Source organism: Amphiura filiformis, chromosome 8 (assembly GCF_039555335.1).
Source record: "Amphiura filiformis chromosome 8, Afil_fr2py, whole genome shotgun sequence".
Lineage (NCBI taxonomy): Eukaryota > Metazoa > Echinodermata > Ophiuroidea > Amphilepidida > Amphiuridae > Amphiura > Amphiura filiformis.
In genome coordinates this window covers 9,629,786-9,699,793 of record NC_092635.1, presented here as the reverse complement: position 1 = coordinate 9,699,793, position 70,008 = coordinate 9,629,786, and the positions used below count along the sequence as shown (strand labels likewise).

Here is a 70,008-nt window from a genome sequence, read left to right as displayed (position 1 = left end):
TATATGATAAAATAATAATGTGTTTGATTAAATTGACCTATTTGAGATGTTTATCAATCTCTACATAAGGGGAATATGTCTGGGGGATGTGGTCATAGTTTATCAATCACTGCATCAGGGGTAGATGACTGGGTGATGTGTAGGGCCTACCTACGTAGTTTATCAATCAGCGTATCAGGGGTAGATGACTGGGTGATGTCTACGTAGTTTATCAATCACTGCAACAGAGGTAGATGACTAGGTGACATGCACGTATATCAATCACTGCATCAGGGTTAGATGACTGAGTGACGTGCACGTAGTTTTATCAATCACTGCATCAGGGGTAGATGACTGGGTGAAGTGTACGTAGTTTATCAATCACTGCATCAGGGGTAGATGACTGGATGATGTGTACGTAGTTTATCAATCACTACATCAGGGGTAGATGACTGAATGACGTGCACGTAGTTTATCAATCACTGCATCAGGGGTATGTCGGGGTGATGTGTACGTAGCATATCACTTACTACATTAGGGGTACAAACTCATTTTGAAAGATCGTACATTATGGCTTTAAGATGGAATGTATAGATACAAACAACACTTTTATGCAGAAGTAAACAAGCAGGACCAAACTTTGCACAGAATTAAATAAATGTTCCTGGAGAATTATCAGAAATGACAAGAGAGGCGGCAATAAAACCTAATGTCATACTAAACTCAAAAACACGATCACACAATTTTTAATAACAGTAACATCAATATCCTTCACACAGTATTTTAAAGCCATTTCTCTAACTATACATATCGGAAAGGTCATCGTATAGATTGTATAGGTTCTTGCTAAAATGTAAAATGCGATGGCTGATATGAGAACAGAAATGATCAATACAGAAGTACTCTTTAAATATCATATGTTGCGTGATGGATTTCAAAAATGTAGTCATAAAATAATGTCAAATTGAAAATAACATTTAAACTTGTTTTTCATAATGTTTGTTCAATCGTGGACACAGCAAGACCTGCGAGTATCGATTTTTGACAAATATGGCAATCTCTCTCGAATTTGCTTGAACAAGACCCGTGAATATACTGCAGGCCTATTAGTGTTACATGGGCGATTCAAGATGGTTCATCGCTATCACTTTAAGATTTTACGTACCCAAAACCCGAACGCATAATACCCGCGTACAGCATTTAGGGCACTTAAAAAATATCAAAAATTGAAAAAAAAAACCCAACCTTTTTTGACCCATATTTTTAAAATGAAGAAAAATTCAAAATGTGAGAAAACCGAATCTAGTTTTGTGTATTTAGAACACAAATATGCAATTTTCATCAATTTGGATATTTAGAGTAGGCCTAAGTTGTTATGGTGGACCGAAAAAAATTGGCATGGAAAATCAAATTTGGCGCTTTTCTCAAAAACCGCTCATTTTTGCTTTATCCGCCGTGCTAGTTGGATTTTCATTTCCTTTCTGAAAATGTGTACTTTTATATACTTATCACCAACTTATATTTTTAAAGATACAGTGCAAAACAATGTCTAAAATTTCCCACAAAATTTTCCTGCGTGCCACCTTATATTAAGGGAGAGATACCCCGGAAATAATAGTTCAGTCTTGGTTGTTTAAACTAATTGAATGTTGTTAAAGGGGTTTCGACGTGTTTGTTATAGTATATATTTAAAGCTTAAAAGGACAGTACAAAACGGAAACATTCCCTGGAAAGTAATTTACTTTACCTTCGACAAATTTTAAGTAATTTTTTCTCGATGGATCAAAAACACTTCAGTGAAAAATAATCAAATATTCTGCACAACAATTGTTTTTACCTCGGACAAGTTTCAAGAATTTCTAAGAAAATACTGCTCATCGTTTACAAATAAAAAGGCGTAGGGCATATTGATTAAACAACAATATTTACAGTCAGAAAGAAAATCAAACACTACCCAAATTCGTTTCTGTGTTTGTGTGTATTACGTTTATCACTTTAGTAATGACATGAATGAGGTCGAATCTGAGCAACGCCCCGGGGAGCAGAGCATCGTAACCAGGTTTTTATTTTTTCAGAGTGGGTCTAGGCCTATAGGGAAATGGGCATGTAACTGGGCATAGCCTATATAAGCTTGGAAAAGTCTTAACCAGAGGATTTTTCGAGCAGCTTTGGGACAGTTTCGGGAAGAATGTGATATGTGTCTTGAAGCAAGAATTGATTTAAAAAAGATAAAGAGCCTCAAAAATAATTAGTCCTACATAGACAACCATCCCGGGCAACAAAAGTCCACGGTCTGTTCTTCTTTCAGTGTTTTTAAGTTTAAAAGACCCGGCCGTTCCAATACAAACTCATGCATGCTCTTCCGAATTTCAGAAGTGAATTCCGCCCTCGTTGGAACAAGGTAATTATATCGAGAGCCTGTTGTTTGTCAGTATAAATAGTAGGACGATACATTGTAAATTATATTCAGCACCTATATACAATAAGTAGGCATTATGTTTACAGTTCTACCTATACTTTTTTTTCTAAAACTAAAACATGGCAACACTAAGTATTGCATGATAGTGAGTTTCTGGTTGCTTTGACTATGCCATGGTCGATTTTTGATAAGATAAATAAAAATACGTTATTAATCATGATGAACGCATTCAGTTGAACTCGAAATTATAGGCCTACTGATGTTTATTACATCAAAATACTAGTTTATAGTTATAAAAAAGTTTATATAATAGTGAGAGTAAAAGTTAAGTATTCGGATGGGCTTATATTATTGAGTGAAACATATCTTAATGGCATAATTATAATGGCTCACTTCAATACTGAACAATTCTGATTTTAGAATACAGTTTTACGAAAGCCCGAGTAAAACTTGGGAAGCTAACAAACATAGGGTGTACGGTGACTGAAAAGAGAAGATGTGAAAATCTATCAAATGTCTACAAATTGATACAAATCAGAGTTTTATGCTTAAATGTAATAGCAAGAGTATGCACAATGGGCAAGTGGACTACGGAGAAGTCTAGGTCGCTTACAAACTTTCAAGTTGTCTATTTCAAATTGAAAACAAGACAAAAAGAGATAGGTAGAGATCATATTTCATTTTCCTTTTTCACCTGACTTTTTACTCTTTGGACTTGAAAATTAATTTCACTTTTCACATCATTTTGATAATATCGATGTTTTACTGGTGAGGTGATGTTTGTAATTGAGTTTGCGAAATGAAGTTGGTAAATTTACTTCAACTGCAACGGCAACTTTACAAATATCGATTGGATTTCTTGCTCAAATTTACTTCAACGCGAACGTCTGATAGATTACTGCACCAACCGCACCAACAGAAGGGCATGTGTAAGAGCTTGTAAGCGACTGCATCAAAATATCTCCCTTTTGTTTGGTCAAGTGGGTTATTAGTCACATTTCAAGACAAAGACTCTGCCTTAGGCATGTTAGGCGCTTCGTTTGAATAAACATGAATGAACTCGCTATACTTCTCAGCAAGGACCTATTATTATTTTGAAACTAGCTATACGTTTCAATTAATATTCTTACGATAGTCGTATAGGCCTACCTATATTATTTATTAAAGTCCCATTCAGTGATCCCAGCACAAGTGTAAAACATATTTATAAATTGCTTAAAAGTGAAGGATAAGTCATTCAAATTGTCATTGGTATTTTTTTAAATGTCAAATTTGCCAAAAAACGAAGAAAACATGTAAATGCCTTATTTTGTCTTAAATACACGGCTTTCGGCTGAACCACTATCAGGCAACGTTAGCACATCTATGACAATGACAATCGTCCGGATGATTTTTACGATCGTCGATGAGCAAATCCCTGAATGGGCCTTTAATAATAAAGGCTCAATTATTAAAGTTAACGGTAGCTTCGTCAATTTCATAATTCTTTTTACAACTCAAAGCGTAATGAAACAACAATTCTTTATTTCTTCCCTCCTTCTCTCCCTCCCCTCCTGTTTCTTCTCCCCTCCCTGCTCCATATTTTCCCCCTTCCTCTCCCATTCTTCTATCCTCGCTCTCTCAAACTTGATATAATACCCCATTCGCACTCCAGTTTCCCAATCCCCAGTGTGCGTTGTCAGGGTTTTTCTAGGAGGGCATGGGGAGGCGACTTTCAAGGGGAAACACTATAAACAAAAATGGGCAAAAAGGCCTAAAAACGTAAAATATCACGGCGGCCAGCATCCAACAGGGGGAGGGTAAAGAAGGAGGACAAGCTGTCCCTCCTCCTTGGCTTCCGCCACTAAAGCCTCCCCTGTCCACTTTAAATGCCCTCTCTCTACTCCTCCCTACCCACTCTTACCGGGCGCAACCTATGACATGTAATTTTTTAAATATATTATGCTTCTGCTTGACTCTTCCAGAAGTATGCTACACTGCACTCTCTAGTAAAAATAGGCCATTTATACGGGAACTAAATTGGTAACTTTTAAAATCCCCTTGCCGTTAGAGAACACGATTTCGCAAACTGATTTTTTAACGTCATGATCACACGCAAAAGTATATACAAAGCTCGACGTTTGGAACAAAAAATATTTTAAACTAATTCAATTTTCAACAATATGTGGTATGTTTTTACAGAAACAAAATTAGATTTGGTCTTTTAACTAGGTAGGCCTAATACATTACAGGTGATTTTACAGTCAATGAGGAAATGTGGAAACTATTGTTCTTAAATTGACGCATTTTCGCTTGTAATTTACTGCTCACTACAAATTTTCGCGTTCACTTCATCTTCTATGCGTTCATGGCAGAGTGGTTTTGAATAGGCCCCTAATAATCCTCGTGCTTCTGGACCGCATTTCGCAAACTCTCTTGAGGAACCTCATTTGTCACAATGGCGTGTTTGGGACACAAGAGCACATCACATCCACAAATGTGCACCCAGAATACGAGGAACCTATACTTCTCGCAGCTCCTACTACTTGGATTAGTGGTTTTATACACTCAGGTAGCACGGTGGTCAGGCGAAACGGGCTCCGACTCATAATCGGAAGGTTGCGGGTTCGAGCCCCGGCGACGCCATCGTGTTGAGTAAGGCACATAATTGTATAAATGGGTAGGCCTACCGGTATTCTTAAATGCTGGGAAGGTATAATAGACTGGCTGTGGAGGAGGTATGGCGATCCCAGCAGAACAGAATTTCACGGTGGAGTCTGGCCTAATCGCTAACGAAAGAGAGATGGGCACTCCGTCCAAATACAGGTTCGACTCCTTTACCCTTTTTATACGCGTTTCAAGCCCAAGAGGTCCCAGGTTCGAGGATTCCCAGCTTCACCTCAATCTGAATTGAAAATAGGTTTAGTTTTTCAAGTAAGAGGGTCAATAAATATCAACTGCTATGATTTATTTCACGATTTCACGCGTGATCTGGGATTATTGAGTGCTATAGGCCTACCTGTTGATGCTGATGGAATCCAACGGCGGAGATATATGGCCTAGACCTATCTGTAAATAGCGAGTTAAGAGTATTCAGATTGAGCCCCAGTGATTTAGTCAACCATCTTTACCCCGGGGAACGTACGTCCTATAATTATTTGAAATTTAAAGAGAAAGGAGAAATATTGTTTTTGCCTGCATTTGTTTTCTTTATGAGAAACTCAAAATATCAATACATTTTGAACACCGTGTGTCCGTTGTGAAACCCTCGGTATCTCTAATATGATGGATGATCCTATACCCTCTCTCTCCTGCACTCGGTCTCTGGTTTTAGAATATAACTGCACTTGTGATCTCCTTTAATTATAGTCATCATTTTATGTCATTCAGTTCATCTGATTTCTGCAACAGTACGTTTTCATGATTGTTCTATTATAGTTATCTAAATTTACTAATTTTGTTTATGTTTTCTTCTTTGTGGGCTATATTTTCTTATAACAATTTACAAAATACGAGGACGTAGCTCAAATTGCAAACTATTGTCATTTTCTATGATGCTGAAATAAACTTTATGATCATGCATATATGGCGCTGAAACTCCCAGCCACCAAGTAAATATCTCATAGCTATGATGACATATCAATCAGCATAATTATGAATTGACATTTCATAATTTCCTATTTTGGTAAAAGAAATATCCTGCTGAACGAAATCGGATTTCCTGATTTGCCTAGTTTATATCAATAGATTTCCTTTCCAAGTTGTCTGACTTCATGTGTTTCGTAAAAAGTTGATCAAAATACAGAACATTTTAGCATTGTGGTTTTATATTTATTAGAAGTACCATATCAAATAAGTTGATCTAAAACATGGGTAGGCCTACATATGGCAAGTCAAATGTTCAGTAATTCAATAAACCTAGTTTTTCTCACATAAACTTAGTTTTTCTCACATAAACTTAGTTTATCAACTGCTTAGTTTTCTTGAATTACTTAACATCTGGCGTCGATGAAAGTTTATATGAGAAAAACTATTTTTGATAACGCCAAATGTTCAGTACATCGATCGCGATATTGCAGAAAGCACTTTTCAACAAAATATTGGTTTTGGAGAAACAAAAATTGGTCGATCCTTCATGTAATTATTTCGTGTAAGCTAATCCTAACCCTAACCCTAATCCTAACCCTAACCCTAACCCTAACCCTAACCCTAATCCTAACCCTAACCCTAACCCTAATCCTAACCCTAATCCTAACCCTAAACTAACCCTAACCTTAACCCTAACCCTAACCCTAATTTCGTGTAAAATTACATGAAGGAATAACCCAAAAATTAGCTAATGCATGGACGCATGATACGTGCATTCTCAATGCCGTGACACTTTGCAAGTTTCTCTGAATTTTATTTTTAAAATTAGAATCAGAGGAGGATTTCCATCTAGTTGGTTTTTAATTCAGCAGATCACCATTGAGTGCGCAATATTTAGCTTAGAAGTCCAGGCCTAAGGGGAAATGCCTGCTTTAATATAAGATCGTCGCAAACAAGACAGGGATTGATGATGGCTCCAAATGCATATACTAGCTCAATGTTCATCAACTTTTCCTATCAGGCGGCAAAAAAGCCCGGGTCTATATGTACCTGCCCGATCGACCCAGAAATGGCGCCGGAGAATTTTTTAAAATGTAAAACAGTTGCTAAAATCATGTAAAATCAGCAGTTCTGGGGCCAGGATTGATTAATTTTGGCTGAGCATTTTAAAACAAATATTTTTGTAAAAGCGTCCGGGGGCACTTAACACAAATGACCATACGTATATGTTCCCCCCGGAAAGACCCCCTTTATGGATTTAAATTTGACCAAAATAAAGCTCCGAAAGTCCCTTGATTTTGATAATTTCAGATCTAAAATATCCCTAAATTGCTCATTCCTCATATTTCTGTGTTGTTGTTTTTTTCAGGGGATTTTCAACCCGAAAGTTCAGAACGACCCTTGATTTTGACTGTTTGCAGCTCCAAAAGATCCATTTTTGCTAACGAATTAATTTGCAAGACATTTTTGTACATAAACATGTAGACAGTGGTATAAAAAAATCTCTACTGTTTTTGAGTGAACTGGGAGGGGGATGAGGCTGTGAAGCACGCAATCCCTTATAAAACAATTTTTATTAACCACGCAAAGCGCGAAACTTTCAAATTACTGAAAGTTAAAATGGCAAGTTGTAAAGCCTATCATGTACGGGTGAAGTGAGCGGAAAAATTGGGTTTAAACACTTCTTTAGGCTCCAATTTTTATGATTTGTTACCATACAACCTTCCCACCAAAGTATTTCTGAGCACTCACTTATTACGTTCGCTGAAGCCGGGTAAAACTCATATGAGGGGGCATGAGGGAAACCCCGGATACACGAGCTTCCTGAGGAACTGCATTAATTTATTTATACCCTTTATTAACATAATTTTGTCTTTATTCTAAATTTCATAATTATTATAAAAGCTTCTGCCGAGTCTCATCCTTGAATCTGTGGGGCCCTAAGGGATATCAATACAACATTTCTTAAGGGCTAGACGTGGCAGAGGTAGAAGCAATTTCCCATGTTCCATTTTTAGTTCAGATTCAACATTTCAACGGGATTATTTAAAAGCTTATTTATAGAACTTATTTTTAGTTGCCATCAAGAGGGTCCCCCTCGACTATCCCAGGGTTTCAGTATTATCAGGCAATTTCTTTTCATTGTCCATACAGGTTTTAGTCTTCATCATAATTAGGTCTTTACTTTGTACATCCTCCCAGTGGCGTAGCGTCATATGGGTATGGGGGATACACTAAACCCCCAAACGATAAAAGAATCATTCCCGTATGAAAATGAGCGAAAACGGCTTGTAACTCCTGTAAGATTTCTGATGTTTAATTGCTTAATAGCAGACCGTCATTCTAGCAAAGTGTAAAATGTCTATGAACTCATATGATGGCGCATCTGTAAAGCGATTCAAATACTGCACGTGCAGTTCTCCAATTATAGTTCCTTTGAAGGGACTTTCTGAGATCCGTCGAGAAACATTTTTTTGCGTCACTCAAAAATGGTTGATAAATCAGAGAAATACCATTAAATCACTTTCATTTCCTAAATATCGACAAAATATGAAAACTGAAAGATGAGATAGCATCCCCTATTGTATTTGCATGGCCAGTCATGCCCGGGCAGAAAGAATTACAGATTTATCTATCTTGAAACAAAAAGAAAACAATAGGGTAGTTTGAGGTTGACGGATCTGTGATGTCCCATATAACATAATGGAGTGATGGTGCAATATTTTTGCCCTCCATGTGTTTTGTTTTCCTTCCATATTTTGACAAAACTCAATAACTGCAAGACCTGTGGTGTTGTAAGTACATTATTTGATTTTACGCAACACAATTTTCACTCTGCCAATGTGAAGTTTAAAAAAAAGAAAGATCTACCGTGTCCTAATAAACATGTCCGTCTGTGGGTTGTACCATAATTCACAAAATGTAACACAAGTGCTATTTGTCCCGTTCCAAGTTTGCCATTTTACACTTGTGGCATGATTGATGACTGTTGAAAAAATGTTGTTCTTAAAATTTATACTGAACCGTTTCTAATAAAACTTTTAGAGAATGATCCAACAAATGAGCAAATTATATTACTGCCATCAACATTGCAAATGGTGAAGTTTTATGGCAGGGTTTTTCAATTAAATCAGCTCCAATATTGTTTTAGAATTAGGATCCTCTGAAATTTTCACAGCGGAATCAGTTATTTGAACCGGCATTTTTACCATCAACATTTCATCAAAAGTAACTCAGATTGCTGTGAATGCAAGTACAGAGGTGTGGTATGATTTTTCATGTTCTGTTTTCTATATGACATACACTACGTTTTTGTTCACACCATTTGAACAAAACATATCTCGGGCGTTGAATTTCACTTGGGTAATGAGAAATACTTGAGCTTTCGTCTGATACCAAAATCTCAGTTATAACGAAAATGGGGGTCGATCGGGTCACAGACCTTATTCAAGCCTTTGTTTACAGAATCAGTGAAGCAAATCATACCAAAATGTTACTGATTTTAGTGAAACGTTTTGGCTCTAGGAATCATAATCAGTATGATAGAAAACTGGGGATATTATACACCGATTTTTATACATTTTTCTCAGAGAGACACTATATTTTCGTCTGGAAATAATGATGATTTTGTTAAGAAACTTGGAATAAGTTAGATTGTAGCCATAGTTTTCAATACCAGTAAACCGAATCGGATGCAAATTTTACTGAAGGTAGCAGAGTACCCAGCAAACACAAAACATTTTAGACATCATTCACAAAAGGTTAGAAAAGGTTGCCAGAAAACGTTTAATGTCAGGTTATATAAAGGGTATAAAACGTTTTCATAACATTCAAAAACATTTTGTGATAACTTACTGCAAATATTCAAACATGTTATTTCAGTGTTGACGAAATATTTGGCAAAAAAATGTTTGCAAAAAATATTTTACAATAACATTTTGAAAACATTTAAAAAATATTTTTGTAGTGTGTTTTCATACAACACGGTTTCTTGACGTTTATATAACCCGGCAGTTTTGCCTCTTCCCCAAAACAGATATTTTTATTTGGACACTCTGTATTCTAACCTTTCAAAAACTAAGTTACCAGTTAGGGTCACATCAGGTCCTACAAATAAAAACACATCACACTTGTATCTTTTATGTCAAAGACTTGGAAGTCTTTGCTTGTATATATTCATCTTCAACATAAAGATCGTTTTTTCACACATATATCTCGCATATACATATACAAATTCAGAAAACATACTTTGTACAAAAGAAGAAGCACCTCTTTGAGGCATAATATTTTTCAAGAAAACTTTACAAAAGTTTTTGGAGCTTGTTATAATCACTTGTTTACAAAGATTTTTGGACTTATTCTACATTATGTAAACAACACAAAACAAAACATGATTTCAGCTTCAATACATGTAAATTGAGGACAAATTCCTTATCAAAAGGTTAAGAACACAGTTGAACATTCATCAAAAACATTGACCCGGACTACTGAGCTAGATTTGTCAAAGAGCTACAAGCAGAGAAGTCTCATCCATCAACCCATCTTTGTGGTTAATTTACACACTTTTCATGGACTAAAGGCTGATATCATAATTCAATGTTTTACTTGCCATTCCTACAAACACAATGGTAATTTCGTCACAGCATAATTATGGCACAGCAACAAAACATTGAAAAAAGAAAACCGCCCAAAGGTGATCATTTGGTGAAAGGTGATTGTTAGAGCAGAACATTGTAATTGAGAATGGAGAAGGCAGTGTTTGCCACAAAAATGTGACTGTACTGGTTGTAAGCCTATCAGATATCAGCCTTACAATGGACTTGACTTGGTTCAAACTATAATGATAAGTAGCAAGACTGATAACATCATGGATTGATATACAAATATTAACTGTAGTATGAGTGTGACGGACACAATATAATCACAAGGTGAAATATTGTTCCATTCCATGTGGCAGAACAGCGAATGGAATAGAACGATACATCTTTCACTAAGTTATTATATTTGACCATTACACAAATTTACCACTGTTAATATTTATTTGTTTTACATCACTCATACATAAATTTTATTACTTAAAAATACTATTTTTATCAACATAACACCATGTTTGCATTGACATACTCACATTTTGGGGTCCACCACATAACTAAAAGATTTGGTGCATGACTTGGTGCATGCGCACTACAGCACAGCACAGTGATGGTAAAAATGATAAATGGTAATCAACCAATGAACTGTCTAGAATTTATGTATGAGTGATATAACATAGAATGGCATGTACATAGCAATGCGAGATTGACATTAATAAAGATTGAATCTGCAGTTCCTGATTGCAGCAAATCAGACAAATGCAGTGCACTAAAAACTGTAAAACAACAAAACAAGATCTACTGGCACATGATGAAGTATTGTAATGGTATATTTGACTCCCATTATCATGATAATCCAATATGCCATATTTCACATATCATTTTTAATTCCTTAGATTATTTTGTTCTGGAGGGTATGGTAAGCGACAAGTCGGGATACACTGTTAGAGTGAACAAAACAATCAAGTTTCATGAGTGTATATAATGCAACCTTTCAAAACTTATCTTGCAATTTTGTTTCAGCATAATCTGACAGCAGCCACAAGCTTTTCATGAAAATAAACCCAAACAAGTTTTGAAATGTCACATTGAACTTGGATACAGACTGTTGAAGGGGAAATGGGATTCCCTGCCCTAAGCCCAAACAAAGATTATTAAATCAAATGCACAGGATGTATTTATACATGCCAACAAACTTCACTTCAAAACTAGTTGACTGTATGCTACTAATGAGATTGCAGACTGTAATACCACTTCAAATTTAGTTTGAGAGTGCCATTGGAATATATCACTCAAAGAATAATAAAATTAACTTATAAAAGTTTGCTTCGACTTAATATCTCACTTCTGAAGATCTGATATACAAAATACCTGCTGTCTGCTGTAATAAAATGTCTGTACATATCTGTACCACACAACAGAATATTGAAAAAAAATCAAAGTTCATGTAACTAAAAGAGAAAGTGAAATAATGTAAAGGCAAGACATGTATCAATATATCAAAATGGCCACATTCCAAAAGATTCTGTCTGGGCTCTTATGCCTATATACCCATATACGTATTGAGCTATTCCTGTTGAAATCCATACACCCCTACAGAAGACATGACCTTAATCCCCAACACAGGGGGTGTAGATTTCAAATGGAGTCATCCATTCATGTCACCCTATATGAAATCCACACTCCTTGTGTGGATGATTATGGTTGTGTCTTCCAAAGGGGGTGTATGTATTTTAACTGGAATAGTCCATTTTGTGGTTGAGAGCAAGGAAATTAATGTAATAACCGTTGCAAAGTCTAAAGTTTGATCGCAGCTACATAGGCAAGCCATGTGCAGTATTTTATATAAATGTAGCCTATGTAATATTTGAGTGGATATCTGATTGTTACAAATACATTGGATACATGATACATCAAAAAACACATCCTTGGTTTAAAACGTTGTAACATAACTGTCTTGGTTTAGCAGTTAGATTACAGCTAAAGATTAGCTGGTATGAAGTTTGCAAATAATCAAGATACTGCAAAGTTTGTTTTGTGTTTAAATATACTTGTGAGAGAGCAACATTTTCATGAACTTCTGAAGCTATCTGAACAATATTTTAACACAAAAACAGCATTCCCATTACTACCCAAATATCAATTCATAACTTATACATTCAATATGTTCAAATGGCAAACACACTTAGAATAATCTATAAAACTGATTTCAACAAAAAATTGTTCTTGTCTTATTATTAATTCAGATCAAACTATAGACGTGCTGAGGTAATTGGCAAGTACAGTACACTGTGGGTTTCTTATCTGGGTTGAATTCCCGGTAATGTCTTGATGCAATAGTCTGATTGCTTCATGTACAGGATAACGTATAAACTTATGTATGACATCAATGCAGATTATGTCATTTTCCAGAAAATCATTTTCTTTTGGTATTTAATTAGAATTGGTCCATTTTTCTCGCTTAACTATATACCTGATTCCAGACAAAGTGATGTTTTATTTTGGAAATGGGGTGGGGGTAATTTACAGATTATGCTCACATTGTTACTAGTAACACCTTCCAATCTGTTGTCATCTTGTGTCAAGTTATAAACTACATGGTTACCTTGCATTGTGCACATTCTTTACTTAAGCTTTTCAGATCATACCCAACAAAACATTCAAGTGGATGGAACATTTGACATTCCTGTGATCATCAAGGTTCAGTAGTATCTAACAAAAACCTTCCTTGGAAAATCTTTTTTCAGATATCTCTCCTTTGCAAAAACACAGGTTTTAGTGTTGTGACCAACCCAAACCTTGAACAGTAACAATCCCTGTTTTTCATTTATTAAGTTTAAGATGCCAAAAAATATATTTCGAATGTTCCATAATTTGTGTTTCATTATGTTCAACACAATCCAGCAAATTGAGTATATCTATACTGCTAAAACAAGAAAGCAGTACCTAGCTTTTCCTAACATTTATGGGATCATATAACTCATCTCAAAATTACTGATGGTTTTTGCAATGCGTAACCTGTTTTAGTGGAGAAGTTGGATTGATATTGAACTCATTTTGCTGTATTGTATCACAATTTTTAAGCCTGTTTACTGTTTTAATATACGAAATACAGTATGTAATTGTATGAAGAATTCAGATGCAAAAAAGGGACATATCCAATTTTCTCTATTTGAGATATAGGCAATAACTTGTAAATATAAAGAATATAATGCTGTTTTTGATCCTAGTTCTGAAATTTTGATAGTATGTCAATTAAAAGCTAGTATTTTAGGGCAAATGTTGGTAATGTGAAACAGTTTTGAAAATGGTTGTATATCACCTTTTTATCTGCACTCTTCATATAAATATTTTCATTTCTTACACAAGGAAGCAAACATGTTATTGCTATCAAAATGGAGATTGCTTTTTAAATTCCAAGCTTAAAATGAACTTCTTGAAAGATGGAAGTGCCATCAGTGGCAAGCTCAAACCATATACTACACTACCAGTAATATGAACTCTATTTTGGCCAGATTGCTTTCCTTTCCCTAAAATGAAACAAGATTGTTGAAAATGATCAATTTTAAATAGTGCTTTGTAAAATATAAAAGCCCTCAACCATTTTAAAACAAAAACAAAAAAAGCATGGTTTTAGAAGCATTCATATTTGGTCAAACACTGCACTCACTGGTATGCATCAACATTTACTGATCAGCACAGCTTAACATCTACAGTTACCAACTTACAATTAATACATAGGCACATGAAGTGTCAAAAATTACACACCAACGATTTTAATGCAATCATCTATTGAGCAATACATTGTATACCAATCTACAACATATCAAAATCTGATTCTCATTTTCAACACAGAAAATTTTTGTCTGAAATATTGACCATTCTGTTTATCAGATATTGTTCACTTTTATGCATACACTAATACAGACACATCCAAAATATTACTTTGTTTAACAAAATCATATAATATGAAACCATTTTACATGTGATCTGATATCATTTTATTGAAAAGATGGCTTCTTTCAAATGCAACATAGAATCCTCTTGGAATGGCCAGAATTGATAGTTTGTAACCTTTCATAAATTTTTTTACCAAAACGGTGCATTTTGCTGAAGCAGTCTTGTCCATAATCACTGAAAACTGATGGGTACCAAGTATTGTGATATAGCCTGTATCAAGGTGTCACATAATTTTTTGTCAAAAAAAAAAAAAAAAGAAAAGAAAAAGAAAAGAAAAGAAAGAAAGTCAAATGTCAAGGCCTTTATCACTGACCTTGTCAGTATTTTCAAGGATTTTGGAGTACTGCATGAGTCCTATACTAAGGGGAAACTCATAAAATTACTGACTAGTCTGACTTCATCTTTACTGAAAACAATCTTGGTTTTGTGACAATATGTCTTTCAATTAAGTACAAAACCTAACAGTTTAAACAATGCTGCAATGACTGGTCAATATTTTGCTCCCAGCACTACCACAGTCCAACCCCACTTACATTATCCAGGCAATTTAAAGGACAACTCTTTTTTGATAACAGCACTGTGTTGTCCTCAAATACCATATTTTCAGTGTTGTTACCCCATATGATGTCCCAATTTCAGCATTTACACATTATTCACTTATCCAGCCTTGGTCCCATCATGGCTGGATAAGCGAGGTTGGACTGTATTGCCTATTTCACTATACAAGAACAAATACAATACTATACGAGTGGATATTCATATGTAGTGGTAGATAAAATGAATTAAAGTTTTAACTTCAACACTACACTATTTTTCGCTCACCTGGAACGTTTTCACTAATCAGTGAGAGATATCCCGATTGTAGACAAGATATCAACACAGCATCACCATCTGCTGACTAGTGAAAACGTTCCAGGTGAGCGAAAAATAGTGTAGTGTTGAAGTTAAAACTTTAATTCAAATACAACACTAAATGAAAGATTGCAAGACCAAACCAAAATAGACTGCAGTGCATATTTTGCTCTCGGGAATGATGCCACTCGAATGATAAGCTTTGTTCAGCAGTTTCATTGCCGCTGCATTTGTAGCAATGGCAAAACACAGCAAAACATGTAACGATATACGCTGGCCGGAAATCACCTTATTTGATAAACATCACATTTTGCTCTATCACATCAACATTCGGTTTTTACAACAGAACCTACAACTTGATCCAACATCCAAACATAGTTATTTATCAATCTATAGACTTAAAATTGAGTTTAAATCAATAATTCTGTTGTCAAACATTCTCATAATTACAAAAATAAACTCTTTCCATTTTCTTTAGTACTTTGAAATGAGGTTCACACAATATAAATCACATATATCTATATATATTTATATAATCAATGTTTTTCTTTAAAATTTCAGATGAACAATCTGTACAATGACACATGTATTGGAATACTAGTACCCTCAATAATTTGACTACATCTGTATAGATGCAATGGGCTATTCTAGTTTAAATCCATAACATCCTCTATGGAAGACATGACCTTAATCTCCCTTTCAGGGGGGTGTAGAATTCAAATGGAGTCATCCATTCAGGTAACACACTCTGTATGTGGGAGATTAAGGTCATGTCTTCCATAGGGGTGTATATTTCAAGTGGAATAGCCCAATACATCACAATAACTCAACTTGTATACAATCTCTTACAATATTTATGGCAAACAGTGTTATTCTTCAAATACTGTTGTTGTACCATGTAGGGAAGCATAAACCCCATATCATGTGTACTCTCTACAACCAAAGCAAACATAGATACTTCCAAACCACAAAATGATTGCGCCTTTCACTGCTACATGCAGACAGCACATCTTTGAAAAGGCAATGTAAAATAAAGGAATCCAAAAGATTGATGATGTCCTGTAAAGAAGTTACGTTAGGGAGGGAAGAGTTAGGGAGGAGGGGTTAAAAATAACATTTCTCCTAAATGCAGACCTGAAACTGACCATTTGTGAAAAGAGGAAAATGCTTTTAAAAAAAAGAGGAAAATAGCACAAAATCATGCTAAAAAAGCTCAGATTTAGCTGAAAATAACAAATAATGCGTAAATTTCAGGAGTAAAAATAAGGAAATCAGCTAAAAAGAGGAAGTTTTCAGGTCTAAATGCTCCCGAAAAAAAAATCAAATGATATTTTGATCCACTTGGTGGTTTTATTACAGACAGGCGGGGGGATTCTCCAATGAAATCAAACTATTTACGTTTATAGGATGTCACCAATCTATTGGGTTATTCCCTGTAAGTTGCATCATATAGATTCATGTATATTTGAAGCATTAAAGTCTGAATTTGTTACGGTAATTCTTTTTATGATGCCACAATTTTCTAATCTGCACCAAAAGTCACAACTATCATAATCTGTGAATGCCAGTTTAGAAAACATTGAATTTATAACCTTGTCCAGAAAGAGTAAAATAACAAAGGGGTGGGCAGCTTACAATACTGTGACAGAATTACTAATATAATTTGCAGCCTATTTTAATTTGGACCCATTTCATAAAATTCCACAGCCAAAACCAATCACAATTTTTTGCCAAATTATGCCCACATTGTTAATTCTCATCCGTGTCAAGATCCCAAAATATACTTTTCTGGCATTGTTATACATGTACTTTGGAATATTGCCTCCATTTGGAATTGACACTTACATGTAGCTCACCCTATAAGTATCTTTGTTGGAATCATAAGCATCATTTACTTGTCGTATTACATGTACTCTGTTGAACAAAGGTGGGCGACCTGATTAGATCAAGACAAAAGTGTTGTTTGTTTGCCCATACACTCTTCTTACAGGTACATGAAGGCATTGAAGGGTCGGTCTGAAAGACGATATTTGTTTTCAAAGTTTTGAAGAAACAGTTTAAAAAACTCAAAATTTAAGTGAAAAGAAAAAAGATTAAAGATTACGGTCATTCGATCATATTTGTTCTTGGGCCTTATCCAATCAAAACTTTTGAAATCCATACACCTCCTATACGAAGACATTGACTTAATCTCCCACACAGGGGGTGCAGATTTCAAATTAAGTCACACATTCAGGTAACACCATTTGCAATTCGCACACCCTGTGTGGAAGATTACGATCATGTCTTTCACAGGGGGTGCATGGATTTCAACTGGAACAGCCAAATACGGGAGCATGAACTCCAAAAATTTGGAATCAGTTATATGCCTCCATGTCCGGTACAAATATTTCAGATCACCCACCTTAAATCAAACGTTACACAGAACATACATAAGCCACCTACTACTTCACATGTTGACAGCAATAAAACTTAATATTAAGGTTTAGCAGCAATTTGGGAGCCATCACTGTACATCAAAGGCAGACCAACTCAAGTCACCATGCTGTCAAACCTTAACATTTGAAACTATCCATGTGATATCAATCACACAGAGCAGCCACCTTGTTCCCTTTATCTTACGCTAACCTAATATATATTAGAAACACTACATTGATGACGCAGGATTGAACCAATAAGGCCAAGAAAGGAAAAGGAAAGCATGCCAAGTGGCCTCCTGCTTGCAGAGCTTTTAAAATTCACATTTTAGTGCTTTTCTTTTAAAAAGTTTTATAGACATTTTGTCTTTTTTGTTTTGCTTTATCAGTCAGAAAACAAAGAAATTTGGCTGAAAAAATGGGACAAAAACTGATAAAAATAGAAATCTGCATCATAGCCTTTTTCAACTAAAACAAAAAGCACTGCACATCAATTATGAGGAAAAGCCAATCCTTTTCTCTCCTTTTGAGGCCTAATTTGGGGCATATTAAATTCCCCTGCAGATACCTTAGAACAACAATCTTGAAAGCACCTTTGAAGGATACATTGCTGATAGATCTTACCAACTGTGTATTTAATTGAAGTTGTAATACAACCCCAACTTCAATTAAATACACAACACCATAAAAGATCATGAATTACCTTTTTTTTTTTTTTTTCAAACAGGAAACTCTTTGAACTTTCAGTATCAAAATGTATACAATAATTTTGAACAGTGTCTGTAAGAGGTGCCATCATATGATTAAAAACATTCAACTCCTTCAAAAGCACTTTTTCAAAGATTTTTGTTTTCCCTACAATACTCTTCATGTCAGCTTGTTACAATAATATTAGCTGAAGAAGATGGATTTTCTTGGAGTTCTATATTTTCACCACATTCACTTGCACTATCAGTATTATCTGATGAAGCAGGACTGGCAGGACCATCATCATCCATCTCAAGATCGCTTAGCGATTCTGCCATCATGTGTTCATGTTTTGTAATTGAATGCGATCCTTCACGTTCTAACGATGCGATGTGGCCCGTGACCGCACTGCAAGTGTTTGGCAAGATGGCCACGTATTCTGAAAGCAATTTGACAGAGTTTACATTTGAATGGTCTAGGATGTGTATCACCTGCTGCTGGGAGTTCCACAGCCTCCACTTTGGATAAATGCTGCTCTGATCGTTCATGTTTTGCCAGCAGACTTCTGCTACGGAATTCAAGAGTACATTCATGGCATTGGAATGTTTGCTCTTCTAAGTGAGTTCTCATGTGAATTCTTAACTGGTTTGGTTTCATGAATACTTTACAACAAGTTGAGCACTTGTGGTTGCCACCATGTGGGGAAGTGTTTATAAATTCTTCGTTGCTTTCTGTTACAGACGGTGATTCTGGTTTTCCCTTTGGGGACAACTGAGGTCTGTGCTCTTGTCCAGGAGTCTTTGGTCTTGCACACGGGGGCACAAATGGGACAGCATTTCCTATTGACGGAATAGCAAGATGTGGGGAATTGGATGGTGGCAAATGAGCATGGGATTTCAGCTGCGTTGGAGATCGTATTTGCGATAATATCGTTGGTGGAAGCTGTGACATATTTGATGGCAGCATTGGTGATACCAATGGTGGACGTCCATGATGACTGCTTGCCAGTGCTGCAACTGGACCTGGTATTGTCTTTATTGAGGTAACAGATGGTGACGGCGGCATAAATGGCGAGGAAAACGGGGACTGAGGTGTGTGAAGATCAGGTCCACCAGGCCACATCTGAGGTCTTGCTAATAATAGCTGCTTTATTGCATTACCAGATGGCAGCTCCCATGATTTTGTTGTGGGAGTTTTCAAATGAACAGGTTTCTCAACTTGTGAAAGTCTACGTCTCTTACTTGAATGTTCATCCTCATCATCGGATATTGGTTCCACAACAGGTGGCGGTACCATCCTTGGAGAACCATCTCGATGGTATGTTCCAGGTGCTAGGTGAAGAGGAGTCAGCAACGGCTGTGCTGCAAATGGTGTAGGAGTTGTCACACGTGCTTGCATGTAAGCATTATGAGCTAAAGATGCTGTGAAACTATTCACATCATGCTTGTCTGATGACTCTTGCCTCTCGTAAGTTTGAGGAGAGGGTGTCGGACGAAGCCCTGCTTGATGGACTGCTGCATGGGTTAGTAGTCTTATGCTATCTGGGTGACTTGCAGGATTCAAAGCTAAATGCTGTGGTCTTTGAACAGCTGATGGAGGTGGATACTCAAAGTGTGCTACAGCATGACGAGGTTCATTGATAGATGGTGGTGGAGACCTATGAAGGGATAAAGGAAAACAGGTACCGGTACAGGTGGTCTCTTTGACTCGTCAGGGTTGATCTGATCAGATCTGGGTGTTGATGGCAGTTTGGGTTCTACCATACTACCGATGTAAGCACCTACTGTCACTGGTGTAGTTGCTGTCTGTGCACTTGAGGCTTGACTTGCCTCAGCAACCGTTGCAGCAGTGCTAGTCACTGCACTATGAACTGTGGTTGCAAGACGATACTGGCTGAACATGGCCACACTAGGAGCGAGGACTGCTATATGACCAAGTTTGTCCAAGACTGGCGGGCCCTGTGGAGCTGTTGTGTTGACTGTACTTGAAACATGCACACTCATGGGTTGTGTGCTTGGGTACAGTAAACCAGGATGCAGAGGTGGAAGTTGAGAAATGTCAAAGGAAGTGGAGCTTGCTGGTTGATCTTTACCGGCTGCTGCAGCTGCCTTTTGAGCTTGATTGTGTCTGTTTGTTAAATGTCTGCTGAGCTTGCCCACTACTTCAGATCGAGACAATTTCAAGGGTTTATCACCATCTCTTCCATCATCAAGCCTATCAATCTCATCATCATCAGCTCGGTTTTTAAGTGCCCCGATCAGATTATCGAGCCGATCTTGGTCTTCCCTAGGATCATCACTGCCCAGGGATATACTACCTGCAGGCATGGAATTCCTCCTTGGTCTTTCAAATACTTCACTGAATGAACGTTTCAGAGGACCAGCTGATGCTGGTTGAGTCACTATGGCAGATGAGCCTGCACTATAATCATCATTGCTCAATTCTGATATATTTGGCACTGAACTATGCCGTTCTCTTGACAATTGGAACATTGTAGGTCGATCTTTTCCACTTGCAGTTGAACACGGTGTTCCCAATTCAGATTCATCATCATCAGATGTATCCCCATCAGCTGAATCTGTATCTTCATCAGCATCTGAAAACTGGTGGTTAGGATCATCTCCATCTTCGTAACTTTGGTCCAAGTCCCCTTCTCCGGGTGTGATGCCATTTTCAAGGCATTTCTTGCTGTGTGCTTTTGATTTCATGTGTTTTGTTAAGTTGCCTTTGGTCTTGAATGCAAAATTGCAGATGCTGCACTGGTAGGGTCTCATATCTGTGTGGGTACGTATATGTTTCTTCAACATACTCGGTTTCTTGCAACGTATTCCACATTCTTCACACACATATTTGCCTCTTCCTCTTCCACGTACATATTCATAATTTTCATTAGACTTAAAACCACCTTTGAAGATTGGTATTCTGTGGCCTTCATGCTTATGATAATGGGGATCCTTTGGCTTTTTCTCTTTGGTTTTATGTTCCAACTGACCGGTGGCACTCATTTCTGAAATTGGGGCATCAGAATCCTCTAGCAATGGCTTTGGCGTTTCTGGTTGTTGAGTCTCGACTTTAAGGGTCATCTGTTCTGGTTTCCATGCTCCAGATTGTGTGACAATACCAAATTTAGCTGGCGATATGTCAGATGTGATGTAGAAAAGCTTTGCCTTTTTGTTTCTACTTGAGTTGTAAAGTGCCATATGTGCCTTCCAAGACATACCAAGGGGATGTTGACTGTTTCCCCCTGCTTTCCAATTTGAGTACATAGAGATTTTCACATTGGACCCTTGCTGTACATACATTGGTTGTGATCTTCTCAGGCAGCAGTAGGTTCCTTGCGTCAACAGCTGGTTTCTTGTTGAAGAACTTGCAAACTGTAAACTTTGACGCGGTGCTGATGTCATTGGCATTGGAGTGTTGGTTTTGATATAACTAATGAAGTGCTCCTCAGACACCTGTGTCTGAAATGCAGCCTTGAGCCTCTGAGGTGCAAGGAGGGCCATGGCACGTGGTCTCTGCACAGGCAGTCTATTGGTATCTTTAGATGGGAAAGGAGCTAGCCTATCCTTCGATGGGAAAGGCGATGGAGTATCCTTCAATGGGAAAGGCGATGGAGTATCCTTCGATGGGAAAGGTGATGGAGTATCCTTCGATGGGAAAGGCGATGGAGTATCCTTAGATGGAAAAGGAGATGGAGTATCCTTAGATGGAAACGGAGCTAGACCATCCTTCGATGGGAAAGGCGATGGAGTATCCTTAGATGGGAAGGGAGCTGGAGTATCCTTAGATGGAAACGGAGCTGGAGTATCCTTAGATGGAAAGGGAGCTGAAGTATCTTTAGATGGGAAAGGAGCTAGAGTATCCTTAGATGGGAAGGGAGCTAGCGTATCCTTAGATGGGAAAGGAGCTAGAGGTGTTCTCGGGCTACGAGGAGAACGTGATGCTGTTGAGATGAATGGTGATGGCCCCTGAGGTGTTGATGGTGATGGTAAGAGAAATATTTGCTTACTTCCAGTAGGTGTTGGAGTTGCTATTGGTCCCAGCACAACCTGTCCCTGTGTAGTTGTCAGCAGACTTTCCACTTTACCACCGGCATTATGAAATGCATGTGCCATGAGACGTCCTAACTCTCTTGCTGTCTCCACAGGCGTGCTTGGCGTGTTCGGTTTTATTGGGGATGCCAATTTCATGACTGAGGATGCGATGGATAAAGCCTCTGGTGTTAACAATGACTTTGGATCAATTTTGAGAAGGGGTTTATACTCTGATGTCTGTGGAGAATTGGCAGTAAGTGGAGACGGAATGTCCAATGTTAAATGACCTCTTGCCATTTTACCACCAAGTGAACCTGGTCGTTTCAAAGGCCTCTTTGCAGGTTGAAAGCTGCTTGTTACAGGCAATTCCAACTTTGGTCTTTTTGGTGTGGCTCCATCCTGGTTTTCAGAATTTCCTTCTGACTTAGGGATCTCATCTACAGTTTTTAGCAGCCCACTGTTCAGCATTCTTTTCTGCTGAGGTGATCTTGGCAAAGGGCTGTTCAAATGATGAGTTGGCTGTGACAATGACATTCCAGCAAATGCAGCAGAGTTGTCGGATAAGCTTGGTCTTCTAACATGTACAGATGGAATTGAGAGATTGCCAGGTGGAACATGCTGACTATTAGTTGGTCGGCTTTCAGGGAGCATCATGCCAGATCCCGTTGACAGTACTGGCCCTGATGTCGTGGATGGAACTGTTATTGTTTGTGTTGGTAATGAAGCAGTGCTCTGAGCTTGGAATTTTGATTAGCTACAGCTGCTAATATCTGCATTGCTGTTGGGATACCATCGCTGCTGCTGGTGGCAGTTTCTTTTGGGGTTTGTGGAGTGGTTACAGGTGCTGGAGATGTCAGTCTTGGACTTGCTACAGATGATGCATTGATTGCATTCATTGGACTTGTAGATTTGGAGAGGGCAGGTGATACAGGTGGTGGCAGTGGTGAGTACTGTTGTAAAGACAATGGTCCTGGTAAAACCGGATGTCCAAGATGAGTTGCCAAACCAGGTTGCCATGGCAGAACAGGTGTCTGTCTTTGATGGCGATGAACATCATTTCTTATTGGTGTCATATCAGGTTTGCTATGAACTGGTGTAACACTGGTGTGCTGTATTACTGACACTTCACTGACCGGTTTCAGTTCACTTGCAGCAACTGGCCGAGGAACAGTTTGGAGCAATCCTATTGGCATATGATGCTGTAGGTGTTGTTGCTGGTGCTGGTGTTGTTGCTGGTGGTGCTGGTGCTGGTGCTGCTGGTGCTGATGTTGTTGGTGCTGATGTTGCTGCTGCTGCTGATGTTGTTGCTGGTAATGTTGGTGATGTTGCTGTTGATGCTGATGTTGTTGTTGATGCAGATGCTGCTGATGTTGATGCTGCTGCTGTTGATGCTGATGTAGTTGCACCCCTGACACAGCAAATGGTAAAATCCCTTGACTGGTCAGCTGAACATGGGGTGAACCTAGTGGTGACATAATACCTGAGGGTTTTTCTTCTGGAATGTCTGAATTGGAATCATGTATGAGAGCTAACTCTGGCATTTCTCGTTTAGGTTTTCTTCCTCTCCTCCTAGGAGGCGACACCATTGATGCATCACTTTCAGATTTATACTTGCGCCTCCTGTTAAGCATTCTGCTCTCTGCATTTGCTAAGGCCTGCACATCTTCTGCTGTTGGATATCCTCTATATGGCTGTGGAGGATAAATGCCCCCTGGAGGTCCCCCTGGTACATACACAGTAGCACCAGGTAGAGGCATCTGTATTGCATTACTTGCAAGACTCATTGGGAGCTTCCCTTGTAAGGCAGCTTGTAACTGCAACATATGATGAGTGTACTGGGCAGCTTCATTGTCTTCTCTCGATGGTGGTCTTGGACTTGGTACAGTTTGAAGAGGCTGATTCATACTAGCTAACCTGTATTGTCTATCTTGCAACAGGTTCTTGATTGTATTACTGCTACTACTTTTGCTTTCAGAACGACGGTACTGCCCGGCAGGGTGACTTAAGGCAGGATTGTTGGCAACACGCAAGGCTAATTCACTTGATGTGACAGCATGCGGTAGTTTATCAGTTGATGATGTTGGTCCTGGAAATCCTGTTACAGGAAAACATGTTATTGGTGCCAAGTCTGGCATCTGGCTAGTCCTGGGTGCCTTGAGTACTCTTTCTAATAAATTGCCCTCCATAGGTGGTTGACTAACAGTTACTGGCAGTGTTTGGGTATTCTTAATTTCATTGTCTGTGTTTTTCTGTGGCTCAACTTTCTGTTGAGGCTCTAAGGCTATCACTGGACCTGGCAACTGAGCAGGAGCAGCTCCTTCTTTTACAAGGGTAGGCATATCTCTTCCCGTTGATGCTGGTCTTGATTCTCCAGATGGTATATCTGCAGTCTCAAGTCTAGGTGGAGTACTGGTGCTGTCTCTTCTGTACAAACCTGTCCGTCTTGGTTTGACAGAGTCCAACGTTGCTTTATCAACAATAGCTTCATTTTGAGTTATCAGCTGCTGTATTCTTTCTTGAACACTTTCTTTAGACACTGGCTTTGATACAGCCATCATATCAGCAGAGCCAAGATTCTGGACAGCATCAATATGTTGACTGCCATCTTTTCCATTTATTGATTCCTCAATGACCCCTTGCACAGGTATCTGCACATGATACTGCCCTCTACTAGACTTGACAATATTGAAGCCTGTTACTGGAATAACCAACTGCCCTGGTGTACCTGGAGGATTCTGCGGTAGAGGAGTGGGTATAGGCGTAGTACTTGTTGCAGTGATTTGACCACTGTGAGTTGTTGCTACCTGATTACTCAACACAGGAACTGCCCGTTTAGTTTCCATGTCGATACGGAATCCAGCCACTTCAGCTGGGAGGATGGATTTCAGTATGTCACTTGTTCCCGGAGCAGAAGCGGGCATGACCATATCTTCAGTTGATTTGGTTATTTCAGATGGTAAAGCAAAAGATGCTTGTACAACAGGAGATGCACTGGCTTCTTCTTTCACTGTAGTTGTATTTATTGAGGGTCTCTGTTGTTGCTGATCTGCATGTGGAATGTTACCAACTACAAACTTGGGATGCTGCTGATATTGCTGTGGTTGTTGCTGAATCTCTTTCATTGCACCTTCATTCAATGCATTCAGTGATATTCTCCTCTCCAATCTCTGCCTCAACTCTGACCGCTCAATTTTGACCTTTGATGATTCCGAGTCGCCACTCTCTCCAACCTGAGCTGCATTAATCATACTTGCATCTGTAAGTGGAATGTTTGAGTCTCCACCACCTAGGGAGTTAATAGGTAGAGAATGTCCAACTAAGCCTGGACTGGTGGGTGTCATTCCAGGCATAAACACCTGCCCCTCGTCTTCACTCTCTGTTTCTTCCGAGTCATTATCATCATCAAAGTATACTTTCCCCATATCTTCCAAGTTGGGTGTTAAGCCAGCTTTAATAGCATGTGCATGTGACTTACAGTGCTTGTATAAATTACTTTTAGTCTTGAACCAGAAGCCACAAGGTACACATGGATACGGTCTTTCACCAGTGTGAGATCTTATGTGCTTCTTCAACACACTTGGTTTTGTGCATCTCCTTCCGCAAAACTGACAAACATGACGTCCTGGCTTCTTTCCTCTTCCCTCCCTGCTATCTATCTCATTTGCTGGCCGTCCTGGTTTACGAGGCTTGTATGCACTGTGCAGAAGATCTGCATCCACTGGTCCTGTTGTTTGAGCAGTATACACAAGAGTCAGGCCTTGCTCTTCTAAGGACTCATTACGCAACTGATACTTAACCACACCTGTCTCTGTTTCTGTTATCTTTACAATGTTATTACCAGGAGCAGATGATGTTCTAATTGCTGTGGCTGGTGTTACAACAGGTGGTTGTGAAGCTACTGTGTTAATAGGCAAAGTCTGAGATGTAGATACTTGATGCTTAGTCATAGTGTTCAATTCTACTCCTGTTATTTGTAGTAAAGCCTCTAGTGCTTGCTGTTGTTTTGACACATTATCTTCATCAACCTCAGGTGCAGGTTTCTTTGTCACAACCTCAGGCGTATGTTTCTTTGTCATAACCTCAAGTGTATGTTTCTTTGTCATAACCTCATGTTTCTGTGTCACAACCTCTGGTGTATATTTCTTTGTTACAACTTCAGGTGTAGGTTTCTTTGCCACAGGTTCAGGTACAGGTTTCTTGGCTCAATTTCAGGTGCAGATTTCTTCATCATAACTTCAGGTGCAGATGCTCTCATCATAACTTCAGGTGCAAATGTCTTTATCATGTCCACCTGTTTGTCTTTTAACACAGAGTCTTTTACCTCTACATGTGTCTGTCTGATATCCTTTCCTTCTTTCCATTCTGGTTGTAAATTCAAAGTTCTTTTAGCAGGACTTGCCTGCTTATCAATCGGTTCAGATACCGTTCGTCTTGTGATTTTCTCAGGAGTCTTTTTAACTGGACTGTCTTCTTTTTCCTTGTCTTTCTTTTGTTGAAGACGTGAACTTCGTTCTTTGATTAGATCATATTTATCCTTGGTCAAGTTCTGCAAATCTGGTGAAAGAGTATCTATTAGGTTGGAAACTTCCGAATTCAAGTGAATGTTGCTGATCACAATTTTATTTGGATTGTTATTATTGTTTGAAACTACACTTAGATCATCCATTTCCATCTCTTTTTTCTTCTTTTTCTTCTTTCCGGTTTGCTTCTCTCTGAGAGCTTTTGCCAGGCGTTTGTTTCTGACTTTATCAGCTATCTTCACTTTCATAGCACTCTTGTACTTGGGTTTCTTTTTCTTGGAGTGGTGATGCTTGTGATGATGGTGTTTCTTTTTTGCAGGAACTTCCAATGATTCAGCTGCATCTGTAGGTAAAAAAAACATAAGAAAAATGATACATGTTAACAAATTCACGTAACAATATTGATCAAAAACAAGTTTGTAAACCAAGTTTTAACCAACTCTGCTCTAGCAACAAGACTTTCAATAATCTTAGGTTTGGTTCCAATAAAAGAATATGTTGTTTCAATTATTAAAAGAGGCTTTTATACTTGACAGTTAAATCTCTTAGATTGATATATATGGGGAAGTCACACTTAATCCCTTTATGAACCTCTTGTATAAAACACTGTTTCAAATATACAGGGAAATGCCTGCACTTGGTTATGTACATTAAAGAAAGGAAGTTCCTAAATCATCAAAGACTTCCTCTGGGCATTTCAAACAGACATTGGGAATGAGAACCCTAAACACTAAACATATCAGAAACATGTTTTCTTACATGTATAATTTACAACTTTCAAAAGACAATTTACACAATATGATTGAATTCAACATTATTTCTATTCAACTTGCTGCTATTGAAATGGAATAAAGATTTTAGTCTAGACACTCAAGGTTTTACAAATGATGCAGTTGTATACGTAGCGAAGTGGAAATTGTCATGAAATTTTCAAGCAACTTTTCTAATAATATAGTGTTTTATTATACCTACGTGCCTTCCAACAGTGTTATGTGTGACACCAAAATACATGAAAGTATAATAATAGCCTATACATGAAAGCAGTTACTGCTGTTACTTCTGTAGTTCTTACCTCATTAAGCATTTTAATTTATTACAATTTTAATTTATTATAATTTTTATATGGCGTATTGCTTACCCATTTCGCAAGGCTTGCTAAGTAAAAACACACAAAGTAAAATACTGAGCATGCTAATATGAGCCTGACAGTTGGATAAAGTGCTTTTTAAAGCTCATACTTTGTACCCAGTTATAACAGCCAAGTAGCTCAAATTGACAGCTTCTTGGCTTGAGCTGGGGTTTTGAACTTTTCCAAGTCCCCATTTCCTTTCCTTCTTACCCACAGACGTGCTTAAAGGTCAGGGGTAGATATACTGTCCCAATTTGGGAGCACCATGTTCATTGAAATTCATGAGACAAGGGGTCCCAAAAAGGGATATAATTATCATTATATAAGCATGCTTGATATTATATTCTTGTATTTTACTATTTATTATGTGTCACTCTGCATACATGTGGGGATCTTTGTTGTTTAGATTTTGTCCAGCATTTATTTGCTCTTCCTTGTATTTTTGCTTTTGTTGGAATTCTTTTGTATTGCATATAAGCTCATTATTTGACATTTAATACACAACCTGCATGGTGTGCATGTGTTAGGTTACTGACAATCTATCTTGAGTTTCCGTCACATAATTTCTAAAAGAAACTTTTTCATTATTCATTATTTTTGTGACTTTCACTGTATGACCAAACGCAAGTGTAAACATATGTTGTTATTTACTGAGGACTCACTCGAAGATGGCTGTTTAGCCCAAGTGAGATTTAAAGTAGGCTAAAAATGAACTGGTTGCAAGTTCACTTAGCAAAATGGGTGTTTTGATTTTTCTACTAACAACGCATGGACATTCATTGTTTGTTTTTTGTTGCAAATATAAGCAGTTTTTATTGTTATTTTCGGAAAAACACAATAATGAAGTGAAAATGAAGTGAGGGTGGGTGACAGGAAACTCAAAATTGACTTTCATCAGCCTTATAAATGTACATATCTATATGCAGCCATGGGTAGGAATTTAGAAAACCACCAAACGCAATTTGGGGGAAAATTTAACAATCATTCCATATAAAATCAGATTTAGGGTCATATTCACTGCAGATATGAGTCTTCATGAATTTAAAGTTCTCAAAATGGGTGAATTTTCTCCACAAAGAGTTTGTATTTGCAATAATCAAAAATATTTTGAAAAATTTAACTTTTTTTCTTTAATTTCTTGCATTTTTGTGCAACGATCTATTTGTTATATTTTTTAACATGGATTGTGATGCAGATCATTTTGGATTCTTTGATTTTAGTGAAAATTTCCAAGTTTTTGGAAAATGAGTACTTGAAAAATAGTTATTTTGGGAAAATCTTAAATTTGCGGTCGGATCTATAATGCGTGATTACACCCAAAATGCGAAAATTTAGGCGCTTTTGCGCATTTTCCCTGCCCTTAATTACGAGCCTTTTCATTCATTTTAGCTCAAAACTACATTGATTATTGAGAAAAACAATTGAGATACATTGTACAAAGAAAATAAATATAAATTTGCGCATTTTCCCTGCCCTTAATTACGAGCCTTTTCATTCATTTTAGCTCAAAACTACATTGATGTACATGTATTATGAAAACCATATGTCTGATTTGCTTCAAACAAAAGGCATATTGATCAGTGTACTTTGGCCTACTCAATTAATCTATTTAAAACATGCTCAGAGCATTTCCCAATTTCCAGAAATATCCTTAAGGGATGGATATCAACGATTGCACAGTATTTTTTGTGGGACCTGAGAGCACATCAGACACACCAAATTGCATTCTGAATCCGAGAAATGTCCTTCTGCATCCGAAACGAAGTTAAGGAGAATTGATTCTCTGATTCTTGCAAAATTTGCTGATCAAGTAGACTTTGTGTGGTTCACACAATACTGAATAGGCCCCAGCCACAGATGATAAATATAGGCGTACAGACCAATCACCGACAGTCCCAGCATCACTCATTAACGAGGGCCAATCATTCCATGAAGTGTGAGAGACAAAGCTAATGCTAAACACATATACCGCATATTTTGTGGTCAATTTCGTATGCAAATGATCGGCTCCTCATGAATATGCGAGAATTCACAGCATTGGTGAATAGTTTGTATATTTCCTCATCTGTGGCCCCAGCATTCATTGACCAGTATAATGCATCCACTTGAAACATGTGAATATCTCTCTCACCTGGTTTCTGCGGTTGACTAGAAGAGCCATCCTTGATCAATTGCTTGATTTCTTCTCTTTGAACTGTGGAGAAGATAAAGAAGAAACAATGTCTATTGTTAGAGCTTTGTAATACAACATTAACAATTGAGAATTATCTCTCAGTAGTCACTACTCTCTGTTTCAATACACAATTGTTTAAGTCAGACGATATCACAGGACATAGACTCATACAGTAAGGCACATTATCTTATCTGTTACTATAGGGCTATTTAGTCTAGCTCATATTCGGGAAACACCTCTTGCGAGTCATGGAAAGTTAACTTGACTATGTATAGTTTTACAGGAAGTTGTACAATGCCAAAGGAAATTGTGGATGCTACGTGTGGTTTTCAACAACAGGATTTTATCAGAAACAATGACACCATATCAAATATTGAATATTCAAAAACGTATCACCAACTCCTCTGAGGATGGTAGATACATGATGGTGTAAAATGCTGATTCTAGAGGCTCCTTTTAATAATATCTGTCATTTTGTTTCAATGTAAAAACTGGGAAAATTCTGTTCCAACTTCCAACTGACCAGCTGGGAACCAAATGATGGATCCAAATGGATACAAGTGTGTCACACTAACAAAGGGTAAATTTAAAAATAGCAAACAGGTAACACAACGTCCAGTGGGGGTAAAACTTATTTATACACAAAGTTTTTAAAAAAAGAGAAGAAAATTTTTTTCTTTATCATAGGGTAGAGACCAGTAAGTTGTAAATGAAGGGATAAAAAGCCACTAGAACTAGCAGACAACATAAAATAACAGAAACCTGAAGAAACTAAAACAATAGTGTGAAAACTGTACCAGCAGAAAGTATGGAAGGCCAACAGGGAAAAAAAACTTGACCAAAAAGAGGCAAACAAACAAATGATTTTTTGGTAAAGTGGCGAGAGCAGGGACATTAAAAATAATCAAAGGCCTAATGATTGAAAGGAGGGATACGGCCAGTTGTCCCCATGGCACAGTATGGCCCCAGCCTTAAAGTAGGACTGCTGGCATGAGAGTGGCTTTGCTTACAAAAAGCTTAATTAGAACAAAAAAAGCTGAAAACAGTGTGAAATTAGCAAAAAAGTCACAAAATTGGGCTGAAAATAAATAAAAATGCATAAAAAAGATGAATTCAGCTGATCAGCTGAAAAATCTCATCCCTGATGACCAGTACAAGCGTCTATGTGCATTGGCTCCGCTCCCACCCAGACCATGAAGACGGCTTGCCAAGAGTAAAGAGGTGGTCCATGTATTACTCAGTAAAAAGCAAATATAATTCACTTCTGAATGAAAAATGTGACACTTCTGGCAACATGTTGGAAGTTCCCACTTACTCAGTTGCTAATTATTGCTGCTACACACTGACTCTCATCAAATCTAATTTGTACCTGTCTAATAGCGGAACACCGGCCTGTGCTTGCTAAATTTATAAAATCCTCTCTGGAGCTTACAACAGCACACAATATATAAATCACCACTGTAAATAAATAACCAGATGTAGTATCAACAACAAAAAGTTGAGTCAAGTTGAGTCACAGATAAATGATCACACGGTGGTATCCCTTAAGAGAGTGTCTTTGTACTAGCAAACACGACCACATGATCCAAACATATTACTGACTGTTGCTGACCGTGCACACATGATAGACTGCTGAAAACTGAATGAGTGTACAAATTGGGAAACACCCAACAAACAGACATTAGTCGTGTTGGCTTGCGTGCACGGACTTACTATCACTGATATGTCAGACATAGCCTATACTGGCAACTCATCCGTCACTGGGCATGCCACAGTTACATGCAAGATAAAGTTTCCTGTTACTTGGAAGGTCTATATGAATGGTTTGCATACTGCTGCTTGCTTGCAAAAAGTTTCAGAATCAGATCATGAATGTTCTGTCAACTATGACATCATTTTGGGTCACTAGAAATATCAAACTTAATTTTCAAATTGCAAATTTCCCAACATTCACATTGACAGATCGGTACTACTTTCAGAAGATTATTGCTTGAGCAGTTCAAATGATAATATTAAACACACCGTACAACATCAACTAGTATAAAATCTTAACGTATGAAAGTCACTAAGTTTATCTTAAGCCTAACAGTGAATCCATAAGTCCCACAACTTGAAATGGCTCCAAATTTCTATTCAACACTTCCATTTTTACTGTTACAATATCAATATTTTTTAGAAAAATGAAAGCCAGTCCAAGCTGGTACCAGCTAAATAGAGCGGATACGGAAGCGGTTGGTTTGAGTGCAGAGGAACTGGTGTTTACTGACTTCCTGACTAGAGAGAGCTACAAGGGTTGTCTAAAAAAGGAATTAGTGCTGCAAGCAACATATTCACAGAATAATTCACTACCTGACAAATTATATGCCAACTTGGATTCTGAGCACTAATGGTTAATATTTTAAATAGTTGTAGCAACTAAGCTACGGTATGTAAAATTTAACTTTAAGTTTATAATCAACTATTTTTGTCATCATATGACAACTGAACTCAAAATTTAATGAGTAAACAATGTCAACAAAATTTAAGAATGCACATACAATGTATTTCATTATTTTTACTAATGGAAATGAATTATGTGTTGTCATCTGTCAGCAAGGGTAGCGCTAAGTTGCTTTTTGGGGTCCCGGACCCACCAAAATAGAGTTGGGACCCCCTGTTTTTAAATTTTCTGCAAGTTCAGGGGCCCTGCAGACCCCCGGCTTTTCAATCTAGCGCTATTGCAGATATACTATTTATGCTGCATTTGTGCAACTGGGACTCACCAAACTCTACTCCGGACCCCCTACTTTTTTATTTTTTTGCAAGTTCGGGGGTCCCTGCGGACACTCGAGTGTTTAGTTCTAGCGCTACCCCTGTCTGTCAGTGGGGTGGGTAAATCCCAAAGAGATTAGACCTAAAGAGAACCAACTCAGAATTGCCTAATATTATGATGCGGAATGCAACATCATGTAAATCTGACATCTTGATTCGTGTACCTATAGCCCCAAATCGGACAATAAAATCCCTGTGGCTACCGGTTGTGCTTTTAAACACATGAGGGGTCTAAGGTTTGATTTCTGGGGGTACCAAGTGACTTTTTTTGTTTATCTTCTGTCCTTTTTTGCCCTTCTTTCCATTCTGGTAGCAAAAACTATGGGCCATGTTAGAATGAATGAATGGGTTTGGGGCATTTGTACATAAAGAAGCATGGCAAGTGTGTGCCTGTGTGGAATGAACAACATACATGTAGTTGGTCTGATGAGAATCAAGCAGATTCTTGCAAATAACCTATTCACTGATATAAAAATAGGCACTCTTTTAACAGGGAGAGTCATTGACTAAGTCAATGAGTTGGCAGGTGCAATGGCATTGAAGAGTTGAGGGCAAAACACCAAATTTGGTGAAAAATAAGAGAGTTTTAAAAGCAATTATATTTTTTTTAAAAAGGTATGATATGACCAGCCCTTTATTGCTCTTCTTGTATTTACCAAAAACAGCATTTCATCTCTTAACCTCATTTCAAAATATAAAGGGTTCACAAAAATAACTCCCCCCTAAAATTACAAGACATTTCTTTGCATAATTTGACATAGAATTCGTTGTTTTGAAAAATCTAAAACCTGTGAATAAAGGAATCATTTTCCTACCCTCCCAAAGTTCTTTCATTAAAAAATCTTTTGTTTTGGCCAAAAATAATCACATTTTCCAAAAATGATGCTTTCAGAAAAAGTTGCACTTTTCCACATCCTATACATTTAATGTACAAAAACATTCTCGATATCAATGTTTTGATTTATTTAATGGTGTTTTTGTTTTCTTTAATTTTTATGTATACGATTACCCAGCACCCATGCAGTCATCTTGCAGTGTAAAACAATGACTAATTAACATGTACTACTACTGGGTTTTTCTAGAAGATTTTATTGAGCCGGTGTTTCAAAAATGGTAAAATCAATTTAGGAGTTACAAAACATTTCTTTGAATAACTTAACATTCATTTTGTTGATTTGAAAAATTTAAAAACCTGTGAATAGAGGCATCTTTTTGCTTCTCTACCAAATTTATCCCTTCTCAAAATCTTTTTTGTTTTGGTCAAAAATAATCACAATTTTCCAAAATGATGCTTTAAAAAAGTTGCGCTTTTCAACATCCCATACATGTAATGTACAAAACTTTCTCGGTATCAATGTTACGATTGATTTAATTGTTTTTTTTTCCTTCACCTTTTTGTCTCTGAACTCTTAGTCACCCATGAAACCATCACATAGTGCAAAATAATGATTTGTTGAAGCTAATTTTGACATAAATGAGGATGTTGAAAAGTGCAACTTTTTCTGAAAGCATCATTTTTAGAAAATGTGATTATTTTTAGCCAAAACAAAAAGATTTTCAGACGAAAGAACATTGGGAGGGTAGAAAAACAATTCCTTTATTCACAGGTTTTTAAATTTTTCAAATCCACGAAATATATGTCAAGTTATGCGAAAAAATGTTTTGTAATTTTAGGGGTGGAGTTATTTTTTGTGAACCCTTTACAATGTATATAATCCATAATTTGATTCTTGCCAAAGAATATTTACCCCCATTGATATCAATGTTTTGATTTATTTAATGGTGTTTTTGTTTTCTTTAATTTTTATGTATACGATTACCCAGCACCCATGCAATCATCTTGGAGTGTAAAACAATGACTAATTAACATGTACTACTACTGGGTTTTTCTAGAAGATTTTATTGAGCCGGTGTTTCAAAAATGGTAAAATCAATTTAGGAGTTACAAAACATTTCTTTGAATAACTTAACATTCATTTTGTTGATTTGAAAATTTAAAAACTTGTGAATAGATGTATCTTTTTGCTACTCTACCAAAGTTATCCCTTCTCAAAATCTTTTTTGTTTTGGTCAAAAATAATCACAATTTTCCAAAATGATGCTTTAAAAAAGTTGCGCTTTTCAACATCCCATACATGTAATGTACAAATCTTTCTCGGTATCAATGTTACGATTGATTTAATTGGGTTTTTTTCCTTCACCTTTTTGTCTCTGAACTCTTAGTCACCCATGAAACCATCACGTAGTGCAAAATAATGATTTGTTGAAGCTAATTTTGACATAAATGAGGATGTTGAAAAGTGCAACTTTTTCTGAAAGCATCATTTTTAGAAAATGTGATTATTTTTAGCCAAAACAAAAAGATTTTCAGACGAAAGAACATTGGGAGGGTAGAAAACAATTCCTTTATTCACAGGTTTTAAATTTTTCAAATCCACGAAATATATGTCAAGTTATGCGAAAAAATGTTTTGTAATTTTAGGGGGGAGTTATTTTTTGTGAACCCTTTATATTCCATAATTTGATTCTTGCCAAAGAATATTTACTAGCAAATCAAAATCTGTATGGACCTTGCAATATGTGATGATGCGGCAGCAGCGGCACATCAAATGGAGGGGGGATTTTGCAGGTGAAGTCAATTTTGAATTAAGTATTTTTGCTTTGAAAGCATTTTACAAGATTGAAAATGACACCGCATTTGCTAAATTTAACATGACATTCATATTATTTTTATTTAGTGAAAAAACATCCCAAATTTGTATTATTATTTTCCTTATTTTTTTGTCTTAGATTTTACTCTATTAAAAAGCACTTTGCTGTAAAGCCCCCCCCCCCCCTTTGGCATGCTGCATCACATATTATAATGTACCATTTCAGGTGAGTCAATATGGGACATTAAATGGAACATTAACTTTGAGGAAAAATCACCATAAAACAAGAAAACTTGTAGGAAAATGTACTAAAGAGAGGCTACTTTTAACACTGATAATAATTTGATGTGCTGCACCACATATAATAATGTACCATTTCAGGTGAGTCAATTTGGGACATAATACAATTTTCAGTTTCATCAATATGAGAAAATTACACACTCTGATGTAGGTTTTCGTGTTACACAGCACTTTCTTGTGGAGCACTGCTTCTCTTGCTATTTTCCTGCCGGATATCCCCAAGTCCTTGTTTATAGCATGGCAGGGTTGTACCACACAGTGTAACTAGCTGGCCTTCTGCCCTGCAACTGTGGGTGACTTCCTTACAAATACAGATCATGTGTTTAGTTGTAGAGAAGAGCTCCCGCAAGTCTGAGAAGTTCAAGAAAAGAATTTTTTTTTAAAGTCATGGTAATTTAGGTATTCTTTGCTGGATATTATCCATGCCCCCCAGTCAGAACTCTTTCCCCCCTGTTGCTCACCCCAGCAAAATTACGAAAATGTCCACTTTTTATGCAATTTTGCCCCCCCCTGAAATTCACTTTGCCCCCTCAATGCCCCTGCAAAAAATCTACAATTGATCTCATTTTGAAGCAAATGTACACACTTGTGGTAGTTAAAATAGGTAGTCAAAATTTTGACTAATTTAGGGGTCAATTTGAAATAACTCGGATGAAGTCAAATTTGACCACCATAGGGGTCATTTTCAGTTGTTGACATCATATTAAATTGACTCCTAAAAGGGTCATATTTAAATGACCCCAAATATAGTCATCTTTTGACCCACGTTTCGGGGTCATTTTCAAACCGGGACCTCTGAATGTAGTCATTTCAACTACGTTAGGGGTAATTTTCTAATTATGACCCCCGGATATAGTCATTTTTTGACACTAATAGGGTTATTTTTCAATTGACTCTGTTAGGGGTCAAATCATTTTTTGACCCTAAATGTAGTAATTTTAAACTACAATTTGGGTCAAATCATTGACTTCATGTACCGGGTCAAAATGACTTCAATGGGTTTGGTGCATAGTTGACCCTGCATATGGGGTCAAAAACGACTACTTTAGGGTAATTTTGCCTACCTATTTTTAAGTGTGTAGGCAAAATCTTTCCTGATCATGTATTTGTTAAGCACTTGAGCAGCCTAACAGGCACCTCTGCTTTGTTTCAAACAAGCTAATAATTATATATTTTAAAGATAAAATGTTTCTGGTTAAAATCATTCCAATCAGAATGTTATAATTCTTTTGACGTTCAGGGGTTTGCACATTATATAAAGTCAGGAACTGTAAACTACATAATTATATCACCAGGAATATGCTAGGGAGCCCTCTATTGACTTGAAACAAAATTATTATAATCATGAATGATGCCCTCTATAATAGATACCGTCATGTTCAGGCTGTTGGTCAAGTGCAGGCTGGCAAAACCCTAACCTTGCCTGGGTCCAGGTAAAAGAGGAAAAGAAAAAATGCTGGAGAGATGATTGGGCGGACCTTCATGCTACCAATACAGGCAACACAAGAAACAAGCTATAGCATGCTCTACATACAACACAACATTCATAAAACATGAGCTTCCAGCATCTATGTATCTGAAATTGTATGGCTGCCCAGCTGGGTGATCTGAAAATTCTCAAGTGCTATACAGAAATTGCCAATAATTATTATAAATATTAGGATTTGTGATTGTCCCAATTAAAGTGAAATGCACTATAGGCCTACCATACAAATGCTAAACAAGGTGTCTCACAAAAAAGTAGCAAATAAGCTGTATTTTCCGATGATACAACAAAACACTGTCATTTTTCAGATATTATTTATTCATCCTTCTTGTAATGTCTGATAAGTTTCAACTCACATGTATTGGGCCTACATCTTAAAAGTAACTTATGAGCGTAAGATGACAGGGGTGTCGAGAGCAAGATGACAGGTGTGTCGAGAGTGTCTTACTGACTGACAATCAAAATATCATACAATGAAAGTTGAACACGAGAACATCTTTGTTTTCATAATTTTTCTTGTTACTTTTAATTTTTCTCTTATTTTTGCTGAACCATGGAATGGTATCTTACTTACAAACTGACCTGCCTTTTGGTCCTTCAGGATTGAACTCTCGACATTAAACTGATTGAATGAGTTTTATTCTCTGTTCATTTGTGAATAAATACACGCTTAAGGGATCGGATAGCAATGTTTGCACAGTATTTTTGAGAGACCTGCTGAGAGCACATCAGACACACCAAATTGCATTCTGAATACAGGGAATGTCCTTCTGATATCAAATAATTGTCTTTTTTAAAATTCGCGATATAATACCAATGTTATTTTGAGGAGCATGTGTGGCCGAGTGGATAAGGCGCCCGACTCATAATCCATAGGTTGCGAGTTCGAGCCCCGCTCGTGCCAACGTGTTGTGTCCTTGGGCAAAGGCACTTTATCCTCATTGCCTACTGGGGGTGGGGTTGGGTTGGATTGGATGTTTGTATAGTTGTTTGTTTCAATGTTGCAATATTGGCGCTGATTAAGCTGCTGCCTGCAAATTGAATTGTCTGCTTAGGTGTGTTTAATGTACAATTCTAGCAATTTGACCTGCGGGTCACCATTAGAGTTTGAAATAAAACCTTCCTTTTTATGGCAAATTATTAAAATTTATATTTTGTACATTTAACAGTCCTTGAAGTAAACTTTATATTTTTATTTCTACCACTTCGAATACCCCATTGTTTAAACACAGACCCTTTGGTCCATGGTTGAACTCTATTCAGTCACTTGTCATACTCAGACAAAAGTGGCCAAGCGGTTTTAAGACTAGATTACTTAACTGGCCATATCTTCACTTGTATACCATCGATTTCATTGGAACAAAGCTTATCCGGTGGCTAAAGAAATTATCTTGATAGACATATAAATATCAAACCAAAAAATATGCGGCATACTTGTGTCATCCTATTTTCAAATTTGTACAAATTATATTTGGTACTAATGTGGGTCTCCTCTTGTGATACCAAAATAAGTCCAAACATTCCCCACATAATGACGCTATGACGTGAGGGCACCCATGCAAATTTGGGCAATTCTGGCTATACAAAAGTATAAGCAAAATTGATTTTCGACTCAAAAGATGTGATTTTCACCAAATTTTCTGCCAAATATAAAAGGAAATGACTATTTTCACTAACAAGTAAAAAGTCAGTAGCTCTTGAAATAATTTCACACTTGAGCTAAATGAAAATCATTGGGGCCTCACCAAACCCCCCTCTATGGCCATCTTTGATGGCCGGTCTTACCCTTGGGTAAGGTGGTGGGGTGAAAATCACTAAAATGAGCGCAAAGAATGTATCTACGATTAGCTTAGGTCGTTTCGGCGTAAACGCATGCGTTTTTTTATGACGGATAAAAAATCTTAGGGTGGGTTGGTACAACCCCCTCCTTCATAGTTCTAGGGTTAAGGGATCTTTAAATATATTACTTCTTATCAAATGGTCACTTTTTATCACATCTTACAGAATAGGGACACAGTACCTTACAAACTAAACTACCCAAATATTGTCTTTCTCAGACTCATATGACATTGATCACAGATTTTGGAGAACATTTTCAAGCATGTCATGATTTTCTTAGAAAATCATTAACATAGCCTGCATCATTCTATCAGCTTCACTTGAAATAGCATCATCATCGCCCACCAGTGCCAAGCAGTGACAAGGATGTCTTAACCATTGAATTAAGTAATATTGGGATGAATTGCTACATATATGCCTGGCTGGTAATCCAATGGTCGCTTATTAATTGCACGCCATTATTTGCCTAGCAACCAACGTTTTACATGCACAAATTAGGGTAAGCGTAATTTTGACGTTTTCCAATAATAATTTTATTAATTCTTGAGGTGACTGGCCATTATTATTATGGTAAATAATATCTAGGCAACTCTGTTTACACAAATCTGCTCAACTAATAGATGGGGAACCAAAGGCATCATTGGCGCCGCATCATTTTTAAAAGTGCCTTAATATACTAAAAGTTATGTTATACATTTGTAGGCCCATAATCTTTTGTCAAGTTTTCTTTTCCAACATCATGAAAGTGAAGGGACTTGAAGTGACAAGTCCTCTGTAGTTAAACTCATTTGAAATGTTTGGAATGAAGGCTTATTGTTGCCAATTGGACAACCTAGCAAGATATTTTGGTTTGCTGCCATATAGTCATCTCTTCTCTTGTGCAAAAACTTGTGCACATACTTCGCAGATTTGACTTTAACCAGAAGTTGGGGATCGGATAACAATGTTTGCACAGTATTTTTTGTGGGACCTGACACACCAAATTGCATTCTGAATACGAGGAATATCCTTCTGATATCCAGTGACGGCACTACAGGGGAATGGGGAATTTACCAACCCACCCCCCACTTTTGAGGCAAAATTATGTCAATTTCCACTTTTTGCGGCAAATTTGTCAATTTTGCCCCCTGAAATTCACTTTTGCCCCTCCCTGAAAAAAACTCCTGGTGCCACCACTGCTGATATCAAATTTGGATTTTTTTAAAATTTGCAATACAATACTTAATTTGTACTTATATGGTAAATTATTATATTTTTAACAGTCCTCTAACTTTGTAAACTTTAAAAATCTAATGATGGGATGTGCATGTAGCTGGGAGGAAATGTTGACAATCATTTGAAAATTTTGACCTTTATTGAAGATACATTTTTTCCCCAAAAGACCCAAAACGTTTTGAAAAAGAGACTCGAGTAAATACAGAGACCACATGTAATGTCGCTGTAAACACAACAAAAATAGGTACACTCGACAAGCAACATTTTCTATGGATCTACAATCTACATGTAGGTTCTAAGAACATTTCTTTGAAAGAATGTACACTGTATGTTATTTTTTCTAATTGACCTTCATTTCCTCATCCTCTAGCTCTCAATTAAATTGAGACAACCAAAATGCTAAATTTTATTTTAAAATGAATTATTAAAAAAACAAAAAAAAAAACATAAGTGCATAATGCACACCATTAAAAAGTTTTAGCTAAAAAGAGCTCTACCACAACATTACCTATTCCAGTAGTCATATTTCCCCCAGTCAATCTGTTTTTACAATTTGGAAACTGCATTACAAAACAAAGTTCTTCTTTGTCATCGCACTTTGAGATAAAATGATAGTAATATCAGGCATCAAACCTTCCGTTTCAAAGGTATATTTGTGAATCAACACTACTATGTTACCAAAGGTTGGCACTTATCAATTGATATGTTATTTTACGTATCTTGTAGTATCTAGACTTTGAAACTCAGCAGCCGGCATCAATGAACTTTGCACCATCGCGTCATTTGCGTAACTACAATTAAATATTTTAAATAAAGCCACCTGAAACACATTAGTATTTTCTCAAACTAGATAATAAACAAATAGGCAATACAAAGTCCATCTCATTAATTTTAACTTCAAGAGAGAAAAAGAGAGACAGACACATTAGGAATAGATACCTAGGAAAAGTGCAGAACTTGGGATTTGGAGGGAAATTTTTGTCTTCTAAACAAAGAAATACATAACAAATAATGGGAACATTTTCAATACTGGAGGGAAATTTTGCAAACTTGGAGGGAAATCTTGATGTTCCCGGGAAATCTTGCATTTTTTCCAGCCCTGGACAGAGTTTCCCAGCATAGGTTTGTGTCAGTTTGTGTATGATGTCTAGCATTCCATTGGTCTCTTTTGACTTATTGGGGTGATTGGCAGTTCTTGGAATAAAAATAAATACATTTTTAAATTAAACAGGTGAGCAGAGTAGAATCAACCTTATACTGTGTGTAAAATATGTACAAATACTGTACAAAAATGTACTATACACATGCGCAACTTGAACTTATTTTGATTTGGTCTGAAATAAAAATGTTGAACAGGTGAAGGAGGGAGTGAAGTGAGAAGCTCTGACCAAATTAAATGGTATAGTATCTATTGAACTAATTACTAACCAATAAAAACAGTTGGACTTTTTCTTATTTTAAATCTCTCAGACAAACACTGATCATTACAAAGGTCAAATTAGTCAGTTGTAATTCCTATGTGTGTTATCACTAAAATATTCATGGCAGCCCTGGATCCATTTGAAAATAAACCTACAAATGTGGGCAAATATGTGAACAAAATATGCCTTATTCCAAAAAGAAGGCTAAAAAGTACATGATGCAAAGAGGAAATTCCACATGCACAGAAGCAATTATTACATGCACTGGTACATGATATAAAATTAAGCACCGATTCATTGCGATTGTAATGGTTCCTTTCAAAATGCATAAATTTTTTTTAAATGGTATTAAAAAGACATTTATAACATTTGAGTATGGATTCCTAAAATCCATTGCCTGTTAATAGTAGGGGGGGGCACACCATTTTTGTAACTATAATATATCTTATTGATTTTAAGCTTATATGATAATTCTTACAAAAGAAGAAGATTTCAATTTAAATGGTTCAAATCGGACAAATCGTTTTGAGTTACAGCAATTTAAAGGTTCGGAAAATGGCTGTTTTTTCACCAAAATTTGGCCAAAATCGTGCATTTTGCACGAGATGGCATCATTAGCGAGCTGAAAATTCCAAATTATATGATTCTAATGTTCAATTTTCATTTAAAGTTACTATATAACTTAATATCAAAGCACTGAAATATCAAAAGGCACACCATTTGCTTTAGTTTGGTGAAAAATGTACTCCAAAAATGCAAGAAAACTTAAAATTCAACAATTAGGTCAGTCCGTATTCCATAGTGGCGTATAGTGGGCGCCATGAATAAACAACTTTTCGAGAAAATCGGGTTTGAAGAAATGCCAATTTAAAATCGAGTTGTGTAAATCAGACATTCATTATATTTTGTAAATGATGTAAAATTTCTGTAGTAAACTAAATAGATTTTATTGTTATATATTTTTCAAAAGAAATAAATACATACTATTGCTGGCAAACTGAAAATAAAACTATACGTCACTATGGAAAACAAACAAAACGCAATACCCTAACCTAACGTTAACCGTGACGCCACCTCGGTCGCCGTGTAATCCCTATGGCGTTACTTTTCGTCGTTCAGTATTCCATAGTGGCGTATAGGTCCGATCGTGTACGCCACTATGACATACGATGTTTTTCATTTTTGCCGATATTTCATAATTATAAAATGTGTATCAAAAGTGGCGTATGGTCGATACGCCACTATGGAATACAAAAATGTCACTTTGTAACTATATCGCCACATTTAATTAATTAATTACTAATTAATTAGCTAATTATGACTGATGAGACTTAGAAAAATGAAAGAGAACATCATTAAAAACATATGTGCCAATTTTCAAAAAAATGACCAAAAATCACTATACGCCACTATGGAATACAGCCGACGAATTGTCGCAAAACTAACCAAAAAGTGGTTTCACAGAGCAAAATAGCAAGTTTAGGATGCCCTCAGATTATAAATATGAATTGTTAATGTCCATATTCATGGTAAAACAACTCTTAGACTTGAAGATAAACCACTAAAAGAACAAAAAGCATCAGGTATATCATAATATTTTGAAAATTGCACTCCAAAAATGGAAAAATCTCAATATTAACTTAAATAAGGGACATTTTTCCTATGGGAAAACACACACGTTTTAAGGGAAAAAACAAACTTTTTGTTTGATTGCCATTCGGAATCCAAACGTCGTATAAACATCTTTATGGTATCAAAAGAAAGATATTTTATTCAAAATTTAGGAATATTAACTTAGAAATGGATTGCATACATACAGCTAAACGAGGCTAATTTAGTTTCCAAAGTGACCAAATGAGAATTTCACCCTTGTAAGACATTTCCTATGGGAAAACGCACATGTTTTGAGGAAAAAAATGTTAAAATTTGAAATTGATCGTTGAAATTTAGTTTTGGTGTCAAAAGAAAGATATGTTACTCATGATCCAGAAATACCAACTTAGAAATAGATTGCATTTGATGCTGAACGAGGCTAATTCAGTTTCCAAAGTGACCAAATGAGAATTTTCTTACAAATTTTGATATCCGTATTGACAGATACTATACTCCTTACCTTGTTAAAAGCCAGCATGGAATTTTCTAAATGGCTAATTACCTTTATAAACATTTATTAATATATCTACACATTAATGTAAAAAAGATGAGTCTGCTGAAATGCTCAAAATAAATATTATGTGTTAATCAAAAATGACAAGTATTCAGCTCTGAGTCAATTTGTGAACACAAATTTACTGATGTGTGCCCCCCCTATTAATAGTGTTTTGTTTTTAAAATATTGAACATCCATAGTAATAATAGTATAACGATATTGTCCAATTATCAAGTCTTGTGCACAGTCTATGTAAATATTACACACATTATTCATACTGAATGAAGCCAGTCCACTATACTTCAAACTTACGCCATTTGCATTGACGTCATCATCCACTACTAGTACTACTCCATGGCAGTCAGTCAATGATTACTCATTCTATTTATAGATATATTTATCAGAGAGCTAACGTTTGGGCTCTCTCTCTTAGCTTGCAAGCTGTATCATGAGGACAAAACACATAACATAAAATGAGTGTACAATGGTGATCCCCAGTCAGTAAGTTAGTCAGCCTGCTGTTAGCGCTCTATGTAGACAGGCTACCTGTAAGCTAAATTATTGCTGTCTACCTGAGAAAGTATGCCACTATGCACTACATCTTCCTGAAAATATATTGTAAACAATGCCACAATTTTTGGCTTACTTGTTTTTTTCCTTGTAAAATCTAAATACATGTTAGACCTGCTATTCTTTTTGATGATTTGCCATTTTATTTGTTATACTTTTCTTTTGTTTTCCAAAACTGTTTTGCAGTGGGTCGATCTAGGATCTTTGAATGATAAACAAAACAAAGGTAGGGGAGATTGGGGTTCTATGTGTTGAAACATTTTTCACAAAATCGTCTTTTTAACGCAAACTGATTACTTTCAAGAAACACTAACCATATCAGTATAAACATATACATACATGCTACAAATACAGCCTTAAACTTTATTGGACCTGCTAATGATTATTCATATAATCCAATTTGAAAATTTGAAAAAAAGTGTTTCAACTAACCCCACCCCTGGGGTAAGTTGAAACATAGGTGAGGTTAGTTGAAACATGGCTTGTAAAAATTTCAAAATAATTATTATTGTGTTGTTAGGGTTATACTTCCCTTGAAGGCACCCTTTAACATACAATCAGTGTGAAAAAATGAATAAATAAATATGTGGGAGTGCAGATCAATACTTTGGACACAAGGTGACGAGTGTCACCATGGACCAAAATATGAGAAGCCTAAAATATTATAAAATGTACTTTCTGTGTGCACTTTTTGCTTGTATTATTGCTTTTTAACCATATTAAAGCAATATTGAAGAAATGGTAAACATGTTACAAATTTTTAAGTCAAATTTTTAACCATATTTTTCTATGCGATTTTCACGTGTCAACTAACCCCACCTCAAAAGTTTCAACTAACCCCGATGCTTATTTTTACATTTCAAAGTTCATTACACAAAATAAGAAATACAATAAAACTTTTATTTAACATTATTCTGGGACTTACTACTAGTGCTTATGATACTCAAAAAATTATCCCTGAATCTTCAAACAACATGGAGATAACGCAACTTTTATGAGGAGTATAAAAATTAGACAGAAAGTCAAAAAACAGATATTCCTTTCCCAAGCCAAACACTGGTGGGGCATCAGTGCTGTTGCTAATTTGGTGGATGACCCTTACTAATCCCTATTACTAGGTGCCAGTATTTTACCAAATTATTTTTTGTGTCAGAAAAAAATACAATGTTTCAACTTACCCCGCGTTCCAACTAACCCCAATCTCCCCTATATTTGTTCAGGTCTCAGCATACACGTAGCTCTAATTGGATTTGAACCACCCACCTTTAATAAACTAGAGAGCTAAAGTTACATGTTTGAAGACAACAGTGCATGTTTTGATGCGATGGGTTCATAATATAAAATTGTGTTAAATTTAGTTACATTTTCCAGTCTGGACTTTGATAGGAGTGAACCAACCCTGGAGGCAGTAAACAAAAATTCCCTCAAAACTGAAACAATATATTTTTAATTTTAGTATAAAGTTGGTGCTGTACCACAATTTCTGGGGAAAATATTTTGCAGTTTATTGTTCACTAAACCCGACAGCACTCATTCCAGTTCTCAGCAATTTGCTCATGTTGCTTTCACAATATAGAAGGCCCAGTGTACATTTGGCACCTGATTTGGGGATTTAAACTTGGGACAAACAATTACAAATAGTCTAGGTATGCAGCTTCAGCCTGCAGCCTTTCTGACACTGCTTTCAAAGTTCTTATGAATTTAAAGGGACATTTATACTTTTATAGGAGATTTTCTGAGTACCTTATGTACATGCCTCTTTATCTGATGCCCTGAAATGTGAAATTGATCACTTTAAGGCTGAATGGCATGAGTACTAGAGTAGGTCTAGCATTGTTTTATTCCCCGGTTTATTCCCTCGGTGTCTGCTCACTGGCTGTGGTGTCTGCTTTATGATATTCTGCCTTATCATACAAGCCTATCATGCAAAATTATGCCCACCCCACATACACACACACAATTGCATGCGGGAGGGGGGAGTAGCTGGGTTTTACACCAAAAAAAAACAACCCAAAAATGCCAAAAACATGAAAAATCAGCCTAATTTGGAATCTGTTCATCTTGGCCACTCAGGGTTGAATTTCTGGGCACCCTGCCTCTCAACTTGCCAAAAGAAACCCTATTGCCTGCTCCTCAACTTGCCGGAAGAAAACCATTCAACATGAAAAATGTGTCCTGTATTTGACAAAGAACCTAATAACCAGATTCAAGCTCACTTTCTTCTCTTTCTTAGATCAAACAATATCCTGTCTTGCCTAAGAATGAAACATCGCTAAAGAGCCAATCCATGTCAACTCCAGGGATGTGCACCACAGCACCTCTGCAATTTTTTTCTTTTTCTGTGTGGTGGTAGATATTGTTGAGAAAGTAAAATGCTGAAAATTTAAGCTTCATACTCCATTTCCGTGGCAGCAACTTGAAATTTAGGGGGGGGGGTTCAGTGTAAAAAAAGAGTTTTTAATTTTGAAGGAAAAAAAATGAGAGAAATTGGTGAGAAATCTCTGCAAGTCATGCACTTTCTGGATTCAATTCTGACCTCTGAGTAGCTGCTAAAAATTGTACAAATAGTGGGTGTTTTTGTTCCCACAGAATTCATTCTATGATCAATCAATCAGCACAAGTGTTCAACTCTTTGATTTCATAATATATTTCAAGAGCTGCTACCTGATTAAGATTTTTCAAAGGATTATTTTGTTTTACTTTTAGTCGTTGGTTTAGCTAAGGTGTTTCTACATGTCTAATTATCATCTTGTTTTCAAAGCGATTCTTAAAGTTAAAGGAGTATTTTGTGATCCTTTAATCCACTTTTTAATAAAGTTTTTATTACAATTTTCAGTAAATATCCATGAAAAAAGCTTATTCCCAAAATTTCAGTTGATTCCTATAATCTGCTGTACCAGAACGTAATTAAAATTTCACAATATTTGCTAAACAAATTAATCTGCACAGAATTTGTTTGTACATAAACATTATGTAGCCAGAGGTTTCCAGTATAAAAATCTCAACTTACTTTTTTTGAGATGTGGGGGATGATATTGTAGATCACAAAATCAAATAAATACATAAATATTGAATGAATAGCTGGGTTTGTACAGATTTTTTTTTTTTTGAAATGTAACAAATATTTGTGTTGGATTAAAAAAATATAACCATTACTCTTCCTGTGTCATTGAGATTGTCTTGTTAGTATTTTGGAATATTAATTTCATAATTGTAAACACATTTTATTTATTATATATGCCTATATGTAGTTAAAATATTGTTTTCCCTCCTTCCTTTTATTTTATTTTAATGTGAGAAAGACACACATGTAGTAAATTGAACATTTCAATGCAAGAAATCTTGCCAAATCTGATGTACACACAAATCAGATGAAATAGTTGAATGAGTCACCTGACCATGCATCCATCGGTATTGATGATAAAACTCCATGCATAGAACCGGCACATCAACACACCTGACGGTTGCGTAGTATGCTAGCTAACAACACGACTTGGCTTTGGGGACTGAGTCACATAGTCTGGCAAGCAGAAATTATCCAGCATTTATTATCATTCAGATGGCAAGCCCATACTGATCAGTTATGAATTTATAAGTGTTGTAAGCAACAGTGATGACGATGTGGTTGATGATAGTGCTAAAAACATTCAAAATGGCCGACTAGCAAAATTCATACATTACTGTTTTATGAAGGCTACGCAATGTACCAAGCAACCCCATTTTAATGTTCATCAAAAGAAGATTGCACTTTTGTTTACTAATTGAGATGCAAGAAATTAGTACTTCACTAGATTCTAGGTCCTAATACTGAATCAGCTAGTGTACCAAGCTGTACCAACCAATGTGGAAAGTACAAGGGAAGTTAGTACATTTTAAATGAATTAAGTCCTCGGAAGCTCTCTGAGCACATACTATTTTTAAAATCCACCAGCTCTGCTATTGAATCCACATCATACATGTACTTAAGGCAAAAAAACATAAAAAAACAAAAAAACAAAAACAAACAAAAAAAAAAAACAAAAAAAAAAAACCCAAAAAAAAAACAAACAAAACAACAAGCAATATGAAATCCCTAATTTACCATAGGCCTTATTAATATCCTATGAAAATAAATCTATAATTTTCCTATCACATCCAACCTAATGATACAATGTTCAATATAATTTGAGACAAATGTTCCCATATCCTTAAAATTAAAAAATAAATTAATTTGAATTTATCTTTTTACGCCACCTGCACCTTCCGGAAACAAACTTCAAGGCTTTTAAAAAGACTTAAAAAATGCAAGTTTAAAATCAAAAATGATATTATGAATGTTCAAGATTTCAAAAAAAGTCTTAAAGAACTGATGAGAAATTAATTGACATTATTTTGATTAGGGCCTACATTTCAACTATTAAGCTCGGACAAGGAGTTGACTGCGAAATGATTTAAATTTAAAGGTTTAAAAACAACAGTTAACAGATCATGCTAAATTTCTTTATTTCCCCCCATAAATGTAAATCCATAGACCCTGGAAAAATTTCCAGGGTCTATGGTAAATCGTATGTACTAGATCAAGAAAAAATGTCTTGTTGCAAACTTAAATTTCCAGGGTCTATGCTTTCATATAATTATCTAATTTTTTGATCAAAATGTGGTACATTTCTTCTGTAAAATGTAGGAAATTGACCTACATGCCTAAAATGAAAAAAAATCGGGCCTATATTTAAAACATTCAGACAATATTTGGGGGGGGGGGTAAGGTTATGGATTGACATGTAGGCTATTCAGCCTATTTAATACACAACTTTTAAGGGCGTACTACACCCATATATTGGTTTGATTGGTCTAAATAAATATTTTTCATTTATAGCTAGGCGATATATGCACGGATCATGTGAAATAAAAAAAATATGAAAAAAAGAAGAAAAAAAGTGCTTTTAAACAATTTTAGTAAGTCATTTTAGCCCTATATATATTTTGTTTACTGTATCCTAGTTACTCAGATGCGTGTTTCATAACAAACCATGATTTATTCTATTCAGCATGTTCAAGTAGGGTACATGAATAGAATACATTAAATCCTTTGTTATACTCTCTATAGAAAATCTAGTGGTGCATGCAAAATATATATAAACACTTACACAATGGATGTATAGTCATTAGTCAATAATATTATAATGTGTTGTTAGGAGAAGAAAAGGCTATTAGGTCACCGTATGTCAGGTTATAGGTCAATTGGTTCAGGTCAAATTTAAGCATCAATTTTGAATACACATGTGAGAGTTTGTGATATCATAATGAGGAATAATTTTGATATTCTGTCTTTAACTGGATATATATCGAGAAGTGCAAGGTGGATATACTAATATACCTTGGGATGTAAATGGTGAGTACAATTTAGAATGCCTAGTTGCGATGGATTTCACAAATAAATATAAAATAGTTACCAAAATCACAAACGTTAAGCTTACGGAAAACTACCCAATATGGTGGTATAGGTGACAAGAAATACAATTTTTTTCAACATTGCTGTAGTATGGTTGTGGTAACCTGTTACCTGTGGCTTAATTAAGTTTCAGTGAAATAATGTCGCAAGTTAAAAATACAAAATATAGCTCAACATTGAAAATAGAAGCATTTTAACCAGTTCCTTTTTTGATAGTTGTGGAGCACCAAGTTCATGAAGTCATAAAAGAAATCAGGAACCACTTATTCCCATTTTACATATCAACTTTATTTCCCTAACGTGTTAGCAACACATATCCAAAATTTTAACGAAACCGTTGATAGTAAGCTTTCCAAAATGAAGTGAATTTAAATCATCAGTGATGTACCACCTTTTGGCTTCTACTTTTAAAAGCATGTAAGCTACGTTGATACCGATGCCACCAATAAACGAGAAGATTTGCCCTTCATTTTGCATACCATTTTTGTCCATTTTTTTTTTGTAATTTCTTCACAAAATGCAAAAAATGCAAAAAAAAAAATCAATGGGTGTAGTACCCCCTTAAGGGATCTAGAATGAGCGTTTATGGCGTTTCGACAGTATTTTTTGTGGGACATGAGAGCATCGTCAGGCGATCGAATTGCATTCTGAATCTGAAGCATGTCTTTCTGATATCAAATAATTTTCATTTTTGAAATTCACGATATAATACAAATTTGATGACAAATTATTAAAATTTGATATTTTTCAAATTTTTGATATAACAGTCCTCAAAATAAATTTTATAAATCTAATGATATATGGTCATTTTCACGGTAAAGGGTGTAACTTTTGATTTTTAGGGTCAAAATTTCAAACCACTTAAATATGTTTCTGTTTACTGTAATCATGCATAGAAGCAACTTAAATTCCAGTAAAATAGTGTTTCAAGGCTTAAACCTTTTGCTTTCTGATAAAAAATTTGACATTTCCATAACATTTTGGTTAAAATCTAAGAAAAAATGTATTTTACATAAGCTCAGAAAATTATGACATGAAAGCTGGAATACATGTGAAATCCCATTCCAAAGTAAGTCAACAGATATAAGTTAAATTTGATACCATGTTTTGCTATGTTTGTAATTGCAATTTTGAAAATTTTTAACATCAAGGGTCATTTGCAATGGAAATTTCCCAACCTTAAACATATTTTTTAAGTTTTAATTGGGTTCCTAAAATAATTTAAATGTCTAACTTCATGTACAAATACTACTTGATGAAAGGAACCTCCCAGCCAAGTTTCACAGAAATTGGAGTTATTTTTAGAATTGGCAATTCAAGCGATTTGTGTTTCGGAGGCTTCAGTTAACAACACAGGTGATCATAAAAGTAAAATATTTGGCTAACTACTACAAGTTGACATGAAAAAATAGGTAAAAAATATCACAATTACCAATTTTCATGCTTTGCTTCTAAGTATTGAATTTCAGTTGTGACAAAAATTAAATTATCACAGCAAGTCATTTTTTTTGTTTCGGAGGCTTCATGTTTACAATGGTTAAACATGGCAGAAGTAGTTTTTTGAAAACAACACTGTTGGGATCATCTAAGCTGTTATTTTCTTGTGTGTATTGAATCAATGATTCTATCGGCAGATATTGAGGATTTATAACATGATAATTTTTTCACCCATTTGTTAAGTATGGTGTTATTTGCATGTGAAGCCTCGAAACCGGCTTTCTTGGATATCAGTATATTTTTCAAGCATTAACCATAATATCAATTTTTTTTTAAATTTATGACATTCTGCACATATCATGCAACAATTACAATGCAGATATCAATATGGAACATACCAATTTAGATATGCATAGATGATAATTAAGTTTACTGTTGTTTCGGAGGCTTCATTTGTTTCGGAGGCTTCAATTGTTAACGGAAAGTTTGTATTGGGTCCCATTTTCAAACGGTGATATATATCTCCATGATTTAAAAACAAGTGACTTGAGGATCTACTTTGCTACATTTTGATAAATAGATTGGATGAGCTCTTTTATTTATATTTGCCCAAGCTTGCTGAACAGTTTGTTTCGGAGGCTTCAAAAAGTTAACGGAAAATCGGCTCTTTGAAGTCAAGATTTTATAAAATTTTAAAAGCTTGCAAATCAACTAATTTTGTTACCCATTTCAAGTTAAGATATCAACTGTTATGAATCAAGAAGAAGTGAAGAAATAACCAAGAATTATGAACCAAAGCTATACCCACAAAGTTTGTTAACAATTGTTAACGGAAAATGAAGCCTCCAAACGACAAATATCAAGTCCGGTTCTCAAAAATACAGGGCTGTTCACAATTAAATCTAATGTGGCAGTGTTTACTGAACATATGACCGTACTTTTAGGATAAGAAAAATTATCCATGAACTAACTGAAGAAAACACAGGGTTTTACAAAAATGTTACTGTTTTTTACAGTTTTTCAAAATGGCAATATTAGGTACATTTAAGCCTGCTAAAACTGAACGCAGTAACTCCCGAAGATGATTATGCTACCCAAGGTAGCTGCTAACTAGATGACTTATGTGGCCAAAAATCATGGAATTCTGTGGCTTTATTAGAAAACTACGGATCAAAATGTTAAAAATCCAAAGTTACACCCTTTACCGTGAAAATGACCATATTCTTAAAGTGTATGTAGCTGGGAGGAAAAGCCGACGATCAATTGAAAATTTTGACCTTTTATATTGAAGATATGGATTTTTTCCCCAAAAAGACCTTTTTTTTTTTTGTTTTTTTTTAAAAAAAATACATATCTTCAATACGAAAGGTCAAAATTTTCAATTGATTGTCGGCTTTTCATCCCACCTACATACACTTTAAGTATAAATCATCAGATTTATAAAGTTTACTTCAAGTACTATTAAATATCAAAATATCAATTTTTAATGATTTGCCATAAAATGTGTATTACATTGTGATTTCAAAAAAATCAAAATTATTTGATATCAGAAGGACATTCTTCGTATTCAGAATGCAATTCGATACATCTGCTGTGCTCTAATGTCCCACAATAAATACTGTCCAAACGTTCATACCCCTAGCCCCTTCCCTTAAACTACACTTGAATATATCTTACCTGCCCTTACCATCATTAAATGTGTACTGAAATTACTGAACAAAGGTATCATATGATATTAGTGATCAATAAAGAAGTGTTCAGTCTCTAAAACCCAAGTCTGGACTGGAATTAGATATCCTACATGTACATGTACCATAACTACCAAGAAAGTGCCCAAAATGGTGCAAACAATACCAAGGGGAAGGAAATACCATCCAGGTTGATGCAGAACAATTGCCTTTTACTAGACACAGTTGACTTGTTTTCATAGTATGACCTGGAACGCACTATTGTGCTCAATCATTGGACCAGAAACCATTCATACTTATTGCACAATAGCATTTTAACAAATACAAAAGTAGGTACTGAATCCTGGGAGAAACAGGAAAAAATGAAGGAAAATCCATTTTAAACCAATCTATGACTGACTACAATCGCATATCTGTAAGTCATATGGGTGTGGATGTGTTTGAGTGAAATAAAATGTTTGGGTTATTGAATACAGTTAAGTACAAGAACGGAGTAATTTAGGCCTGACACACCTCAATTAAAAAAAAAAAAAATGCACAAATTATGCGATTTCCCGCCAATATGCAAAATCTAAACAATAAATTTGGAGAGTCTCTGGATCTAAAGCCATGTGCTGAAATCATTTATGGTCAATTTTTAAAAATTTAAAGAAAAAAAAATCACCAAAAAAATGCAGCACTTGGCTCTAGGTCAAGGGGCTCTCCAAATCCGCAAAAAAAAAAAATAATAATAATATAAAATTTGTTCTCATATTGTCAAAAAATGCATTTGGAATGCGATTTGTGCCACAGATAACCCAATTCTTAGTAGCATATAAGTTTCAAACCTGCATGTATGTTAAATAGCATGATAGGCTTATTGAAATATTCACAAGCCCACGCAGTAATGTAGACAGTGGATGAGTTTATACTCTCCAATTTCAAATGTCTTTAATTTTTTAAATCAGTTTTAAATGATCATGTAAGTAAAACACAAATCATTTTAAAATGACAAATGCCCTGTCCTGGTATGTAGTTTACTATGGTGCTCCCTTGCTATTTCTGGATCCTCGATGCACATGCAGCTCCAACTCCAGCTTTCCCTTGGAAATTGCTGGAGATAAAATATCAAATCCATCATTTTTTTAAAAATCAGAACTTTATAAGTTACAATTTTAAAAGAAACAACACCTGTCTGGACAAAAATACCAAATGTTCCGGGTCTCTGGAGCAGGGAGTTTGGAAAACTGGTCTAGAGCAAAATCTTTAGAGTTGGGTACAACACCCTAAACTGATCCTTAGTTCACCGCACTGAGTAGGCCTTATTAACACCCAACTGATTCAACTGAAACTATATTAAACTTTTGATGACGTCAGTGATCTTTTTTCTACAGTATAAAATGTGTTATTGCAAAAAATGAAATAGAAGAGGGCTTCTGTCTGGAGCACTGCACAGGAGCAGAGTATTGACACTATGGCCTTATTATTCTTCTCCCTCACATACACGTCACACCATACCATCACTCACACCAATTTGTAGAAGTTTAGAAAAAGCTTTACTAGCTTCCCTCACCATGTGACTTCCCTGAATGTTGCCCTCTGAATTGAAAGTTCAAGACTGTTGTGCAAAATTGTGCAAAATATAAATATAAATGTTGGGGGCTGTGATGTTTGTCAAGTTGGCCACAAAAAAAAATAATGCTAACTGCTGGCATTTTTTGATTTATCAACACTGTTGGCATAAATTAAATCAATTTCAATTCTTAGTACGGTAGGCCTACATCATAACTGACATAACATGTGAGTGCCAGTAGTGGTGAAATTGGAAAATTGCAAATTGAGGGGGGCAGCTGGGGGAATCTGCCACCAGGCCTGGAGCGATTGCAGAATAGGGTGCAACTCTAGTCTTATTACAAGACTGCCCTACCCCAACCCTAAACTCCACAAACAAGTCTAGCAAGTTGCACCCTTTTCGGTATTAAAATATTGTATTAAAAATGCATTCTACTGGTCATCACTCATCAGAAATTTGTACTTTATTTTTTTCTGCCAGAATCTACTATGAACAAGGCCAGAAAAAAGTTGCTTCATAATAATTAATATTATAACCCTGATGGCCTGAGAAGTACTGTCTTCTCAATTTATTAACTGAAATTGCTTGAGTGAGGATATACATGCGGGGTATGTACACTGGCCTAGCTTGTTTGGGTTATATCAAATTTAACAAAATTCCCAAAACCCAAAAGTAAACATTGAAAGATTTGTAGAAAAGTAAATTAATTTCATAGTTTATACACCAGTTAGAGAATAAACGATAGTAATTTTTATTTTGCCTATCCTCTTCCGTGTGATAGACGACAGGCAGGTCCAATATTTTGAGTAGTGGATGCCGGCGCAGCCGACTACGAAAAAAATATTGGACCTGCCTGTCGTCTATCATAGCATTCAATTTCTTGTGCAGCTATATTTTATGTGGAATATTAAATATAGAAATAATATACATATGTATAATACAGTTTAACTTCCTTATAAATTAATTTGATTGAAGGAAAAACTAATACAATCAATGATTTTGAAGAAAGGAATGAAAGGGAACGCGATTTCCGCCTGACCCCACAACCACCCTAAATGTACCTGTCACGCGAGCATATGACTCTGAATTGGGAAATTCCAAACTCGCGTCACCGATATAGATAAAATCTCATGCATATGCACACACTCACACAGCGCCCGAAAAGCGTCGTTTTTATCAATTTTTTACACCATATGCCGATTTCTTTTGATCACCACAATACCACTTGGTTTTAAATGCATATACAGATGCATTTTGTACGACTGACAAATGCTCCAAGATATTTTTAAGCGAATAAAACACGAGCAGTATTTCCGTAAAACGAAGTCTAAAATCAGGCGAGTGGTATTTTCACTGCCTGCCTGCCATTGCTGTCTGGCGCGCGCACACACTGTGAATGGGCTATTACTTTTATGAATGCTACTCCCACATTTAACCCTGTCGAACTTCTGTGTGTGGGGTCAAACCTTGCATATTTTTACTTCTAACGGCAAGTTAAAAAACACAAAAATAATAAAATGTTATTCAAAAGTTTTAAAAATACACTGTCAAATATTAATCTGCCACAACGGCCCGGTTTGTCAAACGTTCCTCCCACCTCGTACAGAGGGAGTAATGTTTACGGAACAGCTCAATCCATAGCTAATGAGGGAACCCCGACATGACCGCCTAGCGCCTGGAAGGTATTTCCCCAAATCTGTCGCATACCCTTCGAAATTCTATCCGAAAAACACATCTCAGTTTCACTTATTCGCCACGACAAATAAACAAATACAATCTAAAAACATGAGGAAATATATTTTTCTTGTATTTAATGCAAAACTAACACTGGTTAAGGTAGAAATGTTGGAGAATACATACGTTTTAGCGGCTTCGGGTTGGATTGTTTTTGACGTGGCATGGTTGATCTCTACGTAGTATTGCCTGCTGCTGCATACGCAAAACACTCAAGAAACGAATCCGGCTCACAATATCTACGGGAATTCCCGTAAATTTCTGCTAAATTCCACTTTGAATCAACTCAAAAATGTCACAGAATAGTCGATGGAAATGTCATCCTGACATCGCCATGGTTGTTGAAGCCTTTCAATGACGATAAAATGTCAGAAAAATTGAAAATATTATTGGCTACGTTTGCCTATCATCGGTTGTGTTGGCAGTCAACAAGGTTGTGTCGTGAGCATGTGTGACGTCATTCATAGGGTCTCCACCGTCGTACCACACCCCAAAACGAGGCTGCTGTGGCTCTCCCAACCAAGCGACTATCACTAAATATAGGGATCACATGCGAATTAAATTGGTTTTTGAGGCTCACACATGTTTATGAATTTAATAACATCATTATAATCTTCTGTCTATGAAAACATATGGTAGGTTACCGTACAAAAATCACTCAAGAACAAGAAGAAAAAATGTTGTAAAATTATATTTATACAGCCATGCAATTTTTAATATAGGCCTACTAGTAAACTCAAATTTCTGGCCATGGAGATGGACACACCCCCGGCGCAGGACACACCACTATATAAATATTTAATATAGTAGTCATTTTGTCCAAAAACATAGAAAAGCGCAAAAGTTGCAAGACACGGGGATTATGAATGCATTAAATGAAATTTCGAATTAATTGTTATTTAGGACATAGGGTCCTCATACACCTTGAAGTTGAAAAAGATTTTTTATAATTTTTTTAGTTTGCCCTATGGGGTTAAAAATGCAGGGAAACTTTGGTCAGAGTATTTAAATGAAGAAAAAAAAATTGATCTTCGCTGTATGTGGGCAAGTTGTTGCTTTTTGTGACATTTGGCTTTGAAAAATTAACCAAGCACACATGCACATCCTTGTTCACAAAGATCGATTTTTATTTTTCTGAAAACATTGTAAATATGCTCATTTTTGGTTTAAAATATCAATTATTTCATCAATTTCGAGAAAATTGGACCAGCGAGACTATATTTCTTCAAAATATAATAACTATGATTATTTCGTAAGGAATTGACACCAAATACGAATAAAACAATATTGCTGTAAGAAAATATGACTGTTAAGAAAATACAAAGATTTTACAGAACAAAGTTACCCCACTTACCAAAGTTACCCCATTTTACGGTATACCGTAGTAGGCCTATTACATCCCTCAAAGTTGAGCATAAAGCACCTTGAATCAATCAAAACCAGTCAATCAGAAACTCAGCAAAGAATAATATTATTATACATCAATAAAACATAAATAAAACATAAACAAATAATAAATAAATAAATAATAAATATATAAATAAATTAATTAAATAAAAACGTAGGCCTATGTCAAAATAAAATGACAAATTCTTTATCAACACCATGCTTTAAAATGCAACGGAAATTAGTTTCAAAACGCTTTAGACCTACTTACACTGGCAAATAAGATTTTGGTACTATTTCAGTCATTCACTGAATTAAAATCTATTCAAATTTTAAACATGTGTCTCCTTACCTCGCCGATGTTTGGTATTACTAGCTTCATTGGTTTGTTTATTTACAAGCAACGATAAAATCAGGGATAAAATCGCGAAATCCCGGGCGCGAAATTCGCATTATTATTATTATTATTAAAATACCCGTAATCAAATGAAAATATGCATGTTCAATAAAATAATAATAATAAGCAAACATAAACGAAAAGATCTACCAACTTCAATGAAATCACAAATTGAAAGTTTGAAACACGCGCACAGCCTATCATACAAGCGCGAGTGTAGGCCAACATGAATGTTTACAACTTCCATGGGAAATCCCCGTTGCTTCACGCGTGGTCAAGGCGATTTCAATTTGTTTAGACGATCCCTAATTGTATCGGGAGTTCCTGAATCATAATGCGATAGCGAGCAGCAGTAGTCGCAGAGATAGAAGATCATGACTGAAGATGACGATGATGATGAGCAAGGTGGATAATAATTAATTGAACAGCTATATTCATGCCGGGTATTCATGAGGGATACATTTATTGTGAACAGACAGAATGTTTAGGACTGTCAGCTGACCATGAGTGCGTGACAACTTCCAATGTTCATTTAATTTTTATATCGATCGCATTTGCCGGTATGAAATATGTACCGGTCGCAGAAGATGAAGGAAAGATGCCCGGGGAAAGATGAACATAATTACCGCGATGCAACGGTAATCGACTTTCATAATAATTATGAACATTTTTATATGCATGGCTTCTATTTTTAAACCACAATTATAATTTATATATAATTTTAGGCCTATTTATATTATTTATTTATTTATTGACAGAATATTGAAATAGGCCTAAGGGATTCAAAATGAACACATAGATTAGATATTGTGTGAATTTATATTTATGTATTTTATTTGTGTTTCAGAGGATCATTACTTTTTAGTACAGTGAATTTATGTATTGAAGGTAATATTATTAAGGGATCTGGAATGAGCGTTTCGACAGTATTTTTTGTGGGACATGAGAGCACATCAGACATATCGAATTGCACTCTGAATACCTTTCTGATATCAAATAATTTTCATTTTTTGAAATTCACGATATAATACAAATTTTATGACAAATTATTAAAATTTGATATTTTTTCACATTTTTGATATAGGCCTATAACAGTCCTCGAAGTAAATTTTATAAATCTAATGATATATTCTTAAAGTATATGTAGCTGGGAGGAAAAGCTGACGATCAATTGAAAATTTTGACCTTTCATATTGAAGATATGGCATCTTTTTTTTTTGGTTTTTGGGAAAACAAATCTATATCTTCATTATGAAAGGTCAAAATTTTCATTTGATCGTCGCCTTTTCATCCCACCTACATACACTTTAAGTATAAATCATAAGATTTATAAAGTTTACTTTGAGTACTGTTAAATATCAAAAATACAATTTTTATTCATTTACCATAAAATGTGTATTACATTGCAAATATCAAAAAATCAAAATTATTTGATATCAGAAGGGCATTCTTCGTATTCAGAATGCAATTCGATATGTCTGATGTGTTCTAATGTCCCACAATAAATACTGTCCAAACGTTCATACGTAGGCCTACTTGAAATTCAACATACCCCCTGCCCCCCTATAGGCCTACACACACAAACCAAGTGATTCTCTGTGTAGGTAAAAATGTTTGAATTGTCCTAGCATCCATATGTTTTATTGTTTGTTTTGTAAAATGTCTGAGGCACTGGTGCTGTGCCCGGGCCCAGGCCGGGAAGCAGGATTTTTTTGGGGGGGGGGTGCTGATTTTGAAAAAGTGGATTTTTTTTTCAAAATTTTGACCTTTTTGGACTGGTAGCTAGGATTTTTTCTGGGGGGGGGCAAGCCTGTATGGGGCAGGGGCCCAAATCCACCAAACAAAAATGGGGGTAGGTGCGGGTGGTACGAAGCACCCCCATCGAAAAGAAAGTGTACTTTCATAGTAAAAATATCAAAGAAAAATACAAAACAAAGGAAGTAAGTTTAAATTTGGCAATATAGTGGCCCAAGAGGGATAATAAACTTGGTTATTACTTTTTCAAAGAAATTTGCGCGCTCTATGAGAAAAAATTACTTTTTTATTACTAATTTGGTCTTAATAGAAATGAATTTTGGCCATAATTGCTACTAATTTCCTGGCTATGAAGTAAAAATTTCCAATTTTAACAAATTTTAGCCCAACATGAAGGTAAATTTTACGTAAAGCGCAAAATTTTGCAATGTTACCATATTTCGGTCCAAAACATGTTGTTTTGGGGAACATACATTGGGCAATTTTAGGGGCCTGGGCCCAGACCCATCAGGTCTAATGGTAATTCCGGGCATAAGTTTGAAATAGCTCAATGGTTAATGACTAAATCGGCCAATTTTGTGTCGATACTGACAATTTTCGGTTGGGGGATGCAACAAGAAACATGTCGGATACAGCCTTCTTGACCACCTTTTTCGACTTTTCTTTTTGGGTTGGCCCTTTTATTGTTTTATATTTATTATACAAATATTGACTGCTATGAGGGGCATGGTTAAAATTATAGGCCTAAGGTGATCTGAAAACCATGCTATGACCCGAGGTGCAGCCGAGGGTCATAGCATGGTTTTGAGATCACTGCGTTCCTATAATTTTAACCATGACCCAAATAAAGCAGTCAATATCTGTTTTATATACCTCATTCATATAGATTTTTGCCATCAGATAGGCCATGGTAAAATTTACAAAGAAAATTTTTCGGTATGAACCAACCGCGTCACCGCAAATGGAAGGCAAGCTCAGGCAGCGCGTTGGCGCTGCGTGCGTAATGAGAACACGCCATCGCACGTGTAGAGTTTGATCGGGACGCACACCGATGAATTGAAAATGACTATGCCCGGGGAATAGTCTTTTTAAAAGACTATTGCCTGCGGGGAATAGTTCAGTTTTTACGTAATTCTTAAAAAGGAGGGCATAGCTAATTCAATGACTGCACTTTTAACCAATCAGATGACAGGAATATGAGGTATATAATAGTCAATATAGTGCTTCTATAGGTGCTTTTGTGCAATTAGCATTTCAAAAGCTTTTTATTTCTTTGTCTTCAAGAAGTCAAGTGTTGTGGAGTATATTGATATAAAATTGGATCGATTCAGCTCATATTTATTGGTCGAGCTATGAGTTTTAAAATACCGTATTGAACGAGATGTAGTCGAGTCCAATATTTTAAAACTTATAGCGAGACCAATAAATATTGGGCGTAAAGCATCCAATTTTATCATTATTATGTTTTGGATCCAATATTGTTACACACTTGGATTCAACAAAACATAATAATGATAATAATGTATGGAACTACATATCATATGGATTCCCTCTTCCCTTTCTCTTTCCCTTCTCCCCCCCCCCCCCCACCCTCTTTTTCCTCTCTCTCTCCCTCCTTTCTCCTTTTGCCCATGGGCCTTTCTTGCATGATGAAAACCATGATTAAATGAACTTGGAAGACAATTTAGGGAGTGGGTTTGGGCTCTTCATTCACACACAAGGAAGAACAGTATGCTGGCAATAAAATGCTGGGTCTTTTGTAAAAAAGTGGAGGTGGGTGGGTCCTTCTTCCACTCAGGTATTCAGTTGTAAGTTAATGTTCTATTCTGTCTTCCCTGCAAACCTCAAATTCTTCCCTAGATGGTACAGTCTGGATCAGACCCATAACCACGATTTAGTTTTTTTGGGGGGGGGGCTGATTTTGAAAATGTGGACTTTTTTTTCAAAATTTTGACCTTTTTGGACTAGGGGGCAGATTTTGAAAAAGTGGACTGTTTTTCTAAAATTTTGACAATTTTTGACCAAAAAGGCATGAAAAAATCCCCATAAATAGGACTTTTGGGGGTAAAAAAAAGGGACTTTTGGGGCATTTGGGGCCACCCAGCCCCTGGTTACAGGCCTGGTCTGGATACTGAATCATTGCATCTAAGGACTAGTGGTGCAAAAGGAAGACTGTCAAAAACCTGTATGCTCTTTACTATAACTATTTATCAGGGGTGTACGAGTTCAGATTTTTGGGTTTGCTTTTCAGCTTTTTTGGCTCTGTACAACAGTATGATCTTCCCAAATAACAGCTTTTATATGTGGTGACTCCTGATTCTATGCCCCCTCCAAGCGATGAAAGTCAAAAGTTTCGCACCACAGTACAGAATCATTTCAAAGATCAATAAGACCAATATTCAACTTCATTATAACCAAAATTAATTAGTGGTATGTCTGTGCGCATTGTTTCAAGAATTGGGGAGGGGGCATTATGTATCCTTAGACCAGGGCACCACAACCCCTAGCTACACCACTGTTTATTCTTCCTTGAATCCTATTGAAACTTCTTCTCTTTCACCTGTTTTTTTTTGCTTTTTGCCCAAATTATTCCCTCTCCGCTGGGAAAAAATAACGGAGAAGTTATTCCCCTGGTTTAGCTACATGCATTATTGAATGGAGCTTCAAATTATCAATACTGCCAAATTTTTCATAAAAAAACACCTAATAATAATTTTATTCGTAACTATACCTACATGCATAATTTCATCACTGGTGGAGCCTCAGTTAAAACATTAAATAGAGACTTTCCATACTACATGTATATCCCAGTCTGACTGCACACATGCAGAGCATGTAAGACACATCTAGCATGGCTGTGTTGTCTGGAAAGAGACTATTAATTTGACAAGTAAGAAGTTACTACACCCCATTATGGCATGGTTTTTTTGCATAAGATGTCATTATTCAGGAAAGACTCTGATATCTCTTAAATTATGAATGACGCCCATCGCGTCTATGCACTTCCGTATTCAGGTCACCGGGAGGAAGTAATCAATGTAGTGGCACAGGGCTATTTTATTATATGTCCCATAATGCATCATAAAAAGGGGAACAATTTTAAATTTTGTTTTTGAGATTGACTTTTAACATCTCTTATTAGGGAGTATGTTTGCTAATGTGTTTTGTACATTCATTATTGAGGCATCATGCAATGCATGCACTGGGCATATACTTGACATAAACAACACAAAATATGATATACCGGTAGCCATTCATATTCTTTAAACCTAATGTAACTGCAATTAAAAGGAACATTAATAGACTTCCCCATACAAGCAAAACAAACAGATTTAATTTGGAGTTTAAAATGCATGTTCAATCTGTGCCAATTCAATTTTTCTACCTGCACTAGTAGAAAGTAAGAATTGCAATTAATGTTTTTTAGGCAAAAAAAAAAAGAATTCTTACCACACCTTTGTGCCAAAGTATCTGTCAATAAACATGAAAAAGAACTAAACTTTGGCTGGGAAATTGGGATTGAGAAGAATTTGAGGGCGCATACTCCTGGCTGATGTAAATTGGTCTGCATCAGGACTATAATATTGCAGCTAAAAGGATAACATGGACAAATTGTCAATGCAATGACACACACAAATGCCTTAGGCCTGTCTTTTACCTTTGAAGTCCCTTAAGAAAACAATGACTTTGCCTTATTAATAAAAAATCATTATCAAATATCTGTCCAAAATAACTTTGATCACTGGAAAGTTCTATTTTTGGCATTCAGAAGAACAAAATGACAACTTTGAGACATTTGCATGGTTGAAATAATAATAATAATAAAAAGCCTTAAAATCTTAGTAGTTTATATGTCCCTTTTAATTTTGACTCGAACACATGAGGCCAAAAAAAAGTATATGCTATAGTTAATCCCTGCATATACATATATCGCCAATGCATGTCACTCTGTCGCCAGTACTAAAATTTAGGATTTTGTCCAGAGTTTCCAGCTTATTTACTGGCTGAATTAAACGATTTTTTTTACCATATAATTTAAATTCCAAAGAGAGTTTAATACTGTTATTAACATTCTTAATGCACTCTGTGCCAGGCTTCAACATAAAAAGTCCATTATTTTCTCAAAATATCAAGAGCTGTCTTAAGAACCACTGAACCTAATACTACACTTGTTTGTACTCATTTTAATGCACTTTTGATGATGATTCCAAATATGACCATGAGATTAATTTACATTTATGAAATGTTTGAATTTTTCAAAATTTGCCAGTTACACATTCGATCCTGTAATATTAATATTTTTACACATACCCATTCACACATAAAGTATGCACTAATATTAAAAGGGCATTATACATTACATTACTACTGTTTTCCTACGTGGGAGTAAATATGTGCCAGATAGTACAACCATCCGCCCCCAGTCTGATGTGGAAAAAAAGTCACTTCATTTTCATCAGTCACTGAAGATATCATCATGTAATTGCAACAGGGATATTAAAGAGGAGGATATAAACTGAGCTCAAAAAGAAACTTATAATTTTTCACAAGGTCATATCTTGAAATCCTGTCCATCAAATTGAACCAAAATTACACACAGATTTACTTCAATACTCTACTCTTAACACATGTCAGTAACCAAGCAGTTATCCAACTGACATAACAGCAAAATGCACTGACGTGGGACAGCTTCCTGGACCACATTCACAGCCCAGCCCCGTTTCTTGAAAAAAGTGTATGAAAAGCAGAAAGCAGTACCGTTTTATCATCTGTGCAAGGATCTTGTGTGCATTCTCACAGACTTTTTGTCCTGGGTGCCAAATGTTGGGCTGTGAAAGTGAAGGAAGTCCAGGAAGCTGTCCCATGACAGTGCATTTTGCTGTTGTGTCAGTTGGACAACTGCTTGGTTACTGACATGTGTTTTTGAGTCGAGTATTAATGTGTAATTTTGGTTGATTTTGATTGACATTATTTTAAGATATGACCTTGTGATTCACAAGTTGTAAAAAAGTTTCTTTTTGAGCTCAGTTTAGTTGACATGTGTACTTTTCTGGGTTGAAAATAAAAGAAAACACATCCATTTGAGCAATATAAAATGCTGAAATCTGCTATAAAAAGCTGAAAAGTTTCAAGTCTGACTTTTTGGTATTCTGCAGAGGTATTTTTGTGTAAATATCAAAAGCAAAATGCATGTATTAATGAACATTAGCAGCCTCATCGCCACTTACCCTCATCAAAAGGCCAATTTGGGTGTGTAAGCTCATATTTTCTCATAACTCATGCGAAATTGAAGGGGTGGGTATAATAAAGTCCTAACCCACCTAAAACACATGTTACTGGTTTCGCGATAAGTTGTTTTTTGACCAAGTACATGAGAATTTTCATGGGTATAAAGTATAAGATCTCTTCAACAGACTAACTGTTTTGTTGAAATCATTCGTACAATTTTTACACACAAACCGGTCACTTGTAAATTAGAGGGTTAGGACCTTTTTGCCCCAAGAATTCCACACAGTAGTTTCTAGAACTACTTACGAGATGGATATTTCTTTGAAAAAAATATCGAATCTAGTCGTTGTTGATGTAAGAAACACATTCTCAATGTCATGATTCCAGATCGAAATTGTTGTTCATAGAAAATCTAGGACCCCAGGTTTAAAGTCGGTAGCAATATAGTGCTAACCCACATTTCTTTTTTGAAGAAAAACAGGGAACATAAAATAGCTGTAATCATGCCAATAAGTTAATATTGCTGCAAAAATTACACATTATTTTAATAAGTACAATATGTAGTTGTCCAATCTATATGTTTTAACTGCAACTGATTCGAAACCAGTATAACAAGTGCACCGAAAAAAGGGGGAGGGTTAGGACTATATTACAACCACCCCTTCAATTGATACCTGAACTTGAATGTTTTATTTAGGCAGTAAGAACAAACACATGGTAGTTTGGTTGTAAGGGGGCATTTGCCACTTTTAACCCTACACTGCAAAATGAGCTAAACAGCATGTTTAGGAACACTTTTCTTGCACCACATTTCTAAACATTTTTGATTCCTTAACCCCTAGTGGCAGCCAGCCCTGATATATAGCTGCTCCATCCCGAGGGGCACTCGACTTGACAGGGGTGTGTGGACAGCACAATGCAAAAGGTGTGTTTAGGAATTAAACACTTTTCTAAACACTATCTTGCACCACGTTTTTAAACAAAAATGCTACACATATTTAGGAATTTGATGGGCTGTGTTTTGGAATTTAACACTCGATGTCTTGGAATTTGACATTGGTTTTAGGAATTTAAACACTTTTCTTGCACCACGTTTTTAAACATTGTTTAATTCCTAAACAACAAATTCAAATTCCAAGACATCATGTGTTAAATAACATACCATCAAATTCCTAAACATGTGTAGCATTTAAACATGTTTAAAAATGTGGTGCAAGATAGTGTTTAGAAAAGTGTTAATTCCTAAACATGCTCTTTGCACTGTAGAACTACAAAGGGTGCGGGTATTATGATTTTAATTTGGCTAACATGGGTAAGGCTGTTTAAAATTTAACCTGGACTTCATTTCAACTGATTTTCCCCCATTATAACAAATTTCTTTCTAGCATTGCTCCTTTCGATGCGCTATATCTTCATTCTTATCATTCATCCATGTGTTTCAAATTAACAATTGAATAAACCGCGCATGTACCGGCATTTGGGATAATCGACAGGGGCCCATCACGATTAGCAATTTTGACTGCATGCATCGTTTTGATTTGTAACTTTTGAAAATGCACCAACTTTCATAATACTGGTTTCAATCTTTGTCAATTTAGAGTGTAGCAAATTTGGTATAAAATTGGAGCTGGCAAGATTCTGCATACGACGTATCAACCAAATTGTCATAACAAGATCAGTTTTGGTGTAGGACGGGTTATATAACTGCAGACTTTCTTTATTTGAGGTGTTTATAACGGTATGCATTTATAATTGAACTTACAAAATATGGCTCAGTAGGATTAAGTCAACAAAAAAAAAAAACCACTTTTTGCAGCAATTTTGTGCAAAATTGGTTGATTTTGCCCCCCCAAATCCTGGTCTGCCACTGTCTGCCGTTAAAATGTTAACTTTCATCGCTAGGAGGGGTGCAGAATCGATGCTGCCCCCCCCATTTCTACATGGATAGACACTTGATGCCAGTTCCATTGGAAAAGGCACAAAATATACATAATGGGGGCACCAGGTCATAGTTCCGAGTGAAATATTGCCCCTGGTCACATGATATAAAGGGGTTGTTAGTTAGGCTGTGCATAATTTTGCCAGTTTTATACAGCTTGTTCACCATGACAGGTTAACCCTCCTTGGCTAACTCTTTGTGGTGGACATTTTCTTTTCTTCATGCACATTAAAGTGCAGGTCCATTAACTGCCTCATCAAGCAATGCAATATGTCATTGCAATCTACTGATACCAAAACTATGCATTTGTTTTTCTGAGTAGGTCCATTTCAGCTTGCAATTTGTTACAACTACAGCACCATATAGCTTTGATTTTCACAAGGTAATGTTAGTTTACTGAAGTACATTACAATCGTGTAAAAAACAGAATTTTGAAAAACATTGAAGGCATGTTACAATATGGCATTAATTGATATAAAATTGGATTGATTAAGCCCATATGTATTGGTCGAGCTACGAGTTTTCAAATATTGGACGAGACGTAGTCGAGTCCAATATTTTAAAACTCATAGCGAGACCAATAAATATTGGGCGTAAAGCATCCGATTTTATCATTATTATGTTTTGGAGCCAATATTTTCACACACTTGGATTCATCAGAACATAATAATGGCATTAATTGGTCTTGTTGCCAGTAAAACTTTGGCCGAACAACTGAGTACAGCATATTGTGTTCCACATTCATTTGGAACCTGCATTTTTGTTTTTTGCACCATGTTGTTGGTGGCACATTGTATTGACTGGAATCCACACTACGCAGCTAAGTTCAGTCTATTGTGCAGTTGGGTAAAATCTGAGACTAGTAAACCAACAAAACTGTTGGTTTACTAGTCTCAGGTAAAATTGATGTAAATTCTGTTCCCTATATAGGGGAATGGCCAAGATCTAATGGTCTTGGAACATTTTGCGAACCATCAAGATGATTTGGAATCTATAATTATAACACTTTACTAAACTTGAACCTTTATTACTAGTTGCTTCTATATCAATCAATGACTTTAATAGGATGGTGGGGACAAGTAATATGACAGTAGGAAATGTGTAATGGGGGTTGGGTGTCCTCCACCTTTTGTGGTTTTATTCCCCACAGTAGCCCATGCCAATATTGGTCAACCTCTTATTGCCATGTGAGCAGGTAGACCTGACCACACAACCTGTGTAACAGAAGCTAAGACCACCTCTGACAGGAGCATGTCATGTGCAGCAAGTGGACATAGATTATGTAATCATTTTCAACAAGCTGATTTGAACTTTGAGTTTAAAATACATTAATGGAAAGAAAAAGTCAGAATTTCTATGTCATTTTATGCTGAAAGTTGCTTGCTGCTGCAGGATACAACTGCATATTCATAAAAGATGTTGCCGTTTTACATAAGCGCTGTGAATTTCTGATACGTGCAGAAGCAGAGCTTTAACATTATTTTGCATGAAACATAGTTGGACTGGCAAACCACAAGGTGGGTGGAGATATAATATAGAGTGGAGAGGCAACTAAAAACAGTACACTCTTCTAACATTGACTCAAAAAAATGCTGTAACACACTCCAGTGCAATTAGATATGCTTTATTTAATACGACTAGTATTTCAAGCATGCTATGTTCATCATGGTTATATTATACCACACGCGGGATACATGAGATTATGCACTTGTTGACTAGCTCATTATTAATTCAACATAATACCCAGTATCTGATATTATTATGGTTTTGCCAACATTTTGGTTCCATAAATGACTTTGATATTATTACATCACCTTTGGTTTGAACTGCTTCAGTAGTTTGTCATCATATTACCTATAGTATAACAAGCTTAACAGATTTTTTGGCATGGGGTCTATTTAACTCAACTTTACGAAGCTCTGTTTATCTCAAAATCAATTGTAACTTACAACGCATCGTAAAATCCATTTCACAAAAATGACATACGATTCGTCCCTTCGTAGGAAATAGAGATTTACTACAGGGAACATTCGTAAAGTTATGTATAGTAAACCCGTAGACGTAGTCATAACTTATTTACAGCACATGATTTACTAGGGGTTAAAAGTTGAGTGAAATAAACCCCTCATTATCCATTTCTAGTATTGATGCTCTTTCCATTTGACAGTACAGGAGTGATACCATTAATAGCCTTCAAGGTGTGTGGGGTATAGGGTAACTTGAAAATGTGTATAGATGACCATGCTTGATGCAGGTGTTGACCCTATGTGAGATAAAACACAGGGGAAATGATATAGCTGATCAGAGACTTCCTATGACTAAAGATACCCTATTTGAGACCATACCCCTATGACAAAAGGACATCCTTTCCAAAGACCACTGGGAAAATGTAAAACAGTTTGAATTACAGAGCAACAAAAGAACTGGCACATGAACAGAAAGGTTAAAAAAGAAAGTAGTCTTTCTTAAGGTATTTGTGACATGGTTATGGTAATTGCAAGAGAGAGAATATGTGACGCGTCATGTCAAAAACAGACACTTTTGGGCAGGTTATCAATTGAGGTTTTTACATTATCTTAATATAGAGATAATTTGCTCCACAATGCCCTTTCCCCAATGAAATTGGTTATTCCTAACCGAAGATATTGAGTTGGTAAGTTATGGTATAAATACAAGATGCCAATTATAT

General features: G+C 36.0%; 1 protein-coding gene across 1 annotated transcript; it reads right to left on the bottom strand.

Annotated features, from left to right (window-relative positions):
* Positions 1–16,631: 16,631 nt before the first annotated feature.
* On the bottom strand, positions 16,632–57,037 carry LOC140158589 (uncharacterized). The gene is given in 7 exon segments (XM_072181736.1): positions 16,632–18,877; positions 18,879–20,093; positions 20,096–23,212; positions 23,215–26,658; positions 26,661–27,370; positions 30,288–30,350; positions 56,740–57,037. Coding segments are annotated over 7 exon segments (8,808 nt in total). The 5' UTR covers positions 56,780–57,037; the 3' UTR covers positions 16,632–18,658.
* Positions 57,038–70,008: the final 12,971 nt, after the last annotated feature.